This window comes from Haemorhous mexicanus, chromosome 32 (assembly GCF_027477595.1).
Source record: "Haemorhous mexicanus isolate bHaeMex1 chromosome 32, bHaeMex1.pri, whole genome shotgun sequence".
NCBI classification, from domain to species: domain Eukaryota; kingdom Metazoa; phylum Chordata; class Aves; order Passeriformes; family Fringillidae; genus Haemorhous; species Haemorhous mexicanus.
Window position 1 is genome coordinate 2,967,367 of NC_082372.1, and position 69,284 is coordinate 3,036,650.

Below are 69,284 nucleotides of genomic sequence, written 5' to 3' on the forward strand. Positions count from 1 at the left end.
ATTGTGCACGTGCACAACAACAGGTGCAGCAAGGAAGCAGATAAGTGAGAGTTAAGCCCCTGGGCCTCCACACCAGTGCATCTTCCTTTTCTTCACAGCCTCCTTATCTTCCACACAGACAAAGTTTAGGATTGACAAATCCTGGCTTGGGAGAACAACAAGGTGTGAGCAACTGGGGTTTTCTGAGAGAGGAGCCTCATTCTTTAGAATTTTTAAACGTTTAGTAAGGGATAATTAGAGACAAATCAGTAACAGCACTGGGTGCTTGGCATGGCCAGAGGCACAATGGTTAACCACAGCAACTCTTCTTGTCTAGTTTTTCCATTGTATTGTTCAAATTATACACATTCAAACATTTCTTTGAACTCATTTACATGTTCTAGGAATTCTTTAGGTTGGTTTGACCCCCAAATCACATTTTTAGAGTACATGCAGGAATCGTGGGTTGTTGTGTTGAGGGTTGTGTGTCACTCCCTCACAAGGGCCCCCTGTTCTGTGGTTGCAGCAGGTGACAGTTACTGACAGTGGAAGGGTCAGTGGCAGGGGCCCTCATCACATCCCTTCCTTAAATGTTATCCAACCATGCAGACGGTTTTAGCTATTTCCACAAGTCCTTTAAACCAACGTAAGCTATTTCACAAATACCTCTGAGTCATTCTCATTATTGTCAGTTAGATATAAAAATAAAAGCATTAGCTATTATTTCACAACTACAGCTACTTCTGCAAAAGTTAACATTACAATGCACAACACATGGCATCCACTTTAATATTTTGCAAAAGTCAAAACTATAATGTATGTTTTTCACACTGTCCATAAACTAAAATATCATCCATAAATGATGTTCTGAGGATACGAGCTGCACAGGAGCCAGGGCATTGGCCACAAGAACCTGACAAATTATACTATAGCAAAAGCAGTGAAAGGTGATTACAAACTGTACCATATCAAACTCGCTGTGATTAAGAATAATTTGCACAAGTCCATACATAATAGCAAAAGCCAACACTGCCTAGTTATTTACACCAAAGCCAGGGCAGGTTTTTCCCTTGCACGGAGCACTTGGGCCTTCCCCGGGCCCCTTCTGCCCTCCTGCAGAGCCGCTGGCATTTTCCAGCACACACAGTTTGTAACCCAGAGCCGGGTGCAGCCCCGAAGGCTCCAAGCGCCTCCTTCCAGGCTGACTCTGCAGGTGCCGAGGCTGCTCTGGGCTCTGCCAGGGCTCTGCTGGGGCTCAGCTCTGGGCCAGGCTGGGCCCGCTCTCCCCTCACATGGCTCCGGGCAGCTGAGGCACAGCGGGAGAAGGAAGGGACACGTCAAGGGAGTCGAGGTTTGAGAGAGTTTTTATTCCAAAAACTGCCATAACAAACAAGAACCATAACAAACAGACTATGCAAACTACCCTAACCAACTAGCAGTACTAACTACCATAACTAACTATCAGAGCTAACAACAATAACTAACTAATTGTCCTAACTACTGTAACAAGAAACTCTCTTCATGTGCTTCATCTCCTCCGCTGCTCCCTCAGTTGCTTCGCTGCAGTGATCAGAGGGGTCAGGCTGGAGAGAGGCTTGGCTGTTGACAAAAATGGGTGCTGCCCAAAGGATAAAAAAGAAAGAAATGAACTGTTACTTTCCAGAGTCAAGTTCCTCACAGGCTGTGTTGCAGCAGGACAAAGGGAAATGGTTTGAAACTCAAGAGAGGGAAGCAGGCTCAGATTAGATGTAAGGAAGAATTTTTTAACCAGGAGAGTGGGGGAACACTGACAGAAGGTGCCCAGAGGTGTGGGAGGTGCCTCCTCCCTGGAAACCTCCAAGCTCAGGTCGGGCAGGGCTCGGAGCCCCCTGACCTGTTGAAGATGTCCCTGCTCGCTGTGGGGCACCAGGCCCAGCTGGCCTCGAAAGGAGCCTGCCAAGCCAAAGCAGGCGAGGATTCTGCTCGCTCTGCGTGTGGAAAGCAGCGAGGCTGGAGACTGTCGGAGGGGGCCCCACAAGAAAACCCCTCCCTCGCGCTGCTGCTTGCCCTGCAGCCCTTGGCATTCACCTGCAGCAGCTCCTGGGCAGCCCAGCGCCGCTCCTCGTCCGGCTCCAGGCTGCACTCGAGGAAGTCCCGCAGCAGAGCCGACAGGCGCCGGGGCTCCTGCAGCTGCGGGGTCCCGTTCTGCCGGATCAGAGCGCGAGCCTGCAGGGAAAGCAAACTCAGCGCTCTGCCAGCTTCCTTCACACCACACGGGCTCACATCCACCCCGGGTCCTCAGCCCCAGCTCCAGGGGCACTTTCCTCCCTGCCAGAGATGCTGCTCACAGCTCATTTTTCTGTGCCAGCCAAAAAACCCAAACCCTGGGGCTGCCACAGCCACTGCAACATCCAAATGATCTCGCCTTAAAAGCCAGTTTCATTGGCTGACCCTGTTAGTAGGAACCTCCATCAGAAATAGAATATTTTGCTTCTCCAAATGTGGACACCAGCTGTACAGGCCATTTTCCAGAGTCAGTGTGGTCTGCCTGGGTTATTTCACAGGATTCTTACATCAAGTGCATCTCTGCAGTGCCACTGACACTCAAGTGAATGCATTCCTGATGCCCCATCCCAGAAACTGCCAGGCCAGAAACAGGAGGTTTGTGATGCTGAAAGCTCAGCTTTGGTGACACAGAGAAAGTAGCTTGGACTAGGAAAGAAATATGTTAGACTATGGAGATGTTAAACAATCATCCTCAGGTTTTCAACAAGTTTCACAGTGAGAAGAATCAGGGGGGAAATCATCTTGTAAAATGTCTTCTAGAAGCTCCTGCAGAAATCTTGTTCGGTTTGGGGATGGGATGTGGGGTTGGTTTGGGGTTTTCTTGCAGGGTAACATTAGAGCTGATGCACTTGCTTCACATTTCCATGTCATCCTCACAGCCAGAAGAGCTGCAACAACGTAAATCCCAAAGCAAATTGTTGCTGGAGACTGCAGAATATTCGTCTGTGTTGAGGCTGGAGTCCTCTGGGAATCCCCTGCCCATGTGCAGAAACCTCCAGCTGCTGCTCCCAGGGCAGGGTCCCCCTGTGCTCACAGGCCTCTGCAAGCACTGGAGAATTTGCCTCTTACCATGGCCCCCGTTTCCCTGAAGTAAGGAGGTTCTCCTTCCACCATCTCGATGGTCACAATGCCAAAGGCCCAGATGTCCACCTTGGGGCCATAAGGAGATCTGGTCACAACTTCTGGGGCCATCCAGTGAGCAGTGCCCACCATGGAGCTGCGCCGGTCCTGCTCAGGGCTGAGCTGAGCGCAGAGGCCAAAATCAGCTGAGGACAGAAACAAACCCTGTCAAAGGCAGCTGGAATGAGGAAACCAAGCACAAAGATTCCCCACTCTCCATCTGAGAATGCAGTAGTGAAGTCAGCTGGAAAAGTCCTCAGGGCTGTAGCCAAGGAAAGATGGAACTGGACCCTTACAGAAACCCTCAGCTTTCATGCAGTGGCTTTTACTGATTCTCTTGGAGCTTTAGATTCCCACTGCTGCCCCTCTGGAAGGGCCAGAGCCAGAGCAAAGGCACTGCTGGCACCCTGCTCCTCTCCTGAGCTCTCTGCAGGGGCAGCCACTCTCAGCTGGCAGCAGGGCCCGGGCAGTGCCCCCAGCAGCCCTTGTGGGGCTCTGGCCTCACTGGGAAGCAGCCCCACAGCCGCAGCCCGGGAGCGCCGTGCCTGGCCAGGAACACCCACCCAGCCTGACAGAGCCGTCCATTCCCAGGAGGATGTTGGAGCTCTTCAGATCCCTGTGCATCACCCGGTTGGCATGGAGGAAATCCAGGCCCTGCAGACACTGAGAGAGAACAAGAAACACCAGGGTAAAAACCAATGGCCAGAATATATCACACCAGAAAGGACAGTTCAGAATTCTGCCAGCAGCAGCTTTGCTGGGACAGGCCAGGAGTGCAGTGCACACAAGCTCCAGGCAAACGGTGCAAGGCAAAGCTGAGAACAGCAAATCAAATAAAAAAAGGACAGAGAGTACCACAACAGCAGGAGAGAGAGCAAGAACAGAGCAGAAATGCAGTGATGCTGGCAGGCCGTTCACTGCAGAGGCTCTTTCTTCTCCAGCTCATGAAAACAGCACAGAAACAAAGCCCTGAGCATGGAGCCACTCCTGTTCTCATGCCTGTTTGGAAGGACCATCGTGTCCCAGCCATGGGAGTGACAAGCAGGATCCCTCACCTCCCGACTGACAGCTGCCATCTCTCCTTCAGCCATGCGTGTCTGTCTGACAACGTCCTGCAAAGTTCCTCCATCCATGTATTCCATCACCAGCCAGAGATCTCCATCAACAAGGAAGCTGGAAGAGGAAAACAATGGCGTGGAGATGAATGGGCAGTGCTCAATTCCCCCATGGAAAAGCCTGGATGGAGTTTTGTTTCCAGGTCACTTGTCAGTGAGGACAGAATCAGATGGAGAGACATTCCTGCCAGGCTGCCCAGCCCTTGGAATCTGCACAGTCTAAAGGAGAAGGAGACACCTGTGAGAAAGGAGAGGCCTTAGATGGCAAGCAGGTGAAAAATGCAGGTTAGCAACAGCCCAGATCAATGTGGAACCACAACACTTGCCCCCAGCTGGTTCAGCTTCTGAACTCCTCAGTTCCACCATTCCCTCCAGAACAAGGCAACACAACTCCCAGGGTTAGCCAGGGGAGGAGGCCGTGCAACACTTGGGACAAAAGCAGTCAGAAAACCTTTCAGAAAGTCCCTTCAGAAACAGGCAAGGCCAGTGAAAAATTGGCAAATGAGGCATTGCTGGAAACAAGAACCTGGTCTGCCTGGCACCTGTAGCAATGGAAAAGGGCTGGGAAGAAGAAGTCAAGGGAAATATTTTCTGCTGTGGTTCATCAGCACTTGTTGGGAGACACAGCAAACGGGGTCAACTTGAAGGAAAAACCAAAGCAAAGCAACAAAAGCACACGCAGGGAGTGAACTGCCAGGCTGTTGTTTGGGGAAGATGTGGCTGGGTCAGGCATTTTCAAAACAGGCTACAGCCTAGGGATGCCAGGAAAGGTTAACGCAGGGCCCGGGCACAGGATAAGAGCTGAAACACTCACCTGTCCAAAGAGTTGACAATGTTGGGGTTCTTCTTGTCCTTCAGGAGCAGGATCTCATTCACAGCTCGTTCCCTGTTCTGCCCTCGGAGACTCATTTTCTTTATGGCCACCTGAAGGGACATGGCAGCCCTTGAACTGCAGGAGTCTGTGGCAGGAGGCCACAGCAAACACGGAGCGAGTCTGTTTGGAGCGACGGAGCCAGGCTGTGCCAAACTGCCTTGGGATGGGACACCAGAGCTCAGCAAGTGCCATTCCCACAGCCCATTGCTCTGCCAGCTGGGGGCTGCTCACAGGACACATGGCCAGAGACATTTGGCGTTGCCAGCTCTGCAGAAATGGTCCCTCAGCTGTCAGCCTCAAAGCTCTAACAACATCCTCTGCACCCAGAGTCTGCTCAAATGGCCTCAACGCTCTCATTATTATTCAAACCCATTTTGAAAACAGAGGTAATTCTGGGTCTGTGAAAACAGAGCAAAACAGCCAGGAACGCTTTAGCAGTTCTATGGGATTTGGTCATGATTTCAGATGCAACTGCTCTGTTTGGGATTGCACAACAAAGCAAACACGCACATCCATTGCTCAGGTGATCCCTGTCACAGGCTGTCACTGACACCAGACCCAAACACACCTGCAGGGTTTGGGAGAGAGCTTTGCTCTGGACATCCATCTTCTCATTTCTCTCCCTCGCCCTCTGTGAACAGCTGAAGTAGGACTAAAACCCCAAATTGAGCCCAAGTGGGATGCCTCCTGATAGTGCCTTGGGGTTCCCTTTGAAGATGAAAGGCAGGATGGAAAAACTGCTAAATAGTGTTCCTGTCAGAGGCTGGGGTGAAGATAAACTGGGCCTCAGTCTCCAGCAGCTGATGCATTCACACTTTTAGATATGCAGACCAAGCCAGCGTGTCCTGCTCTGACAGACACCGCTGCCCTCCTTGCATTCCTTTGGCACTTCAGAAGGACCAGGTCTGTCCCAGCTGTGCTCTGCAGGCTGACACTGCTCTGCCTTCAGAGGAGCAGGCTGGGCAGGAAAGCTCTGCTGGCCCCCAAATCTGCAGCCACAGCTCCCAGCAGAGGAGAAAGCCCTGGAGAGCTGCCAGGCATGCTGGGCGTGTTGACACTGACCTCTCCTCCAGTGGCCCTGTCCAGTCCTTTGTAAACGGTTCCGAAAGCCCTGGAGACAAAACAGCAGAGAAGAAAGAAGCAGCGCTTCAGGCCCTGGCAGTGAAGGCCAGCCCAGACAGGAGATCTCTGCTGCCTGCAGCCTTCACAAACACCTGGGTGCATCGACCCTTCCAACAACAGCACAGCAGCCACCAGCCCTCTGCCATGCAAGGTGGGCAAGAGAAAACTGAGACCCAGCACGAAGGAATTGGGCTGGAGCAAATCCCAAATGTCCACCCTGAACTGCTTTAGTTCAAAACCTAGGAGGGGAAACGGGTGTCTAAAGAACTGGAAAAGAATGCATTTCATCCTTTTCCATGTCCTGTCTAAGACCTGCAGGTTCCTCAGGTGCCCTGCCATCAGGCAGGTGGTGCATTTTCCCCCAGAGTGTATCAGCTCTGTGTCTCTTACTGAATGGATGGGGTCTGCTACCTGTGCTAGAATAGAGCCCTTATTAGTTTACTTCTAGTTTCTGTTTCTAAACCTTTAGGTTGATCATTCTGACCCTTGGATATTTTTCAAAGGAAAATATTTGAAAGAAATCTTCTTGAGAATTGCTTTCTGACAGTCACCAGATGGTGAGTTGCTCTTTTTGGCAATCCAGTTCCAGGGACAGAAGATCTTCCAGGTCCTGCTCCGTGCTGCAGGCAGGACACTGCCAGCCTCAGGGGGCTCTGACGATGCCTCCTGACCACAGTTATCAATTCTGATCAGGACTGAGAGACAGCAGGATGGTAGTCCAGTGTCTGAAGGTGTTTGTAGCGCTCCTGACTTCTCACTGGATCCTGCCCCAGCACAACACTTGGCCCTGCTTGTGCAGAAGTCGCTGCCGTGCCCTTACCCTTGGCCAATCTGCTCCAGCTCCAGGTATTTCTCGGCAGGCTCCGCCTCGCTCACGGTGTTCCCTGAAAGAAACCACGTGGAAGACGCTCCCTCCCAGAGTGAGAGCCCGCCCTGCAGCAGAGCCAGAACGCAGCCCCACTCCCTGGGGCCGTGAGCCCCTTGGTCTCAGCTGGGGAAGGACAAGAAATGGCTCGGTGACATTCAGTTGCAGAGCAACCCCGGGTGCAGCTGATGCCGAGACACACACACAGCGCCCTGCTCGGGCACCCAGGGACAGAGCAGACGTACTCAGCTGCATCAGGCACCACTCCCCTCTCCCCTCTGGCTGCAGGGCTGTGCTGCTGTCAGAATGCTCAGCCCAGGATCCCACAGCAGAGGGAGGTTCGTTGTCCTCTTCCCAAGCAGAGGGAGGTTCTCCATCCTCTTCCCAAAACGCTGCAGGTTCTCCATCATCTTTCCAAGCCAGGGGATGTTCGCTGTCCACTTCCCATGCTGGGAGATGTTCATCCTTCTCTTCCCAAGACACAGGATGTCCTCCATCCTCATCCCACACTGGCAGATGTCCATTGTCCTCATCCCATGCCTCGGGAGCTTGGCCATCCTCGTCCCACACCAGGGGACATCCACCATCCTCGTCCCACGCCGGGAGATGTCCACTGTCCTTGTCCCAATCCACAGGAGCCTCGCCGTTGCATTCCCGCACCGCAGGATGTTCGCCCTCATCTCCCAGAACAGCAGGAAGCTCACTGTCATCTCCTGGCTCTGAGGGAAGCTCACTGTCATCTCCTGGCTCTGAGGGAAGTTCACCATCGTCCCCCACAACAGCGGGAAGCTCACTGCTGTCTTCCTCCTCTTTGGCCTCCTCTTTGGAAGCAGAGGGAGCCACAGGAGGTGCTGGTGCTGCTTTTGTGCCCTGTGGACAGACGGCAGCGTGAGGGACGGGAAGTTCAATCTCAGTTCTCACCTTATTTATCCTCAGCTGCACATCCAGCTGCACTAAGCAGAAATTGGGTTTGGAGCTGTTCCAACTAACAATGGGCTAAAGTCGACATTGCCACTTATTGCTGGGAATTCAACATTCCACCGTGGCTAAAGCCAGCCAGCAATCCTCTGCCTGCAAAGCCAGACCTGCGGCTCTTCAAAAGCTCTTCAGCAGAAAAGGAGAAAACTGACGGGGATCCCTTTGCTGCTGCTGCTGCTGAGACACTGACAGGAACTTTCCTTCAGCCTCCCAGGCTGGCACTCAGCTGCCACATGCCAAGCTCACAACTTGCTGCACAATTCCAAACACCAAAGGTTCCTTTCCCACTCACCAAAGGAGGAGCTGCTCGGGATCCACAGAAGAAGTGCCCTGAAATGGGAGAGGGAACATGAACCAGATGCTGTTAGGATGAAAACTGCCTGTGGTGGAAAATGCCATGGAGCAAGGCAACCCCACGAGAGCATTTTGCTCTAACAGCATCCCTGCAGGAGCCACAGTCCCTTCCCACAGCAAGCAAGAGAACAGCACAAAATACTGGGCTGGGTCAGTTCTTGGCCGGAGCAGCAAACGGAGGGAGTTCCAGGCTCTGCTGGCACAGACTCCCTGCCTGAGGGAACAGAACCCCCAGGGGCTCATTGCAAAGGCTGTGCACGCCCCCCTGGCTGCAGACACCCCCTTTTTCAGCTGCAGCTGCTGGCAGCAGCTCTCCCAAAGCAATGGTGTCTTCATGGCAATTTGGTTCCAAAGTCAGCTCAGCTCCAGAGGAAGAACACAAAGCACACAGCAAGCCCAAAGCCACAGATGCTGCAGCGAGGGAAAGCCTCGACTTACGTGCCAAGTGGGTTAAAAAATACCCCGAATAAGCCACCGAGTACAGAGTGCAAACTGCAGCAGCCACGTGCTGGATCATTTTGGCTGCGCTGCACACGTCTGCAGCCTGTAGCCCTCCGAGCACAGAAGGACACCCGTCAGGGCTGGGCTGGCTGCTGAGAATGCCTCGGGCAGGAGGATCCTCTGGCAGCGAGCCCAGAGCCACTCTGGGCACTGAGGCCTCCGTGTCCCACAGCAACGGGAACACCACGGGGACGTGGCACTGCTCCTGTGACACCACAGCAGCAGCTCACACAGAAACCGCCTGGAAGGTTCTCCTGTGTCACAGAGGAGCACAAAGAACCCTCCCAGGGCACAGCCTATTGCCCGAAGGATGCCAGAGGAACTCGGAAAATGCAGCACACAAGGACACCCCATAGCCCAGCCTGAACACTGAGGAGGAACAAGGACGGCACCAAACCAAAGGAAACGTGACCTTTAGTCACTGATACTTCTGACTGAAAGCAGCAAGCCTTGTTCCATCAGAGATCTTTGTTCTAGTTCTAAAAACAAGCAAGGGTCTCCAACCCTAAATACACAGAAGGCAGGAGCTGGGGAGGAGGCGGGATTAGGAAGGAGGAGGAGGAGGGAGAGAGGAAAAGGAGGAGTAGGAAGAGGTGGAGCAGGAACAGGAGGTTCCAGTGTCCCCTGTGGCCGCAGGCACGGGACCATCGCCCCAACCTCGTCCTGCAGGTGAGCGGGGAGGGGGAGCTTGTCCCAAATCCATCACGGTGTCGCTGAGAGGGTTTTTTTTGGGGTGTATTTGGAGATTGCAGCTTGTGGATTTGAGCCCCAAATATCGTCTGGCGTCTCTGGGAGGTTTTTTTCTCTGTGTTTATAATTTTGGGTCATGCAGAACCCCAAGGCTGAGCCCCTTGGGGGGATCTTTGGGGGTCCACGTGGCCATTGCCCAGTATGGGCTGGGGAGGACATAGGTCCTGGGGACCACTGGGAGAGCAGAGGAGGGGAACCCCTGGGACCCCCAGAGTGGGGAGAGCAGAGAGGGGCGATCCCAGAGCTGGGGGACCCCGGCTGGCTGGAAAGTGGGGGAGCCTGGAGAAGAGGGACCTCTGGGATCCCTGCTATCTCAAAGTAGAGCATCAGGGGAGAAGGGACCCCGTGGACCCACAAAATCCCCTGGATCATCCCTAAGTAGGATGCTGGAGAAAGGGGAAGCCCTTGAGCCATTGGACCCCCATTATCCCAATGAAAGGAAAACACTGGAACCCCAAAAGTGGAGAGATCAGCGATAGGGAACTCCTGGGAGAGTTTTTTTGGGGCTGAATCTTGACATTGTGGAGATTTTCATGGACACAAGACCCCTGCTGAATTCTAGAGATGGAATTGGGCAGGAGGAGCCTCTACTCCAAGGCGCTCCCACCTTGGTTTCCCCCAAACCAGGATCTGTCATTGCCAAGCTGTGGCCTGATGGAGGAGGAGGAAAAGCCCCAGAGATCCCTCATGAGGAGTGGCTGCAAACCCAGCCCAGGGAGCTGCAGGGAGGAAAGAGCCCCCCTGAGCCAGGAAGGTGTCTGGAGATCCAGCCGGAGCTCAGAGCTGGTGGAGAACCCTCATGGCAGGGAGAAGCCACACAAGTGCTTGGAATGTGGGAAGGGTTTCAGCTACAGCTCTAGCCTGATGGAACACCAGAACATCCACACTGGGGAGAGGCCCTGTGAGTGTGAGGAATGTGGGAAGAGCTTCAGTGGGACCTCTGATCTCACCAAGGACCACAAGATCCACACTGGGGAACGGCTCCATGAGTGCTTGGAATGTCAGAAGAGCTTCAGGTGGAATTCAGGGATCGTCACTCACCAGCACTTCCACACCAGGGAGAGGCCCTGCGAGTGTCCCGAGTGTGGGAGGTGCTTCGTGCGCTGCTCCAGCTCCATCCCCCATGGGAGGATCCGCGCTGGATGATCCCCAGTGACCCCCGTTGGGCAGAGCCCTGGTGACCCCCGATCTGGGTGATCCCTGTTGGGTGGGGGAAGGTGTTGGAGAAATTTCTTTGCCCTGTCCTTGTGCTGCTGTGATTTGGTTGGTAATAAATTCCCTCCGTGTGCCCAGGCCGGGTCTGTCGTGCCCGTGCCGGATTTGCTGAGGGATCCCTCCCGGTTCTTGTCCCTACGGAGGAACCCTCGGTTCCATTTTCTGTCGCTGTGCGGCTGCGGGGGGCAGGGACAGAGCGGCTCTGCATCGGGCCAGCGTCACCACTTGCCACGGGCACTCTTGAGATCCCGCGAACCTGGGCAAACATTTCTGAGCATACCTGAGCTCCCACCTGCCCAGCGCCCCAAGGTTCCCCCTCCCCAAAAAATCCCCCAGCCCGGGGCTGCAGCCTCCCGGAAAGGCCTCAGCCAATCCCAGCGCAGGCAGAAGGCGGCGCAGCCAATGAAAGCGCGGGGCGTTGGATTGCCTCATCGGTTGCCGGGCAGAGCCCGTGGCCAATCGCTCCCCAGCAGTGGCGGGAGCCAATGAGAGCGCGCGGCGCTGCCGAGCCCGCCCCGCTCCGGACTGGTGCTCCCAGCGCAGCGCGGCTGCTTCGGGGCTGCGGCCCCTGCCCGGCGCTGGCCGTGGGGCGAGGGGCGGCAGCCGGGGCCGGACTGGTGGCACTGGTGGTGCTGGGAGCCCGCCCGGCTGCGGGCGCGGAGATCTCGGGTGAGCGGGGGGGCGGGAGGCGGTGGGACATGGGGGGAGAAGGGGGAAAAGGGGGCGAAGGGGGGGGCCCGGAATGGACAGGAGGAGGAGGGGACCCCCCAAACGGAGAACGGGAGGGGCTGAGGGGTGGGCGGAGGTGAAGGAGAGTTGGGAGAGGGTGGGGAAAAGGGGAGGGGGGACCCCGAAACTGAGCCCGAGAGTGGCTGGGGATTGGGGGATTTTTAGGAAAATGGGGAAACGGGACCCTTAAAGTGATTTTGGGAGCGGCCAGAAGTGGGAGGGGAAAAGATGTGGAAGGGGAAATGGGGGAAGGATGGCACAGAGGAAGCGGCAGCGCGGGCAGGAGGGTCCCATGGCGGCCGTGGGGCACAGGGAGTGCGCAGTGGGGATCCGGGTTGCCCCCCGGTGCTCTGGGGGTGCTGGGGGGGCACCCCAGAGCTGTGTCCTGCACTCACAAGGGTGTTCCAGGGGATGAGATTGAAGAGTGTCACTTGTTGAACGGCACGGAGAAGGTGAGGTTCGTGGAGAGGTTCATCTACAACCGGGAGCAGTTCCTGATATTGGACAGCGACGTCGGGGTGTACGTGGGGTTCATCGCCTATGGGGAGATGAATGCCAAGCGCTCTAACAGGCACCCGGTTCACATGGAGTACTACCGGGCTTTGGTGGACACGCAGTGCTGGCGAAACTACGAGCTTTATGCCCCGTTCACAACGGTGGAGCGCCGAGGGGAGCGCGGGGCAGAGCGCGTCCCCTCGGGCCCTGCCCTGCCAATGACCCTGGAGCTCCTGAAATTCCCAGTATCCCTCGAGTCTGGGAATCACCCCAGAGGCCGCAGCCCTCCTTGTGTCCATCACCGCGACATCCTCTCCCACCCAGTGACCCCCCCGTGGCTCCTCCAGCCCATCCCAGTCCATCCCGGTCACTCCCAGTGCTCCGCGGCGCGTGCATCTCGGTCGAGCGTGGAGATAACGCCTCTCAGCCAATCACAGCTCGTCCCTCCGATGACCCATCTGTTGCTAGGATGATCCGCAGATCCGAGTGCCCCGAGCTGGACTCGGCCTCGCAGCGCCGCGCACGTCATTGCCAGTTCCATCCCAGTCCATTCCCAGATCCCTCCCAGTGCCACCGCAGTCCCTCCAACTCCCTCCCAGTCTATTCGCAGTCTATTCCCAGTCCACTCTCCGACTTCCACGCTCTCTCCCAGTGCCGAGTGCCCCTCCCACCTTTCTCAGTGCCACTCCAGTCCCTCCCAGTTCATTCCCAGACCATCCCAGTCCTTCCCAGTTCCAACCAGCCCCTCCAAGTCAATTACCAGTCTATTACCAGTCTATTCCCAGTTAACGACAAGACTTCCACCGTCTCTCCCAGTACCCTCCATCCTCTCCCACCTCTCTCGGTGCCACTCAACTCCCTCCCAGTCCATTCCCTGTCCCTCTCCACCCCACTAAAGCCCTCCCCTCTCCCAGTGCTCCCCAGCTGATTCCAGTGTGTCCCCACTCTCTCCCTCTCACAGTGCCCCCAGTGTGTCCATCTTGCTGGTGCCCTCGAGTTCCCAGCCCGGCCCCGGCCGCCTGCTCCGCTTCGTCATGGATTTCTACCCTGCCCACATCCAGGCGAGGTGGTTCCAGGGCCAGCAGGAGCTCTCAGACCACATGGTGGCCACTGACATGGTCCCCAACAGGGACTGGACTACCAGCTCCTGGAGCTGCTGGAAACCCCCACCCCCAGGGCAGGCTCACCTACACCAGCCAGGTGGAGCACGTCAGCCTGGAGCACCCCTTGAGCTGCACTGGGATACGGGGGAGCCCACGGGGCCACTGGGAGAGCCACTGGGCTGTGCTGGGAGCCACTGGGAAGGAGCTGAAGGGAGCTGTCTTGGAACTGGAAGAGGGGCTGGGGGCTGGGCAATGGCTGGGAAGGGGTCTGGGGGATGCTGGGGAGGGTGGGATGGGGTTGGGGGGGTCCTGGTAGGCACTGGGAGGGAGTTTGGGGGTGCTGGGTGTGACTGGGAGGGAGTTTGGGAGCACTGCCATCCTCTCGCCACCCTGTGTCCTCCTTCACCCCCTGTCTTTCCACATCCCCCGTTCCCTACCCGGAATGGGGATTGCTGTGTAAGAGACGGTTGGAAGTTTCCCTCATTTGCCTCATGACCGTCGCCAGGACAGACCCTGAGGGCCCTGGCTGGAGTTCTGGCCTGGTTGAAGTGGATGCTCACCAAGTGATTGTGTGCAGGTGTGCTTGCTGTGCCTCCACGGTCTCACACCTGCTTCACCATCCCACAATGGCCCATGAATTTCCCCATCTCTTGGCCAAATGAACTTTCTGAGCTAACTCTGGTGATCCCCCCACGGAAGATCCCTCATCTGCCTCATGACCACCATCAAGGATGGAGACTGAAGCCCCCTCCCAAGGAATGAGACTGAGACCCTTATAATTCTAACACAGGATGCTGGCCTGATGGAAGTGGGATGTCTGCCAAGTGGTGCCTGCAGGTGTGTTCGCTGGACCAAGACTGGTTTCCCACAGAACCAATCCTGAAACAATGGGTCCTGCTCACTGCTGAGATTGCTTTGTCCTGTTTTGGAACATGGACTGTCCATATCTGTTTTCAATACACTTATTCTCTGTTGTCTTAACCCATTCTCCCCTCAGCAGAGGACTATAAGAGACCCCTGAGTTAACCCAAGAATTTGAGATTCTCCTCGATGTGACAAGACGGATCTACTGGCCGGACCACAGGGATTTCATCTCTCCATTGGCAGCTATTCCCCCCAGCCCTTCTTTTTTCCTCTCTCTCTCTCTATCCTTTATCTCCTTTCTAATCCTTCTATCGCATTTGCTGTGGGCACTCAGTAAAGGTGCATTTGTTTTGATGAATACTGAAATCCCCTCTGTGTTGTTTTGCACTCTGAGATCAGTTAATGAACCATCACAACCCCACTTGTACAAGTGGATCATGGCAGGCCGCGCCGTCCTGGGCCCTCTTTCTGAAAGCGGCACTGACCACGCTGTTTAAGATTCCCCTTTTTCCCACCAATTCCTTCTCCTCTGGTCCCAAACCTCCCCTTCCCCCCTACCTACCTACCTCTCCCCCTTCCTGCTGTGCCTCTGCAGCTGGCCCTGCCCCGGGCCCGCGTGGCGCGGCTGCGAGCCCCGTGCAGGAGTCAGCCGGCCTCACCACCACCCTGTGAAAAACCAATCACTCATTTTAAAAATTTAAATGTTTAATAGTAATAAAATAGTTACAAAAACAGGAATAAAAAAATAGGGCAGTAAGAACTTGGACAATCAGAGTTAGGACAATAAAGGACAATAAAAAAGCAAAGAATTATGAACATTTGGATGCTTTCCTCATAAAAGCATGTCAGCTAACAAAGGGTTAACCCTTAAAAGCAATAGCCTGCTGCATATTCATAAATCTCATACATGATGCAAACATTCCTTTCAAAGTAGAGATTTTTCTGGTTATTGTCACCTTACCCCCCTACATCTCATAAATCATGGTTTGGCTCCGTGGAGTCTGAAAGAAGGAGGTGAAAGGAGTCTGGTTCTTCATGATAAGGAGGCAATAATTCTTCTCTTTGGGATTTTAGTGTCTTGTTGCTGTTATCTCTGTGAAAAGAATTTCTTGAACATCTCATCCCTTTCTTGAGCTAGTTAGAAAAGTATCTTACATCACATAGTTTCTATTTTAATATTATGCTATAGCCTAAAACTCTATTTACCACACTACTTAAGAGGATTAACACAGCATTAATTAAGTAAAACAGATTAACTTTCTAACATAACACACATAATATTCCTTTTATTATTTGCAAAAAGCCAACCATATAATACTCATTTTTCACAATAACAACACCCACAATACCAGCGCCAACGCTGAGACCAAACACTAAAGTCTGTGCCCCTCATGAAGAGGGGATCAAAGAACTGCACCCCTCCTGGTGAGGAGATCAAAAGCCTGAGGAGATTGAGCTGTTAACTCATGAAGTAAAAATGTATTCATTTAATCAAGGATCATCATTTCTGTTACTTTATCCTTTGTGATTAAGACTCAAATGCTTTTCTATTCCTTGTTAATCATAATTAATAATTATTAATTATTAATATTCATTTGCAGAATAATATTCATTTTGGTTTTGTAAACTATTCAGTCATATTCCCGAGAATCCCCTTATTTTAAGTTATTCAGCATGCACTGATCAATTTAAAAACAGGGAGTTGTGGAGTGCCCCTGTTCCTAAGAGACAGGAATTTGATCTCACCCTCCTTGTGCTGCTAAGAACTCCTCTCTTGCCTCCAACGCCAACTCCCCCCTGGGATCCCCTGTAAAAACCCCCGGCCCTGCCTTTGCCTGGTCCTTCGTCCCCATCCTGCCCCTCCTGCCCGGGGGTAAGGAAGAGATTCTGGAGCTTTCTGGAACCAGGACCCATCTCGTTTGTTCCCCTGCCCAGCGCCGGCAGCTGCGCCCTCCGTGGGCACGATGAACCCAGCTGCAACACACAGCAACAGCAGGGAGCCCAGAATTACCCCAAATTCCCCAAAACTCCGGTCAGGGACCAGGAAATTACCCCAAAATTACCCCAAAACTCCGCTCAAGGATCACGAAATTACCCCAAACCCCCCAAAACTCTGCTCAGAGAACACAAAATTACCCCAAAATACCCCAAACTCCAGTCGGGGATCCCAAAATCCCTCTAAATCCAGTCAGGAAATCCAGTCATTAAATCCCTGCAGGACCCCCAAAAATCGCCCCAAATTCCCTCAGGATGCCCAAAACCCAGTCAGGACCCCCAAAAAATCCCTTCAGGATCCCTCAAAATCCCCCTCCAAATTCCTGCAGGACCCCCCAGACCCCCTCAAGACCCCGTAAAATCCCCCTCAAATCCACTCACAACCCCAGTTCTCCATAGAGACCCCACCAAAATCTCCCCAAAAACCTTCACGAGCCCCCAGTTCTCCCTCAGGACCCTCCAAAGCCCCTCACATCCCCTCAGCCCCGTCACAACCTCCCAAATCCCCTCAGGACCCTCAATTCTCCCTCAGAATCCCTCAAAATCACCCCTAAACCCCTTCACAACCACCCAGTTCTCCCTCAGGACTCCCATATTCCCTCAGGACCCCACAAACCCTCTCACATCCCCTCAGCCCCCCCCAATCTCCTCACAAACCCCCAAAATCTCCCCCTAACCCCTCAGGACCCCCCAGATCCCCCTCAGGACTCCCCAAAGCCCCTCAGAACCCTCCACATCCTCTCAGGACCCCCCAAAACCCCTCAGATCCCCCGTTAACCCTCTCAGGACCCTCCATATCCCCTCACGAACCCCAAACCCCCTCACGACCCCCCTGATTCCCTCAGAACCCCCAAGTCTCCCTCACGAACCCCCAAACCCCCTCAGCTCCCCCCAACTCCCTCCTCACCCGCCCCCTTCCCCTCGCTCCCGGTGCTGACTGCGGTCGCTGTCGCCCATCCCGTGCTGCCGGCAGGGGTCCCGGGGCTCCCTCGGCGCCCCCAAATTCCCGCCCCGCCCCGCCCCCCCCGCGGCCTCGGCCCCGGCCCCGCTCCGCCGCCGCTGGGCCCCACCGGGACCACAATGCCCACAATGCACCGAGTCTCAGCCGGAAGCAGCCGCCGACGCCGACGCGGGGGTAACTTCTGCCAGTACTTCTGCCATGCATTCTGATTGGTCCGCGCAGCATTTGGCGCTTCTCCCCAGAGGTCTCGCGAGAGAAGCAGCGCGGCCATGTTTGTTAAGGGCAATTTTGTGGGCTCCTCAGAGCGCTCCGCGTTCTCTCATAAATCCAGCTGGGAACGGCGGAATGAATCGGCCTGGAAATGGCGGGATGGAGCCTAAATCTCCTCGGGCTGAGCCTAAACCCCCTGGGATTGAGCCAAGGCGGCCAAATCCTGGAGCTTCCCATGGATTTTGGCGGTACCACTCGGGGGCTGGGGGCCACCACAAGTGCCATGAGGTCCCTGACACCTCCCCTGTCTCCCCACCAGCTGTCCCTGGCCCTGCTGCTGCCACAGGTCACCGTAGTGGCTATCCTGGGCGAACCTACTGGCCATCCTACCCAGTCTGAACGAGGAGATGAGGCCGTTCGTGTCCCCAAGGTGCCTGTACAGGGAGCTGGAGAAAGTCACCAGGGAGCTCCGGACCACCCTGCACCGCATGGATGACACCTGGAGGCACTGCAGTGTCACCTCCGATGATGGAAGACCCTGTCAACCCCCTGAGCCAGGCGCTGGCTGCCTGCAAGAGCACCCTATGGACCCCCCTGGAGCCATGTGACAATGGTGGCCCACAAGTGGCAGGGGTAGGTGAATGTGCTTGTGGATGGGTGGGCCCGGCTGTCAGGGAAAGCCACCAAGCTCCGCAACGCCTGGAGGGATGTGGCCACCAAGGCGGCCATCAAGGTGGCCACCGCCCGGGCCAGGGAGCTGCAGGACAAGGCTGCCCATTATTGGACAGCTCAGGAAGACATTCTAGAGTTGAGTCTTGCCCTGGGCAGGGAGAAGGGGGCCAAGGTGATGGCCGAATATGAAGCCTGGGTGAGGAGACAGGCCAGGGTGGCTGCCAGCAAGGGAATAAGGGCCACCATGGAGAGACAGGAGGTGGAGGTGGCCCTGGGGCTTCTGGAGCGCTTGGTGGCTGCGTGTGACAAAGCCACCACATTCCCCTGGGAGCTCCAGCGCCCGCTCAGGGACAATGAGGCCACCCTGAAGGGGACAAATGAGGCGTCACCCAATGTCCCCAAGGACTTGGTGGCCAAGGTGGCCGTGGCCAAGCAGCTGTGGGAGGCTAGCACCTGCCTATTCAATCATCACCTGCTGGGGACACTTGGGGACATCCACAACCTCTTCTTGAGTCCCTATGGTGGCTTGCGGGGCATGGCAGAGGGGACAGCAGAGGGGGCAGGGAGTGGCAGAGGGGCAGGCGTGGGAGGGGCTACGAGGGGAGGGGCAGGCGGTGGCAGAGGGAACAAGAGGCTGACAAAAGGGATGGAGGGGACAAAGGGGACTCCTCGAGGGCATGGGGGCCAGCCTAGGAGGCCGCAAGTGCCACCAGGTCCCTGACACCTCCCCTGTCCCCTCTCCAGCTGTCTCCAACCTGCTGCAGCCACAGGTCACTGTGGTGGCCAACCTGACAAGCTGCTGGCCACCCTGCCTATGCAGGAGGAGATGAGGCTGTTCATGTCCCCAGGTGCCTGCACAGGGACCTGGAGGATTTAACCAAGGAGCTCCATCAGCCTGTAAAGCATTGATGACACCTGGAGGCGCCGCAGTGTCACCTCCGATGATAATGACCCTGTCACCTCCCTGAGCCAGGTGCTGGCTGCCTACGAGAGCACCCCATGGACCACCAGGTTATTTGTGACAATGATGGCCAGCAAACGGCAGTGGTTGGTGGCTGTGCTTATGAACAGCTGGGCCCGGCTGGCCAGGAAAGCCACCAAGCTCCGCAACACCTGCAGGGTGATGGTCACTGAGGCGGCCACTGCCCGGGCCAGGGAGCTGCAGGACGAGGCTGCCCGTTATGGGACAGCTCAGGAAAACATGATGGAGCTGGGTCAGGCCCTGGGCGGGAAGGAGGGGGCTGAGGTGGTTGCCAGACCTGAATCGCAGGTGCGGGAAGAGGCCATGGAGGCCACCAGCGAGGGAACAACAGCCACCATAGAGAGACAGCAGGTGGAGGCGGCCCTGGGGCTGCTGGAGCGCTTGGTGGCCGTGTGTGACAAAGCCACTTTGTTCCTCTGGGAGCTGCAGCGCCTGCTCAGGGACATCGAGGCCGCCCTGGAGGGGACAAGTAAGGCATCCCCCAAAGTCCCCAAGGCCTTGGTGGCCAAGGTGGCCATGGCCTAGCGGCTGTGGGAGGCCAACGCCCGCCTGGTCAAGGATCACCTGCTGGGGCTAGTTGACTACATTGGTGGCCAAGCTTGTGGAGAGATGGGACTGGCTGGCCAGAGAGGCCGCCAAGCTCCATGACAACCACAGGAAGGTGGTCACGGACCATCAGCTGATGGTGGCCCTGGACAAGGAGGAGGTGGCCTGAGAAATAGCCACCATCAATGCCCAGGTGGCGGCAGCCACCAGTGAGGCCATGGGAGAGGCTATGGTGGCCACCAGGAGGGGACATTGGGCAGAGGTGGCCCTGGGGCTGCTGCAGCGCTTGGTGGCCACGTGTGACAGAGCCACCTTGTTCAACTGGAACATTGAGTGTCCCTTCAAGGACATTGAGGCCATCCTGAAAGGGATAAATGAGGTGTCCCCTGAAGTCCTGCAGGCCTTGATGGCCAAGGTGGCCAAGTTTGAGTGGCTGTGGGATGCCAGCACCCGCCTGGCCAAGGATCACCTGCCAGGGACACTTGGGGACATTGACAACCTCCTCTTGAGTCCCTGTGGTGACCATGGTGGCCCCAATGGCCCTGGCAGCTGTGTGGTGGCTGAGCGGTGTCAAAGAGCCATTGAGGACATCCCAAGGCTGCTGCTGGGACAGTGATGTCACCACTGTGATGTCATCAGGGCAGTGATGTCACTGGAGAGAGTTGTGGACACTTGAGTGCCACCAGCTCCTTGTGTCACCAAGAGCCCCTCAAGTACCACCAGCTCCTCGGGTGCCACCAGCTCTTTGTGTCACCAAGAGCCCCTCAAATGCTACCAGCTCCTCAAGTGCCAGCAGCTCCTCATGTCACCAAGAGTCCCTCACGTGCCACCTGCCTGGACAGAACTGGTGCCACTGGGCTGGTGGTAGTGCCATGTTCCTGGTGCCACCTTTGTGATGCCCCTGTGTCCCTGCAGAGGGGACATAGGGATGGCAGGAGCGGACTGGGGGTTGCAAAGGGACAGAGGGGACAGCAGAGCCCTCCAAGGCCAAGTGCCACCAGGTCCCTGACACCTCCACTGTCCCCTCCCCAGGTGTCCCCTCCACAGCTGCAGGCACTGGTGGCCATGGTGGCAACCCTGGGCAAGCTGGTGGCGACTGTGACCAAGCCACACCGGGCCAAGTGCCTGCATGAGTCCCCAAACTCCCTGCATGAGGACCTGGAGAACTTCACCCAGATCCTGTGTAGGACCCTGAACCACAGGAGTGTCACCTCCCTGGGCCACTCTGGTGTCCCCTCCCTGGGCCAGGCCCTGGCCACCCTCAGGGCCTCCCCTGAGACCACCTGGGCTGATGTGAGAGCTGTGACCAGGGCCTGGCAGGAGTCGGTGGCCAGGCTCGTGCACAGCTGGGACTGGCTGGCCAGAGAGGCCACCGAGCTCCGTGACACCTGCAGGGAGGTGGCCACTGCTGAGGCCGCCGTTGCAGCCACCACCAAGGCCAGGGACTGGCAGGACACGGCCGCCTGCTTGGGGACAGCTCAGGAAAACATGGTGGCCATGGAACAGGAGCTGCCACTGGCCCTTGACAGGGAGGAGGGGTGTTGGCAGTGGCTTCGTTTGAGGCCCAGGTGGTGGTGGCCACAACAAGGTGCTGGCGGCCACCATGGCCATGGGAGGGGCTGTGGTGACTCAGAGCCAGGCATTGATGGCCACCAGGAGGGGACAGGAGGTGGAGGCCGCCCTGGGGCTGCTGGAGCACTTGGTGGCCACGTGTGACAAAGCCACCGCCATCCCCCGGGAGCTGCAGCGCCTGCTCAGGGACATCGTAGACACCATGGAGGGGACAGAGGAGGAGTACCCCGATGTCCCCGAGGCCTTGCCAGCCAAGGTGGCCGTGGCTGAGCGGCTGTGGGTGGCCAACACCTGCCTGGCCAAGGATCACCTGCTAGGGGCACTTGATGACATCAACAACATCTTCAGTTGTGATTCCAACAGCTCCAGTGCCCCTGTGGTGACTGAGAAGTGCCAAAAAGCCATCAAGGGCATCCCGAAGCTGCTGCAGGGATGGTGATGTCACTGCCATGACATCATCACAGTAGTGACATCCTCAGGGGTATTGCTGCTGTCACCTGTGCCCTCCCCGTGCAGTATTTGAGAGAAATTTGGCGAAATTTCTGGTAATTTTCCTTGATGATGTCCCAAATCCTGATGGGAATTCCAGGGGTGATATCACTGGGGACACTCAGGGACACTCAGGGACAGGGGACAGGGGTGAATGAGTCCCCTCAGCAGCTTCCAGCTTTCCACTGTGCCTGCAGCAGAGCCGAGTCATAAACTGCAATTTTATAATTGGCTTCTGCAATTCTGCATTGCCTTTTGCACTTTTGTATTGCCTTTTACACATTGCTATTGATCACCAGAAATTTGATATGGTATTTGATACTGCTATTATCAGTGATTCCTTGTAGCTGCTGGTTGGTGCAATATAATCTATCAGTTCATGTGTGCACCATACAGCCTATAAATAAATATTTAAATAAATAAATAAATAAATGATTATTCTCTATATACATCAGACTGGTCTGTTCTGAACTCTGTGTCAGACACATTCCTTGACCCCATTGAAAGACAAGTGGTCAATAAAGCCATCCCAACATTCCTTGAGGCGAGCACAGCCAGGGAGCTGCTTCAAGGCGCTGTCACTGAGAGATTTCCCCTTGGAAACCCTGGGTGGGATGGAAATACACCCGAGCAGATGGCAAAATTAAACTGATATCAAAGCCTCGTGGAATGGGGGTTAAAACATGGGGTCTCTAAAGCTGTAAATTGGTCAGAGCTTCACCAAGTGAGGCAAAATGATGATGAATCAGCCACTGATTTTTTAAACAGGTGAAGAGAAACTGCCATCAAATATACTGATGTAGATCCTGAATCAGCTGAGGGTGAAGCTCATCTGGTTTTGTTTTGTGTGGGTCAGGCTTCAAATGATAAAAGAAGAACAGATAAAGGGAGTTGAAGACATAGATAAACTGCTGGAGGGTGCCTGGAAGGTGTTTTGAGACAGGGGCCCAACTGAAAGAGTTCATCCCAACCCAGCAAGAAGGCAGCTCAGGAAAAGTCACCCAAGAAAGCTTCCCCTGCGGAGAAGGAGCAGAGGGCATCCTGTAAGAAATGGGGGCACTGGAACAAGGACTGTCCAGTGCTGAAAGAAAAACCATCAGTCCCCAGCTGCCAGCAGAACAAACCTCAAGCAGCTCAGGCTCTGAGTGATGGGGGCCGAGGGCTGTCGTGGCATTAATTAGCATTGACTCCATGATTGCAGGAGGCTGATCAATCACCTTATCCTACCATACTGTATTGTTCTGTACTAATTAATAAACTCACGCCCTCACAGACAGTCCAATACAGACAGATCCAATTGGTCAACCAATCCAAACTCCATCACCAATTAAGATAATGGCCAGTTAAGAAAACACCCTATGGTAAACCAATCTGCATAACACATTGCGCATGTGCACAACAACAGGTGCAGCAAGGAAGCAGATAAGTGAGAGTTAAGGCCCTGGGCCTCCACACCAGTGCATCTTCCTTCTCTTCACAGCCTCCTTCTCTTCCACACAGACAAAGTTTAGGATTGATAAATCCTGGCTTGGGAGAACAACAAGGGGTGAGCAACTGGGGTTTTCTGAGAGAGGAGCCTCACTCTTTAGAATTTTTAAAAGTTTAATAAGGGATAATTAGAGACAAATCAGTAACAGCACTGGGTGCTTGGCAATGGCCAGAGGCACAATGGTTAACCACAGCAACCCTTCTTGTCTAATTTTACCATTGTATTGTTCAAATTATACACATTCAAACACTTCTTTGAACTCCTTTACATGTTCCAGGAATTCTTTAGGTTGGTCTGACCCCCAACCTGCCTTTTTAGAGTATGTGCAGGAATCGTGGGTTGTTGTTTTGAGGGTTGTGTGTCACTCCCTCACAAGGGCCCCCTGTTCTGTGGTTGCAGCAGGTGACAGTTACTGACAGTGGAAGGGTCAGTGGCAGGGGTCCTCATCACATCCCTTCCTCAAGTGTTATCTGACCAGGCAGACAGTTTTAGCTATTTCCACAAGTCCTTTAAACCAGCATTAACTATTTCACAAATATCTCTGAGTCATTCTCATTATTGTCAGTTAGTTACAAAAATAAAAGCATTAGTTATTATTTCACAACTACAGCTACTTCTGCAAAAGTTAACATTACAATGCACAACACATGGCATCCACTTTAATATTTTGGGAAAGCCAAAACTATAATGTATGTTTTTCACACTCTCCACAAACTAAAATATCATCCATAAATGATGTTCTGAGGATACGAGCTGCACAGGGGCCAGGGCATTGGCCACAAGAAGCTGACAAATCACACTATAGCAAAAGCAGTGAAAGGTGATTACAAACTGTACCATATCGAACTCTTTGTGATAAAAATAATTTTAAAACTCAATACATGAAGCAAAAGCCAACACTGCCTAGTTATTTATACCAAAGCCTGGGCAGGTTTTTCCCTTGCACGGAGCACTTGGGCCTTCCCCGGGCCCCTTCTGCCCTCCTGCAGAGCCGCTGGCATTTTCCAGCACACACAGTTTGTAACCCAGAGCCGGGTGCAGCCCCGAAGGCTCCAAGCGCCTCCTTCCAGGCTGACTCTGCAGGTGCCGAGGCTGCTCTGGGCTCTGCCAGGGCTCTGCTGGGGCTCAGCTCTGGGCCGGGCTGGGCCCGCTCTCCCCTCACATGGCTCCGGGCAGCTGAGGCACAGCGGGAGAAGGAAAGGACACGTCAAGGGAGTCGAGGTTTGAGAGAATTTTTATTCCAAAAATTGTCATAACAAACAGGCTGTCCTAACTACCATAACTAAATATCAGTGCTAACTACCATAACCAACTATCAGTGCTAACTGTCATAACTAACTACCACAGCTAACTACCATAACGAACTAGCAGTGCTAACTACAATAACTAATTGTCCTAACTACTGTAACAAGGAGCTCCCTCAAGTGCTTCATCTCCTCCGCTGCTCCCTCAGTTGCTTCGCTGCAGTGATCACAGGGGTCAGGCTGGAGAGAGGCTTGGCTGATGACAAAAATGGGTGCTGTCCAAAGGATAAAAAAGAAAGAAATGGACTGTTACTTCCCAGAGTCAAGTTCCTCACAGGCTCTGTTGCAGCAGGACAAAGGGAAATGCTTTGAAACTCAAGAGAGGGAAGCAGGCTCAGATTAGATGTAAGGGAGAATTTTTTAACCAGGAGAGTGGGGGAACACTGACAGAAGGTGCCCAGAGGTGTGGGAGGTGCCTCCTCCCTGGAAACCTCCAAGCTCAGGTCGGGCAGGGCTCGGAGCCCCCTGACCTGTTGAAGATGTCCCTGCTCGCTGTGGGGCACCAGGCCCAGCTGGCCTCGAAAGGAGCCTGCCAGGCCAAAGCAGGCGAGGATTCTGCTCGCTCTGCGTGTGGAAAGCAGCGAGGCTGGAGACTGTCGGAGGGGGCCCCACAAGAAAACCCCTCCCTCGCGCTGCTGCTTGCCCTGCAGCCCTTGGCATTCACCTGCAGCAGCTCCTGGGCAGCCCAGCGCCGCTCCTCGTCCGGCTCCAGGCTGCACTCGAGGAAGTCCCGCAGCAGAGCCGACAGGCGCCGGGGCTCCTGCAGCTGCGGGGTCCCGTTCTGCCGGATCAGAGCGCGAGCCTGCAGGGAAAGCAAACTCAGCGCTCTGCCAGCTTCCTTCACACCCACACGGGCTCACATCCACCCCGGGTCCTCAGCCCCAGCTCCAGGGGCACTTTCCTCCCTGACAGAGATGCTGCTCACAGCTCATTTTTCTGTGCCAGCCAAAAAACCCAAACCCTGGGGCTGCCACAGCCACTGCAACATCCAAATGATCTCTCCCTGAGAGCCAGTTTCATTGGCTGACTCTGTCAGTAGGAACCCCCATCAGAAATAGCACATTTTGCTTCTCCAAATGTGGACACCAGCTGTACAGGCCATTTTCCAGAGTCAGTGTGGTCTGCCTGGGTTATTTCAAAGGATTCTTACATCAAGTGCATCTGCAGTGCCACTGACACTCAAGTGAATGCATTCCTGATGCCCCATCCCAGAAACTGCCAGGCCAGAAACAGGAGGTTTGTGATGCTGAAAGCTCAGCTTTGGTGACACAGAGAAAGTAGCTTGGACTAGGAAAGAAATATGTTAGACTATGGGGATGTTAAACAATCATCCTCAGGTTTTCAACAAGTTTCACAGTGAGAAGAATCAGGGGGGAGATCATCTTGTAAAATGTCTTCTAGAAGCTCCTGCAGAAATCTTGTTGGGTTTGGGGATGGGATGTGGGGTTGGGTTGGGCTTTTCTTGCAAGATAACATTAGAGCTGATGCACTTGCTTCACATTTCCATGTCATCCTCAGAGCCAGAAGAGCTGCAACAACGTAAATCCCAAAGCAAATTGTTGCTGGAGACTGCAGAATATTCGTCTGTGTTGAGGCTGGAGTCCTCTGGGAATTCCCTTCCCATGTGCAGAAACCTCCAGCTGCTGCTCCCAGGGCAGGGTCCCCCTGTGCTCACAGGCCTCTGCAACCACTGGAGAATTTGCCTCTTACCATGGCCCCCGTTTCCCTGAAGTAAGGAGGTTCTCCTTCCACCATCTCGATGGTCACAATGCCAAAGGCCCAGATGTCCACCTTGGGGCCATAAGGAGATCTGGTCACAACTTCTGGGGCCATCCAGTGAGCAGTGCCCACCATGGAGCTGCGCCGGTCCTGCTCAGGGCTGAGCTGAGCGCAGAGGCCAAAATCAGCTGAGGACAGAAACAAACCCTGTCAAAGGCAGCTGGAATGAGGAAACCAAGCACAAAGATTCCCCACTCTCCATCTGAGAATGCAGTAGTGAAGTCAGCTGGGAAAGTCCTCAGGGCTGTAGCCAAGGAAAGATGGAACTGGACCCTTAGAGAAACCCTCAGCTTTCATGCAGTGGCTTTTACTGATTCCCTTGGAGCTTTAGATTCCCACTGCTGCCCCTCTGGAAGGGCCATAGCCAGAGCAAAGGCACTGCTGGCACCCTGCTCCTCTCCTGAGCTCTCTGCAGGGGCAGCCGCTCTCAGCTGGCAGCAGGGCCCGGGCAGTGCCCCCAGCAGCCCTTGTGGGGCTCTGGCCTCACTGGGAAGCAGCCCCACAGCCGCAGCCCGGGAGCGCCGTGCCTGGCCAGGAACACCCACCCAGCCTGACAGAGCCGTCCATTCCCAGGAGGATGTTGGAGCTCTTCAGATCCCTGTGAATCACCCGGTTGGAATGGAGGAAATCCAGGCCCTGCAGACACTGAGAGAGAACAAGAAACACCAGGGTAAAAAACAATGGCCGGAATATATCACACCAGAAAGGACAGTTCAGAATTCTGCCAGCAGCAGCTTTGCTGGGAGAGGCCAGGAGTGCAGTGCACACAAGCTCCAGGCAAACGGTGCAAGGCAAATCTGAGAAGAGCAAATCAAATCAAAAAAGGACAGAGAGTACCACAACAGCAGGAGAGAGAGCAAGAACAGAGTAGAAGTGCAGTGATGCTTGCAGGCCATTCACTGCAGAGACTCTTTCTTCTCCAGCTCATGAAAAAAGCACAGAAACAAAGCCCTGAGCACGGAGCCACTCCTGTTCTCATGCCTGTTTGGAAGGACCATCGTGTCCCAGGCATGGGAGGGACAAGCAGGATCCCTCACCTCCCGACTGACAGCTGCCATCTCTCCTTCAGCCATGCGTGTCTGTCTGACAACGTCCTGCAAAGTTCCTCCATCCATGTATTCCATCACCAGCCACAGCTCTCCATCAACAAGGAAGCTGGAAGAGGAAAACAATGGCGTGGAGATGAATGGGCAGTGCTCAATTCCCCCATGGAAAAGCCTGGATGGAGTTTTGTTTCCAGGTCACTTGTCAGTGAGGACAGAATCAGATGGAGAGACATTCCTGCCAGGCTGCCCAGCCCTTGGAATCTGCACAGTCTAAAGGAGAAGGAGACACCTGTGATAAAGGACAGGCCTTAGATGGCAAGCAGGTGAAAAATGCAGGTTAGCAACAGCCCAGATCAATGTGGAACCAGAACACTTGCCCCCAGCTGGTTCAGCTTCTGAACTCCTCAGTTCCACCATTCCCTCCAGAACAAGGCAACACAACTCCCAGGGTTAGCCAGGGGAGGAGGCCGTGCAACACTTGGGACAAAAGCAGTCAGAAAACCTTTCAGAAAGTCCCTTCAGAAACAGGCAAGGCCAGTGAAAAATGGGCAAATGAGGCATTGCTGGAAACAAGAACCTGGTCTGCCTGCCATCTGTAGCAATGGAAAAGGGCTGGGAAGAAGAAGCCAAGGGAAATAATTTCTGCTGTGGTTCATCAGCACTTGTTGGGAGACACAGCAAACGGGGTCAACTTGAAGGAAAAACCAAAGCAAAGCAACAAAAGCACACACAGGGAGTGAACTGCCAGGCTGTTGTTTGGGGAAGATGTGGCTGGGTCAGGCATTTTCAAAACAGGCTACAGACTCGGGATGCCAGGAAAGGTTAACGCAGGGCCCGGGCACGGGATAAGAGCTGAAGCACTCACCTGTCCAAAGAGTTGACAATGTTGGGGTTCTTCTTGTCCTTCAGGAGCAGGATCTCATTCACAGCTCGTTCCCTGTTCTGCCCTCGGAGACTCATTTTCTTTATGGCCACCTGAAGGGACATGGCAGCCCTTGAACTGCAGGAGTCTGTGGCAGGAGGCCACAGCAAACACAGAGCGAGTCTGTTTGGAGTGACGGAGCCGGGCTGTGCCAAACTGCCTTGGGATGGGACACCAGAGCTCAGCAAGTGCCATTCCCACAGCCCATTGCTCTGCCAGCTGGGGGCTGCTCACAGGACACATGGCCAGAGACATTTGGCCTTGCAAGCCCTGCAGAAATGGTCCCTCAGCTGTCAGCCTCAAAGCTCTAACAACATCCTCTGCACCTACAGTCTGCTCAAATGGCCTCAACACTCTCATTATTATTATTCAAACCCATTTGGAAAGCAGGAGGTAATTCTGGTTCTGTGAAAACAGAGCAAAACAGCCAGGAACCCTTTAGCAGTTCTATGGGATTTGGTCATGATTTCAGATGCAACTGCTCTGTTTGGGATTGCACAACAAAGCAAATACGCATAACCATTGCTCAGGTGATTCCTGTCACAGGCTGTCACTGACACCAGACCCAAACACCACTGCAGGGTTTGAGAGAGAGCTTTGCTCTGGACATCCATCTTTTCATTTCTCTCCCTCTCTCTGTGAACTGCTGAAGTAGGACTAAAACCCCAAATTGAGCCCAAGCAGGATCTCTCCCTAATGAGGCCTTGAGGCTCTCTTTGAAGATGAAAGACAGGATGGAAATACTGCTAAATAGTGTTCCTGTCTGAGGCTGGGGTGAAGATAAATTGGGCCTCAGTCTCCAGCAGCTGATGCATTCACACTTTTAGATATGCAGACCAAGCCAGTGCGTCCTGCTCTGACAGACACCGCTGCCCTCCTTGCATTCCTTTGGCACTTCAGAAGGACCAAGTCTGTCCCAGCTGTGCTCTGCAGGCTGACACTGCTCTGCCTTCAGAGGAGCAGCCTGGGCACGAAAGCTATGCTGGCCCCCAAAGCTGCAGCCACAGCTCCCAGCAGAGGGGAAAGCCCTGGAGAGCTGCCAGGCGTGCTGGGCGTGTTGACACTGACCTCTCCTCCAGTGGCCCTGTCCAGTCCTTTGTAAACGGTTCCGAAAGCCCTGGAGACAAAACAGCAGAGAAGAAAGAAGCAGCGCTTTAGGCCCTGGCAGTGAAAGCCAGCCCAGACAGGAGATCTCTGCTGCCTGCAGCCTTCACAAACACCTGGGTGCATCGACCCTTCCAACAACAGCACAGCAGCCACCAGCCCTCTGCCATGCAAGGTGTGCAAGAGAAAACTGAGACCCAGCACGAAGGAATTGGGCTGGAGCAAATCCCAAATGTCCACCCTGAACTGCTTTAGTTCAAAACCTAGGAGGGGAAATGGGGGTCTAAAGAACTGGAAAAGAATGCATTTCATCCTTTTCCATGTCCGTCCTAAGACCTGCTGGTTCCACAAGGGCTCTGCCATCAGGCAGGTGATGCAGTTTCCCCCAGAGTGCATCAGCTCTGTGTCTGTTACTGAATGGATGGGGTCTGTTACCTGTGCTAGAATAGAGCCCTTATTAGTTCACCTCTGGTTTCTGTTTCTAAACCTTTAGGTTGATCATTCTGACCCGTGGATATTTTTCAAAGGAAAATATTTGAAAGAAATCTTCTTGAGAATTGCTTTCTGACAGTCATCAGATGGTGAGTTGCTCTTTTAGGCAATCCAGTTCCAGGGACAGAAGATCTTCCAGGTCCTGCTCCGTGCTGCAGGCAGGACACTGCCAGCCTCAGGGGGCTCTGACGATGCCTCCTGACCACAGTTATCAATTCTGATCAGGACTGCGAGACAGCAGGATGGTAGCCCAGTGTCTGAAGGTGTTTGGAGCTCTCCTGACTTCTCACTGGATCCTGCACCAGCACAACCCCTGGCCCTGCTTGTGCAGAAGTCGCTGCCGTGCCCTTACCCTTGGCCAATCTGCTCCAGCTCCAGGTATTTCTCGGCAGGCTCCGCCTCGCTCACGGTGTTCCCTGAAAGAAACCACGTGGAAGACGCTCCCTCCCAGAGTGAGACCCCGCCCTGCAGCAGAGCCAGAACGCAGCCCCACTCCCTGGGGCCGTGAGCCCCTTGGTCTCAGCTGGGGAAGGACAAGAAATGGCTCGGTGACATTCAGCTGCAGAGCAACCCTGGGTGCAGCTGATGCCGAGACACACACACAGCGCCCTGCTCGGGCACCCAGGGACAGAGCAGACGTACTCAGCTGCATCAGGCACCACTCCCCTCTCCCCTCTGGCTGCAGGGCTGTGCTGCTGTCAGAATGCTCAGCCCAGGATCCCACAGAGGAGGGAGGTTCTTCATCCTCTTCCCAAAATTCTTCAGCTTCTCCATCCTCTTCCCAAAACACTGCCGGTTCGCCATCATCTTTCCAAGCCAGGGGATGTTTGCTGTCCACTTCCCATGCTGGGAGATGTTCACTCTCCTCTTCCCAAGACACAGGATGTCCTCCATCCTCATCCCACACCGGGAGATGTCTGCTGTCCTCATCCCATGCCATGGGAGCTTGGCCATTCTCGTCCCACTCCGGGAGATGTCCACTGTCCTTGTCCCAATCCGCAGGAGCCTCGCTGTTGCATTCCCACACCACGGGATGTTTGACCTCGTCTCCCAGAACAGTGGGAAGCTCACTGCTGTCTTCCTCCTCTTTGGCCTCCTCTTTGGAAGCAGAGGGAGCCACAGGAGGTGCTGGTGCTGCTTTTGTGCCCTGTGGACAGACAGCAGCGTGAGGGACGGGAAGTTCTACCTCAGTTCTCACCTTATTTATCCTCAGCTGCACATCCAGCTGCACTAAGCAGAAATTGGGTTTGGAGCTGTTCCAACTAACAATGGGCTAAAGTTGACATTGCCACTTATTGCTGGGAATTCAACATTCCACCATGGCTAAAGCCAGCCAGCAATCCTCTGCCTGCAAAGCCAGACCTGCAGCTCTTCAAAAGCTCTTCAGCAGAAAAGGAGAAAACTGACTGGGATCCCATTGATGCTGCTGCTGCTGAGACACTGACAGGAACTTTCCTTCAGCCTCCCAGGCTGGCACTCAGCTGCCACATGCCAAGCTCACCACTTGCTGCACAATTCCAAACACCAAAGGTTCCTTTCCCACTCACCGAAGGAGGAGCTGCTCGGGATCCACAGAAGAAGTGCCCTGAAATGGGAGAGGGAACATGAACCAGATGCTGTTAGGAGAAAAAATGCCTGTGGTGGGAAATGCCACGGAGCAAGGCAACCCCAAGAGAGCATTTTGCTTTCACAGCATCCCTGCAGGAGCCACAGTCCCTTCCCACAGCAAGCAAGAGAACAGCACAAAATACTGGGCTGGGTCAGTTCTTGGCCGGAGCAGCAAACGGAGGGAGTTCCAGGCTCTGCTGGCACAGACTCCCTGCCTGAGGGAACAGAACCCCCCAGGGCCCATTACAAATGCCGTGCACGCCCCCCTGGCTGCAGACACCCCCTTTTTCAGCTGCAGCTGCTGGCAGGAACTCTCCCAAAGAAATGGTGTCTTCATGGAAGTTTGGTTCCAAAGTCAGCTCAGCTCCAGAGGAAGAACCCAAAGGACACAGCAAGCCCAAAGCCACAGATGCTGCAGCGAGGGAAAGCCTCGACTTACGTGCCAAGTGGGTTAAAAAATACCCCGAATAAGCCACCGAGTACAGAGTGCAAACTGCAGCAGCCACGTGCTGGATCATTTTGGCTGCGCTGCACACGTCTGCTGCCTGTAGCCCTGTGAGCACTGAAGGACACCCGTCAGGGCTGGGCTGGCTGCTGAGAATGCCTCAGGCAGGAGGATCCTCTGGCAGCGAGCCCAGAGCCACTCAGGGCACTGAGGCCTCCGTGTCCCACAGCAACGGGAACACCACGGGGACATGGCACTGCTCCTGTGACACCACAGCAGCAGCTCACACAGAAACCGCCTGGAAGGTTCTCCTGTGTCACAGAGGAGCACAAAGATCCCTCCCAGGGCACAGCCTATTGCCCAAAGGATGCCAGAGGAACTCGGAAAATGCAGCACACAAGGACACCCCATAGCCCAGCCTGAACACTGAGGAGGAACAAGGACTGCACCAAACCAAAGGAAACGTGACCTTTAGTCACTGATACTTCTGACTAAAAGCAGCAAGCCTTGTTCCATCGGGGATCTTTGTTCTAGTTCTAAAAACAAGTAAGGGTCTCCACTCTAAATACACAGATGGCAGGAACTGGGGAGGAGGTGGGATTAGGAAGGAGGAGGAGGGAGAGAGGAAAAGGAGGAGTAGGAAGAGGAGGAGCAGGAGCAGGAACAGGAGGTTCCAGTGTCTCCTGTGGCCACAGGCACAGGACCATCGCCCCCACCTCGTCCTGCAGGTGAAAGGGGAGGGGGAGCTTGTCCCAAATCTATCAGGGGGGCCCTGAGAGGGTTTTTTATTGGGGTGTGTTTGGAGCTTGCAGATTGTGGATTTGAGCCCCAAATATCATCTCCCATCCCTGGGAGGTTTTTTTCTCTGTTTGTGTAGGTTTGGATCTTGCAGGACCCGATGGCTGAGCCCCTTGGGGGGATCTTTGGGGGTCCACGTAGCCATTGCCCAGTATGGGCAGGGGAGGACATTGGTGCTGGGGATCCCTGGGAGAGCAGAGGAGGGGAACCCCTGGGACTCCCAGAGTGGGGAGAGCAGAGAGGGGTGATCCCAGAGCTGGGGAACCGTGGCTGGCTGGAAAGTGGGAGAACCTGGAGAGGAGGGACCCCTGGGACTCCTGGGATCTCAAAGCAGAGCATCAGGGGAGAAGGGACCCCATGGACCCACAAAAGCCCCTGGATCATCCCTAAGAAGGATGCTGGAGAAAGGGGAAGCCCTGGAGCCATTGGACCCCCATCATCCCAAGGAAAGGAAAACTCTGGAACCCCAAAAGTGGAGAGATCAGTGATAGGGAACTCCTGGGAGAGATTTTTGGGCTGAATCTTGACATTGTGGAGATTTTCATGGACACAAGACCCCTGCTGACTTCCAGAGATGGACTTGGCCACGGGGATCCTCTACTCCAAGGCGCTCCCACCTTGGTTTCCCCCAAACCAGGATCTGTCATTGCCAAGCTGTGGCCGGATGGAGGAGGAGGAAAAACCTCAGAGATCCCTCATGTGGAGGGGCTGCAAACCCAGCCCAGGGAGCTGCAGGGAGGAAAGAGCCCCCCTGTTGGGGAAGATGCAACAGGAAAGCCTTACAAATATGATTGCCTGGCAAAAGATTTTGAGAATATAGAAACTATAAGCGAGATTGAAATGAAAGCAGACTTTGAGATCCCTTAGTTAATGAACAACAGGAAAACAATGTTGTGGCCAGCTGAAGGTAATCTCCTTTGGATGATACAGGACCCTCTGCAAGTAGGCAGGTCCAAGGGTCTGAGCAGACCCTGCCAGCTTGGCAGAAGGGGTCCAAAGAGTAGTTTTTAGGGTTTAAAATGTAGCATAGTATGGTAATGTAGTGATTCTTATAGGCTGTATGTAAATGCTATAGGATTTGTATGCTGTACTAGATTGGTTAGTGAGAATCAGAATATCCAACACAGAAGATGATTTATTGTATTGTAACGGGAACTTCGCGCTCTTGCTTTTACTCTTGCGCTCTTACTCTTACTCTTGCTCTCTTGCTCTTACTTACTTTTCTATGCTCTTAGCTCTTGCCTTTTACGTTATTACCCTCTCATCCTCTCTCTTCTCTCGGGCCTGCTCCGAGCTGCAGCTGGCAGCTCCCAGCAGGGCCCTGCACCCACGCCCTTTGCAATAAACCGCAAGTTCCACGATCTGGCTTCAGAGATCTCTCGTCTCCGTCCGTCCCGACCGTGCTACCTCCGTCTCGCCTACACCCCCCTGAGGCAGGAAGGTGTCCGGAGATCCAGCCGGAGCTCAGAGCTGGTGGAGAACCCTCATGACAGGGAGAAGCCACACAAGTGCTTGGAGTGTGGGAAGGGTTTCAGCCACAGCTCTAGCCTGATGGAACACCAGAACATCCACGCTGGGGAGAGGCCCTGTGAGTGTGGGGAATGTGGGAAGAGATTCAGTGGGACCTCTGACCTCAGCAAGCACCACAAGATCCACACTGGGGAACGGCTCCATGAGTGCTTGGAATGTCAGAAGAGCTTCAGGTGGAATTCAGAGATCGTCACTCACACTCACCAGCACTTCCACATCAGGGAGAGGCCCTGCAAGTGTCCCGAGTGTGGGAGGAGCTTTGTGCGCTGCTCCAGCTCCATCCCCCATGGGAGGATCCGCGCTGGATGATCCCCAGTGTCCCCCGTTGGGCAGAGCCCCGGTGACCCCCGATCCGGGTGATCCCTGTTGGGTGGGGGAAGGTGTTGGAGAGATTTCTTTGCCCTCTCCTTGTGCTGCTGTGATTTGGTTGGTAATAAATTCCCTCCGTGTGCCCAGGCCGGGTCTGTTGTGCCCGTGTCGGATTTGCTGAGGGATCTCTCCCGGTCCTTGTCCCCACGGAGGAACCCTCGGTTCCATTTTCTGTCCCTGTGCGGCTGCGGGGGGCAGGGACAGAGCGGCTCTGGGGGTCCCTGGCATCGGGCCAGCGTCACCGCTCGCCACGGGCACCCCGGAGATCCCGCGAACCTGGGCACACATTTCTGGGCTCACCTGAGCTCCCACCTGCCCAGCGCCCCAAGGTTCCCCCTCCCCCAAAAATCCCCCAGCCCGGGGCTGCAGCCTCCCGGAAAGGCCTCAGCCAATCCCAGCGCAGGCAGAAGGCGGCGCAGCCAATGAAAGCGCGGGGCGTTGGATTGCCTCATCGGTTGCCGGGCAGAGCCCGTGGCCAATCGCTCCCCAGCAGTGGCGGGAGCCAATGAGAGCGCGCGGCGCTGCCGAGCCCGCCCCGCTCCGGACTGGTGCTCCCAGCGCAGCGCGGCTGCTTCGGGGCTGCGGCCCCTGCCCGGCGCTGGCCGTGGGGCGAGGGGCGGCAGCCGGGGCCGGACTGGTGGCACTGGTGGTGCTGGGAGCCCCCCCGGCTGCGGGCGCGGAGCTCTCGGGTGAGCGGGGGGGACGGGAGGCGGTGGGACGGTGGGGGGGAGAAGGGGGAAAAGGGGAGGGGAGTCCCGAAAACTTAGACCGAGGGGCCTGGGGATTCACGGATTTGTGGGAAAATGGGGAAATGGGACCCCAGAAGTGATTTGGAGAGCGGCCGGAGGTGGTAGGGGAGAGGATGGGAAAGGGGAAATGGGGGAAGGGTGGCAAAGAGGAAGCGGCAGTGCGGGCAGGAGGGTCCTGTGGCGGCCGTGGGGCACAGGGGATGCAGAGTGGGGATCTGAGGTGGCCCCCAGAGCTCTGGTGCTGCTGGGTGCGCATCCCCTGACCTGGGTCCTGCACTCACAGGGGTGTTCCAGTTCATGGGAAAGTCCGAGTGTCATTTCATTAACAGTACGGAGAAGATGAGGTTCGTGGCGAGGTACATCTACAACCGGGAGCAGTTCCTGATATTGGACAGCGACGTCGGGGTGTACGTGGGGTTCACCCCTATGGGGAGATGAATGCCAAGCGCTTGTACAGCCACCCGGTTCAGATGGTGGACACGCTCTGCCGGCGAAACTACGAGCTTTATGCCCCGTTCACAACGGTGGAGCGCCGAGGTGAGCGCGGGGCAGAGCGCGTCCCCTCGGGCCCTGCCCTGCCAATGACCCTGGAGCTCCTGAAATTCCCAGAATCCCTCGAATTTGGGAATCACCCCAGAGGCCGCAGCCCTCCTTGTGCCCATCACCGGGACATCCTCTCCCTCCCAGTGACCTCCCCCGCCGTGGCTCCTCCAGCCCATCTCAGCCCATCCCAGTCCATCCGAGTCCATCCCGGTCACTCCCAGCGCTCCACGGCGCGTCCATCTCGGTTGAGCGTGGAGATAACGCCTCTCAGCCAATCAGAGCGCGTCGCTCCGATGACCCATCTGTTGCTAGGAAGATTAGATTAGAGGGCCCTGCGCTGGACTGGGCCTCGCAGCGCCGCGCACGTCATTCCCAGTTCCATCCCAGTTCCTCCCAGTCCATTCCCAGATCCCTCCCAGTGCCTCCTCAGTCCCTCCCACTTCATTCCCACTTCATTCCCAGAGCACCATCCTCAATCCGAGGGACGCTCACCCCCTCCCATTTCTCTCAGTGCCATCCCAGTCCCTCCCAGTCCATTCTCAGTCGCTCCCAGTCCCTCCCCAGTCCGCCTCCAGTCCCAGAGCACCATCCTCAATCCGAGGGACACTCACCCCCTCCCATTTCTCTCAGTGCCATCCCAGTCCCTCCCCAGTCCCCCTCCAGTCCATTCCCGTACATTACCATTGAATTCCCACTCCATTCCCAGTCCATCCCCAGTCCCTCCCAGTCCATTCCCAGTCCCTCTCCTGCCCACCCCAGCCCTCCCCTCTCCCAGTGCCCCCCAGCTGATCCCAGTATGTCCCTGCTCTCTCTCTCTCTCCCCCAGTGCCCCCCAGTGTTTCCATCTCGCTGGCACCCCCCTCGAGCTCCCAGCCCAGCCCCAGCCGCCTGCTCTGCTCCGTCATGGATTTCTACCCTGCCCGCATCCAGGTGAGGTGGTTCCAGGGCCAGCAGGAGCTCTCGGAGCACGTGGTGGCCACCGACGTGGTCCCCAACGGGGACTGGACCTACCAGCTCCTGGAGCTGCTGGAAACTCTCCCCCCCCGGCGCGGGCTCACCTACACCAGCCAGGTGGAGCACGTCAGCCTGGAGCAGCCCCTGAGCTGCACTGGGATACGGGGGAGCCCCCGGGGGCACTGGGAGAGCCACTGGGCTGAGCTGGGAGCCACTGGGAGGGAGCTGGGCTGGAACTGGGAGAGGGGCTGGGGGCTGGGCAAGGGCTGGGAAGGGGTTTAGGCGATGCTGGGGAGGGTGGGGTGGGGTTGGGGGGGTCCTGGTGGGCACTGGGAGGGAGTTTGGGGATTTAGGCGATGCTGGGTAGGACTGGGAGGGGGTTTCGGGTGCTGGGTGTGACTGGGAGGGAGTTTGGGGGTCCTGGGTGTGACTGCGAGAGGCTTTGGGGGTCCTGCAGCCCTGGGGGGACACTGGGAGGGGGCTGTGGGATCCTGGGAGGGACGGGAGGGGCTTTGGTGACTCCCGGGGAGCCCAACAAGGGATCGGGGGGAGGTTTCAGGGGGTCCTGGCCGGGCCGGGGGCCACAGGGAGGGCGCTGCGAGGGGCTGGGGGTGTCGGTGAGAGGTTTTGGGGGTGCTGAGCCCTGCCGACCCCCCAGAGATGCCACCGGACGCCGCCCGCAGCAAGATGCTGACGGGCATCAGGGGCTTTGTCTTGGGCTTCGTCTTCCTGGCGCTGGGGCTCGGCTTCTACCTGCGCAAGAAGGTGAGGGAGGGTCCCGGGGCTCATGTCCCCCCCGGCCCGGAGCGTGTGCGCTCCCCTTGGGGCCCCCCAGCCCGGTGTCACCCCCTTTTCTCTGCCCGCAGAGCTCCTGAGCCGCCGGCGGCCGCAGCCCCTCCCCGTGGGCTCGGGCCCCGCCGGGACCCCCCGCTCCGTCCCCGCTCAGCTGATTTTGGGGGGGTCCCTTGTGTCCCCCCAGCCCCGCCGGCGCTCTGCCCCCACCCAGTGCCCGCTCCCAGTGCTCCCAATAAAGCTTCCCAGTTGGCCCAGGTGTCGTCTGTTGGGGGGCGATGGGGAAGGGTTGGGGGGTGGGGGGGGCGAAGGGACGGATTTGGGAAAAGGGAGGGGGACAAAGGGTGGGGGCTGGGCCCGGGGGGAGCGGGAGGACGGATGGAGGAGGAGGAGGAAGGAGCGGTTGAAGGGCCTGAGAGAGAAGGGGAAGAAGGCGGGATGAGGAAGGGGGAGAAGCGGGAGGAGCGATGGAACCGAGGGAGGAGGGGCGGGAGGAAGAGGAGGGGGAGATGAGGAAGAGGAGCGGAAACAAGAGAATCAGCGGCGATCCTCCGGCCTTCCTCCAGGTGTCCACGGGGGGAGCCAGGAAGATGTGAAGCCCCCAGCCAGGTGTGTTCCCAACACGGGTGATCCGCCCACCGGGGATCACCCAGCGCGGATCTGCGGGCAGCGATCCCTCCTTCCTCCTCCTCCTCCTCCATCTCTCCTCCCGCTCCCCCTGGGCCCAGCCCCTGCCGGACCTGAGCTTGGAGGTTTCCAGGGAGGAGACACCTCCCTCATCTCTGGCCACTCTCCTGGTTAAAAAATTCTCCCTTACATCTAATCTGAGGCTGCTCCCCTCTCTTGAGTTTCAAAGCATTTCCCTTTGTCCTGCTGCAACAGAGCCTGTGAGGAACTTGACTCTGGAAAGTAACAGTTCATTTCTTTCTTTTTTATCCTTTGGGCAGCACCCATTTTAGTCATCAGCCAAGCCTCTCTCCAGCCTGACCCCTCTGATCACTGCAGCGAAGCAACTGAGGGAGCAGCAGAGGAGATGAAGCACTTGAGGACAGCCTTTAGTTACAATAGTTAGGACAACTAGTTAGTTATGGTAGTTAGCACTGGTAGTTATTTATGGTAGTTAGCATTGCTAGTTGGTTATGGTAGTTAGGACAGCCTGTTTGTTACGGCAGTTTTTGGAATAAAAACTCTCTCAAACCTCGACTCCCTTGACGTGTCCCTTCCTTCTCCCGCTGTGCCTCAGCTGCCCGGAGCCATGTGAGGGGAGAGCGGGCCCAGCCCGGCCCAGAGCTGAGCCCCAGCAGAGCCCTGGCAGAGCCCAGAGCAGCCTCGGCACCTGCAGAGTCAGCCTGGAAGGAGGCGCTTGGAGCCTTCGGGGCTGCACCCGGCTCTGGGTTACAAACTGTGTGTGCTGGAAAATGCCAGCGGCTCTGCAGGAGGGCAGAGGGGGCCCGGGGAAGGCCCAAGTGCTCCGTGCAAGGGAAAAACCTGCCCAGGCTTTGGTATAAATAACTAGGCAGTGTTAGCTTTTGCTATTATGTATGGACTTGTGCAAATTATTCTTAATCACAGCGAGTTTGATATGGTACAGTTTGTAATCCCTTTTCACTGCTTTTGAGATAGTATAATTTGTTCAGCTTTTTGTTGCCAATGCCCTGGCCCCTGTGTAGCTCCTATCCTCAGAACATGGATGATATTTTAGTTTATGGACAGTGTGAAAAACACACATTATAGTTTTGGCTTTCCCAAACTATTAAAGTGGATGCCATGTGTTGTGCATTGTAATGTTAACTTTTGCAGAAGTAGCTGTAGTTGTGAAATAATAGCTAATGCTTTTATTTTTGCATCTAACTTACAATAATGAGAATGACTCAGAGATATTTGTGAAATAACTAATTTGAAGTACTTGTGGAAATAGCTAAAACCATCTGCCTGGTCAGATAACACTTGAGGAAGGGGTGTGATGAGGGCCCCTGCCACTGACCCTTCCACTGTCAGTAACTGTCACCTGCTGCAACCACAGAACAGGGGGCCCTTGTGAGGGGGTGACACACAACCCTCAAAACAACAACCCACGATTCCTGCACGTACTCTAAAAAGGCAGGTTGGGGGTCAGACCAACCTAAAGAATTCCTGGAACATGTAAAGGAGTTCAAAGAAATGCTTGAATTTGTATAATCATTATGAATACGTATTTGATTAATACAATGGAAAAAGTTGCTAAGAAGAGTTGCTGTGGTTAACCATTGTGCCTCTGGCCATCGCCAAGCACCCAGCACTGTTATTGTATTTGTTCCTTATTTTTCCTTATTAAACTTTGAAAAATTCTAAAGAATGAGGCTCCTTTCTCACTTTGTCCCCAAGGTGCTCACCCCTTGTTCTTCCCCCAAGCCAAGATTTGTCAATCCTACACTTTGTCTAGATAGAGCTGGAGAAGGCTGTGAGGAAAAGGAAAATGCACTGATGGGGAGGCCCATGGGAGTCTCAATCTCCCAGCTGTGGAGGACTGGTCCCAAATAAGAGGAATAGATTTCAAGGTTATGGTCATAAGCTTGCTTCTCCCATAGATCTTTGCAGGCACATGCTAATTTATGTAAAGTTATGTTACCCCATTGGCCTGTTGGCCTAGTTACCCAAGTACAACCCCTGTTACCCATCTCTGGTTAGTCCCTAGAATGTTCTCCTCTCTGTCCCTCCATTTGCCCTGGTTTACTGCATTCCTCTGCCCCTGTTTCCCTGTTAGCTGACCCGACCCTTAACCCCTCCTTTGCCCCATTTTCCCCATATCCATTGGACCCTGACCCTCAGCTCCACCCTCACTACCTCATATAAAAACCCCCTGTGCCCTCAGCTTGCACCCTGTCTTTGTCCCTGGACCCTGTTCAGCTGTGGACCCTGTTCCTGTACCAATAAACCCAGTTTGCAGGAGATCACACACAGACCCACCCTGCCTGCTGTGTCAGCTTTATAAAGCAGCCGTGAGCTTCGGGCTCCTGAGTGCCGGACGCTCCAAGGGCCTCGGCAGCGCCAGGACGCTCCAGACTGGGACAGCCAGGCAGGTGAGGAGGAAGTCACTGCCCCTATCCCCTCTCTCCTGCTTCATCTCCCAGCCAAGCATTGCTGCAGGACAGCCTCACTACCAATGCCATCCTGCCAGGGAAGGACTGGGGGGATCTCCTTCCCCTTCCCTCTGGCATGGCGGCAAATCCCATCTTCTCCTTCTCTGCCCTCCTTCCTCTCCTCATTCTGTCCTTCAACCATCCACATTCCTTTCCCATCTCCTTCCTCCCTTGTTCCTTCTTCTTCCTTCCTCTCCTTCTGCCTTTTCCTTTTCCCTTCTCCCTGTCTCTTCCTCTCCTTGTCCTTCCTCCCCCAGGCACTGAGCTCCTGATGGAGACTAGGGAGAAAAAATCCCTGCCACAGAACCTCGTGGAAGAGGCCATTTGGAACGGCTCCACGGTGCAGGAATCCAACGGGGATGAAAAGCTCCAGAGATCCCACACAAGGAGGGGCTGCAAACCCAGCCCGGGGAGCTGTGAGGATGTAAAACCCTCCCAGTGCTGGGGAATGTGAGAAGAGCTTCAGACAGAGCTCAGCCTATTCCTGGCACCTCCAAAGACAGCGGTGCAGGATGCAGAGATCCCCCTGCAGGTCCATGGGGATGCAGAGATCCCCCTGCAGGTCCACGGGGATGCAGAGATCTCCCTGCAGGTCCATGGGGATGCAGAGATCTCCCTGCAGATCCATGGGGCTGCAGAGATCTCCCTGCAGGTCCATGGGGATGCAGAGATCTCCCTGTAGGTCCATGGGCATGCAGAGATCCCCCTGCAGATCCATGGGGCTGCAGAGATCTCCCTGCAGGTCCATGGGGATGCAGAGATCCCCCTGCAGGTCCATGGGGATGCAGAGATCCCCGTGCAGGTCCATGGGGCTGCAGAGATCCCCGTGCAGGTCCATGGGGATGCAGAGATCCCCCTGCAGGTCCATGGGGATGCAGAGATCCCCCTGCAGCCCCTGGAGGAGCCGCGCTGGAGCACGGGGATGCCTGAGAGGAGGCTGTGACCCCGTGGCCAGAGGGGCCCCGCTGGAGCAGCCTGTCCTGGCAGGACTGACCCCGGGGCACAGTGACCCACGCTGCAGCAGCTGGAGGGGGGCTGTGCCCCATGGGATGGACTCAGGCTGGAGAAGTTCCTGGAAAAGTCTCCGGTGGGAGAGAGCTCAGGGTGCAGCAGGGGAACGACTCCTGTCCCCGAGCAGAGGGAGAAGCCCCGGGGGATGAACTGAGCATGGCCCCATTCCCTGTCTCCTGCACTGCCGGGGTAGGAGGTGCAGCTGGAAGGAGCAAGGCGGGGGAAAAGCTGGATTTAAGGGTCTTCACTGAATTCTCATTATCCTGCTCTGAGCTTTTGGAGTTTTCTGCCAGAAATCTCTCCCCTCCCCCACTTACCCACAGGGGTTTCGGGCAGCTTTCCCTTCTTGGGGGAAATCAAAGCGATGCACTGATGCTCCTAATTAGGGGTAGGAAAAGTGAGGCTCCAGGGCTCCCGCTGAGCCGGAGCCACCGAAGCGGCAGTGCCGTGGGAAAGCCGGGTCGGGAGCTGCGGAGAAGTTTGTTTGTGTTTTCAGCTCCATCCCCCTCGGGCCCGGGCCCGTTCCAGGGCAGTTCCTCAGCTCCGGCTTTGCCCTCACGCAGCCCGGGGGGCCCCGAGAGCGCGGGGCGGGGCTGTGCCGTGTGCAGAGCCCGCCCCTGGCTGCGATTGGCCGGTTGTGCCGTCAGTCGCGGTTCTGGCGCGCTGATTGGTGGGAGAGGGGCGGAGCAGGGCCCCGGTGCCGGCCTGAGGGCGGCCGTGGCTGCTCAGCGCCGCCATTGGCGGAGCGGGCCCGGGAGCGGCGGCGGAGCTCGGAGGCGGCCGGAGCGCAGGTGGGAGCCGCGCTGGGTTGTGCGGGGGCTCGGGGCTCGCTGCGGGTCTCGGGGGCGGCAGGGGGCTCAGGCGGGTTGGTTGTGCCGTGTCCGGCCCGTGTTGCCCCTGGGCTGAGGGCGCTGCGGGAGCGGCTGCCCGCGGTCTCCTTCCCGCCGCTGCCTCGGCAGGAGCCGCTGCCGGAGCGGCGCTGGCTCGGCCGGTTCCTGTGGCTGGGACAGAGGGGGCTGCCCCGCCGCCGGGGCTGTGCGGGGAAATTCAGGTCGGCGGAGGTTTCTGTGCCCGGAGGAGGCAGAGGAGTCCTGTAAAAGTGACTTTATTGCTGAGCAGAGGGAGAGGCCGTGGGGCATTTGCCGTGCGGTCTCTGCCATTGTTGGAGTTCGCAGCCTACTTTTTATTCTCATTTTCCCGGCCTTATTTCCCTCTCCCTGTGCCCACTGGCTGAGGTGCTTGGAAGGTTCAGACTTCCCGATCCGCCTGCTGTATGTCCTCGTTAATGTGCACCCCCACTTTTGTTTAACATCCGATATTCATGGGCTCTGTTAAGTCCTTGTTCTTCTCGAAGTTCAGGAATCTAGCGGGACTTTGAGCGGGTGTCCGTGTAAATTTGTAACATTTTCTGGAACTGGTGGTTTCTCCCGTTACTTCCTTATCTACAAGTCCCTGGCCCTATCTCCAAACAGATTCACTAATTGACTCTGTTTTTTCTTCCTGGGTCCTCTTTGATTTTGGGGTTATTCTCAGTGCCCTCCTTCCCTGTCCTTCTGTAGCTGTTTCTGGATCAGGAGGCCTGGCTGCCACCTGCATCCCCTGGCTCACCTGCTGAATGAGCTGCACTCTCAAGGTGTGGAGCATGGTAAAAAGATGAGAGTTACTGTAGCACATGAGAGGAGAAACTGCATTCGTTTAACCCATGGTCTGCCAGGGAGCCACAAAACTGTGTTCCATTCCCATCCTTTCCATGTTTGGACTGGTACATGAGCTACTTTCTTGTTTCTTTTGTTATCTGTTTCCCCACTTTTCCTTTGTCATCTATTTGCCAACAGCAGTTTGAGTCATTTAATTTTCCAGAAACTCCACCTTTTTCTGCTAACAGATGATCTGATCCCATCCCCTGGTGAAATGTTGTGTTCCTCATTTCAGTGGATTGGTCAGCAGGAAGGTCAGGAGCTGGAGCTGTCTGGTTGGTTATTATTTTGAGGACAGCTTGTAACCTAATGATGCCATTGAAATGAGAAATGGGTTCTGTGGCTCCTGATTTGAATTGGTTCAGGTTCCCAGGGGCTGGTCCATGTTGTTGTAGGATTTGTTCTGGTGGCTGTTGCTGTTTTCCCCATTTTTGGGCACTCCCTCAGGAGCCAGGACTGCATCAATTGACTGCTTTTCTGTAATTCAAACATCACATTCTTGGATTCCTAACTGATCTTCCTAAATAACCGAAAAACACAAAAGACCCCCACCAAATCCAAAAATAAACTGATCTAATACACCCTATATAACACAGAAAATGACAGTAGGTGTTGCAGTGGGCAGAGGGATGATTCACCCCCAGCTTTTTTAAGTGTAGTTTTCAGAACTGTCCTGGGGTGACTGTTATCCCCATTCGTGTGTGTGTAATTTACGCTGGATATTATGTTCTGTGCCTGTAAGACTGGTGGAGTGAAGGTTTTGTTTTGGCCTCTTATCAGCCACTCGGCGGGACATCCAGATTGCACCAGTGCATGTTGCTGCTTTTTGCTTCTTGCCCCTGCTTTTTTGCTTCTGCTCTTGCTTCTGCTTCGCTTCTGCTTTGCTTGCTCTTGCTTCCCCCCCCCCCCCCCTTCATTAGTTAATTTAGCTAAACAGTCCAAACTCCTTTCTGGACTGTTCCCCCCACCCCGTTGGACCTGCTGACTGCTCCGGACTGGGATTTGGAACACGGAGAGAGAGTTTGCACCCTGTGACTGCAGCAGCTGCCTCAGCGCCGGAGGGACTGATAACAGAGCAAACCCCCAGGGGAGACTTTCTGAATTTGTCATCTTTTTCAGAGCAGTGGAAGAGTGGTGTCACCCGGTTTTGTTCATTGTGTGTGCTGGGGGGTGCTGTGCCTGTTAAATAAACAGGTTCTTTCCACCTCTCTCCGAGGAATTCTTCCCGAACCGGTTGGGGGGAGGGGCCGTGTGGGTTTGTTTTATGGAGAAGCCCTTTTTGGGGATTCTCTCCCAAATGTGCCCTAAACCAGGACACCTTTCCCTATTATTGTTGATTTTAGCTTCCACTCTCATGCCCTGCTTTTGGGTACTACCATACATTTTCTTGATGTAATCCATTTTAAAATGTCTAGGGGACCTAAACTGATACCATCCCATGGCCAAATTTCACTTAAGTGTGTCCCCCCACACACCCAACAATCAGTCAGATTAAATTCTTTCATAATCTTTTCCACCATATTGATAAAAAGATTCTTTCCATATATTTGTCCCTCTCTATCCGTTTGCCTTTTCACTGGCAAGGAGAAAGAAGTTGCACTTCTTTCTCTTTGAATGTATCCTCTAAGTTGGTTTCACTTTCTTGTTCAAAACTTACCCATCTTTCTTTCACAGGGCACTCTCATGACATCTCCTAGCTGGGGTTTGCAATAGTTTTAGCCAGCTGTGAAAAATGCATATTTTATGATTGGCTTTTTGCAAATATTAAAATGAATATTATGTGTTATGTTAGGAAGTTATGCAGTATTAATTTTCTTCAGTAGTGTGTTAAATATAGTTCTAGGTTAAAACATAATGTTAAAATAGAAACGATGTGTGTGGGCTATTTTTTTAAAGAAAGGAACGAGGTATTTCCACCGAGATAGCAGCCACAGGACACCTAAATCTTTCAGAGACAGAGAATTTATTGCTCCATTATCACAAGAAACAATCTTCTTCCTGTCTTGCTCCACTCTGAAGATGCCATCAGGATTCAGAGGAAGCAGCTGACACTGACCAGACAGAATCCTGTGTTTGAATGGAATTTATGCATCATGTATGAAATCTATGAATATGCAACAGGCTTTTGTTTTTTGCAAGTAATCCTCTGTTAACGTGTGTCCTTTTTTTGGCTTATTTTGCCCAGAAAGAGGTCCCTGGACCTTACATGACTCTTTGTTCTTATTGTCTTGTATTGTCCTAAAACCTAATTGTCAAAGTATTTATTGCTCTAAATATATTACTATTTTTATAACCATTTTATGATTATTAAACTTTTAAATTTTTAAAAACAAGTGATTGGCATTCTTTACACCACCCAATATATTTTATTATCCTCTTTACAGGCTGTTAGCTGGGAGTGATGGATACATTTGGGATTCATGTTTGTGTATACTCTGATTAATGCACTTACTGTATCTCCTCTATCCAAGGGACAGTAACACTTCTCACAAGCGTTTCCTCCACTTCCTTTGCAGTCAGTGAGTAGCAGCACTGCTACCAGTGGCAGTCTGGTACGGGCTGGCCTCCTCACCTCTGATCCACAGGGGTTTTCTTGGTGCCCTGAGAGTTTTTCCCAGATGGAGTTCCCGATCCAGTCTTGCCTCCCACCTCTGGTTTTCCCTTCTTCTGGAGCCATTCTGCCATGACCCTCATGGTACCGACTGCCTTCCCTCAATTTGGTCCCAGTTCGGGTTGCAAGGAGAGCGCTCTATGGAACAGTACTGGAAACTGAGATGTTATTTTGACTGTCAACTCTGAGCTGAACAAAACTTGAACTTTATAACTATAACTGATAAAAACGCGAGCAGGCTCCCAGTACCAAAGTGATTTCAGCATTTATTACAAGAAAAAGAAAGGCCCAAAGCAAGGGGGCCCGCGGGCCGAGCAGGAGCGTTCCCGTCGAGGATGCTGCAGCGCCGGCGCTGGGACTGCTTCAGCAGCGATGGCCCCGATGTCCCAGGTGGAGCGGCACAGATTCAGTGGGTCAGAAGCCCCTTTCTATCCTGTTTTTGTCCCTTTGGATTGGTTTCTTATTGGATCCTTCATTTGCATGAAGGTTTAAGGTGCTTGATTGGCCCATGGCAGTTCTGTCCAGGCTGGCTGGTTTCCCTTGGGGGTGGTGCCCTTTACTGAGGTGTGTTGTGGTACGTTGGGTACCGTATTTCTTATAACTACCCTTTTAACCCCTTTTACAATATAATAACCAAATGAACAGTACATGCTTAATGGTCTATCAACTATTTACAACAATTTCCAACCTTTGTTTAACAGTGTGCTCTGGGAATCCTGAACTTCATATGCCAGAGGAATCTTTAACTTTGTGTGCCCCGGGACTCCTGAATTTCGTGTCTCCCGAGAATCCTGACTTTCGTGTGCCCACAGAATCCTGAATTTCATGTGCTCTGAGATTCTTGAATTCCGTGTGCCCTAGTATCCTGAACCTCGTGTGCCCCAGGAATCCTGAACTTCATGTTCCCTGGGAATCCTGAACTTCACCTGTCCCTGCCTTTCTCAGACACCGGCTGCCACTGTCCTGTCCTCACTGTTTTCTTCATTACTGCTCTGCATTTTCTCCACACCATAGCCACCCCCTACTGCCTTGCCTGCACGTCCCCACAGTTCCACCTCCCTCAAAACTCCTGATACATCTCAAACTTCTGATACATCTCAGTGTCCTGGGTTGCCAAGCACATTGTGTTCTATTTGCCATCTGCATGGCAGTTGTCTTCTGATAATTGGGCAGTTTTCCTTATCTCTTCCACCACCACTCCTCCCTCCAGAGACATCTGCTGATAACAGGCCATTGAATGTCACTGCATGGCTGATAACAACTATGGCATCCCATTGGGAGATGCTCTTCCCAGAGGGAGGAGCCAAGCATTCCTACCCGGATATAATCTGGAGATTCTGGAACAGCAGCACGGCTTCTCCACTGGATTCCCAGAGGAACAGCAGCTGCCTCTTCCCCTGGATCTTCAGAGGAAGAACACACCCTTTTACAGGATCCCTGCTCCAGCAGAACCACCCCTGACACTCCAGGAGGGCTACAGCCACAATTCCAACTGGACTGCTGCCAACACCCTGACCCACAGGGTGTCACGTTGTGTTCTGACTCTGGCAGTGTGGGGTTAGTTTACGGCATTGTTTATTTTATTTTCTTCCCTAATAAAGATCTGTATCCCTGCTCCCATATTTTTGCCTGAGAGCCCCACATTCCAAAATCATAGTACAGGGAGGGGATTTACATTTTCCATTTCAGGGGAGGCTCCTGCCTTCCTTAGCAGACTCCTGTCTGTTCAAACCAAGACAGATTTTGGCGCCTATATGCAGCTTGAGAGCATTGAGAGAAAAAGGAATAACAGTTCTTGAGTAATCTAATTTTTGTGTGCTGCTATTGAAACCTCGTTAGGTGTCACCATGTGGTCCAGCTTACCCTGGTTTGGGTGGCACATGGCCCTGGCTACACTTCTCCCATTTGCAGGCCCTTATCTCAACATGGGTCCTGTAACCAAGGCTACTGTGGCTGTTATCCAGTTTGCTTTACAGGTTAATAAGGTGAGCAATTAACGGATTTTTAACTTCCTCTGGAAAGCAGGCACATGGATTCAGAGCTACCACACCATAACTGTACGGTTTTGGGGTCACTTTAATAATGGCACCCACTGTGAGGAAATGACACCGGGAGAAATTTTCTCTCAACCCTTCACCCAGCTCTTTGGGTCTGCCCCACCAGTTTTCGAAGGGTTCAGATCCACTCTAAATGCTAATGATATCAGACAGTGGCTGGTGTTGCTGATAGGCCTGTTAACCCTTTTTATTTAGCATTCAGTGATAAGGGAAGGCTGACTTGGATAACCACCCTGACACCTGTGGTAATCACATATCCTCTGAACAGAGAGAGACACAGCTCTGCCAGGATTTTCCTGGGAAGCTGTGAGGAGCTGTGGCAAACTTAGAGAAAAGAATTCAAACAATTATTCTCTCTCTTTCTGCAACCATTGTTTATAGATAGGGTTCTCCAGAGTGTGCTATTCATAGTTCACCAAGAGTGTGAGAGGTTTTCACTTTGAGACCAATCAGATCTCACCTTAGCGAGTCACACTATACAAGACCCGCTGCTTTCATTAAATGCTTTTTGCCTCCTGATCCACCTGAGGACTGGAGTCTTTCATTCCATCCCTGACTCAACAGCGTCATCCGGTGACCGCCGACGTGTGCTGCAGCCTAGGCTGGAGGCACAGGGTCTGCTGGACCCCGACCTTTGGTGCAGCCGAGGCTGAAGAAACAGGACCTTAAGGGATCAGGCCGAGTTCACAGCTGAGACTGAACATGGGCGGGGTCTGGTGACCCCTCATGGAATCGCAGGACAGCCGGGACACGTCCTGAGATGAGCGACCCAGCGACCCTCTGCGATCGGACACCGTTTGCCCTCTTGAGTGAGGTAACTCTGCCTTTGCCCCGTGTCTTCCTGAGGAGACTGGTCCTGTTCAGACCACAGGGTTGGGGGCAAACGACAGACCAAACAAACCTCCCCCGGGAGGCTGAGAACTGAGCAGGGGATGGCTTTTCCCGACACAGCAGACTGTCTCTTGAAGTGGACACTTGCTGAGGGATGGGTTTTCCTTAAAAATGGGGAACCAACCTTCCAGAGATGAACAACTTGTTCTGTCCATGCGGAGGAATGTCATACCTCCCATGGGAATTGCAGTCTCAGATGAAGTGCTCTGTGATCTGCTGGGCTGGGCCAGAGATCACGGGTTCCTGGTGGAGCTGGGCTCTGCACTGAGTCTGAGAACTTGGGAGGAATTGGGGGATTGCCTCTGGGATGAGGTTTGCAGAGGGGACGCAGTCGTGTCCGCACCGATCGTCACCTGGAGATGCATTTCTAAATTCCTTCGGTGCAAGGTCCTGGGGAGCAGAGCACTGACAAAGCCAACTTGTTTTTCACCTCTTGTCAAAAGTACATATTATATGGCTCTATGCAGATATTTACTATGTGTATTATGTATGATTAGTAGTGCTGTATTAACATTTTAATAGTATTGTAATTGTAGTTTTGCAGTTAAAATGTAACTTTTGTAGTTAAAATAGAAACTATGTGTGCGGGATATTTTTTAAAGAAAGGAATAAGGTACTCACACCAGATAGCAGCCACAGGACACCTACATCTTTCAGAGAAAAAGAATTTATTGCTCCATCATCAGAAGAAACCAACTTCTTCCTGCCTTGCTCAGCCATGAAGACGCCGTCAGGATTCAGAGGACGAAGTTGACACTGACCAGGCAGAATCCTTTGTTTGAATGGAATTCATGCATCATGTATGATGTGTATGAATATGCCTATTGCTTTTAAGGATTAATCCTCTGTTAAGGTGTGTCCTTTTTTGGGCTTATTTTGCCCAGAGAGAGGTACCTGGACTTTTCATAACTCTTTGTTTTTATTGTCTCGTATTGTCCTAATCCAAATTGTTCAAATGTTTATTACTTTAATTATATTACTATTTTTATAACCATTTTATTACTATTAAACTTTTAAAATTCTGAAAATAAGTGATTGTGGTTTTTCACAGAAATTATGAGAGTATGATCAACGGCCCCATGCAGGCTCGTGTCTCTGCCATGGTCAAGGAACTCAAAGAGGAGATGGGGAGAAGAGGGAGGAGGTGAGGAGGAACAGTTGCCATATCACTCGTGCGAGTCACAGGCCCCAAAGTCAGAGCCAAATGTCCCCCAGCTGGACAGAGAGGGTGCACCCCACGGGCTGACCTGTGTTTCTGTCTGTGTGACCATGGGGCAGACATGGGAAGGTGGGATGGGAAACCCACTTCTCTTGGGAGGGATGAAAGTTTGACAAGAAAGTCTCACAGGTGTGTGTGCTTGGCAGAGATATTTTTGGATGCAGAATCTGAAGAAGGAATAGAGATGGAAGCAAGTTTTGATGTAGAAGAAAAGAATTGCTGAGCCAGTCATACTGGATAACCAAGGAGGCAAAGGGTGTGCTAGTTAGAAGGGGTTTTATGGCTTAGAGCAAAGGATAAACCCACCCCAAACAAAAAGATGTTTTTACCAAGCAGAAAGAGAGCACAGGAAAACAAGTCAGCAAATGTGGCAAGTAGAAAAAAGGTCTCAGAATTTTCCACTGCAAGAAAACTGAAAAACACTTTCTAGCTTAAACTGTAATGTACTGACTTTTAGTGATTGGAGAACAGCAACATGAATATGGTAATTACAGTAGTTATGATAGGCTGTGGTATCCCGTGTTTTTCCTGGGCCTCTTACGAGTCCAATCCGGCTAGCTTAAGACTCTAGCCCACACGGACCCGCACAGACGAAGGTAAAAGACGAGAGGCGCTCTTCTCCACGTGGGTGCAAGTATCTTGTTTATTGGCTTGGTGCAAGACACAGGTGATGGGGTCACCCAGGTAGAAAAGAGGGCGTGGAACTCTCACACAGGAGGTTTTATACCCTAGGGGATGGGGGCGGGGGAGAGAGGACCGGAGCCAACGGGATGCCATTGGGGAGGGGCGAATTACCTATGGGACAGGCCAGGTGTATAACGGGGGGGGTGTGAGGGGGAGACCATGTAATGAGGGAGGGGGAAAACCCATCTACTTGACCCAACATGCTCAGTAGAAATTGCCCATCACCAGTGCAACAACAACAACTAAATAAACTACTCAGTGAAATACAACAATAGGCTATAGGTAAAAGTTAAGGTATAGATTGGTTCTGCTGTATTAAGATGGTGAGCAAAGAAAAGTATAAAATGCATTGTACCCAAAATTAAAGGCTCTCCAGGCCTGCCTGCAGCTGGAGCTGACAGCTGTAGGCACAGGCTCTGTTGCCCACGACCCTGGCCTGCTGTAACCAAATGGATATAATAAATTGCAATCTAAAGAGCCACCTGGACTCCCACATCCCTCATTCAGGCTCTAACTCTCACCCAAGTGACAAATTACACTGTTCTCTATTATCCATCTCACACTCTTGTAGGCTCCACTCTATCTTGAAGTCATTCTTGGAGCTTTCTCCATGGGTGAGGGTCAAAGGCAGGGCTCCTCTGGGGGTCAGGACCCCTCAGAGCAGGCTGAGAAATATTCCCTGTGCCCTGGGTTCCCACAGAGTTTCTGATAGACACTGGAGCAGCACGTTTGGGGTTAAACACTGCAGAAGGGAAACTGAGTCACGATACTCTACATGTTGTTGGGGTGACCGAGGTGAGCGAAACACGGCCTTTCTTTACACCTTTAAAGTTTAAAATTTTTAAAATTTATTTTATGTATTAAATTTGATTATTATTTATTTTATTTATTTTACTTTTACTTTATTTATTTTATTTATTAAAATTTAAATTAAATTTTTCTTTCAACCTTTAAAATTTAAACTGGGGAAGCTCTGGGGAACTCATCAATTCCTCCATATGCCTGACTCCCCTAAACCATTGCTGGGGAGGGATTTGATAGAAAAATTGGAAGCAGAAATTACATTCAAAAAAGAGAAGGGTGTACGAGTTGTAATTCCTGAATCCAAATTTGTCCAAGTTGCTGCACTTTTTATACAGGAAAAATGTGGTGAAATCCCTGCTGAGGCTGAAAATGCAGTCAATCAAATAGTGGGGGCCAGTGATATCCCCAGGGACTGAGCCTAAATCCCTTGGGATGGAGCCTAAATGCCCTGGAATGGAGCCTAAATCCCGTGGGATGGAGCCTAAACACCCTGGGACTGAGCCTAAATCCCCTGTGATGGAGCCTAAACCCCCTGGGATGGAGCCTAAATCCCGTGGGATGGAGCCTAAACCCCCTGGGATGGAGCCTAAATCCCCTGGTATGGAGCCTAAATCCCGTGGGATGGAGCCTAAACCCCCTGGGTTGGAGCCTAAATCCCCTGTGATGGAGCCTAAATCCCCTGGGACTGAGCCTAAACCCCCTGGAATGGAACCTAAATCCCCTGTGATGGAGCCTAAATCCCCTGGGACTGAGCGTAAATTCCCTGGGACGGAGCCTAAACCCCCTGGGATGAATCCTAAACCCCCTGGGACGGAGCCTAAATCCGCTGGGATAGAGTTTACACCCCTGGGACGGAGCCGAGCCCCCCGGGACGGAGCCTAAATCTGCTGGGATAGAGTTTACACCCCTGGGACGGAGCCGAGCCCCCCGGGACGGAGCCTAAATCTGCTGGGATAGAGTTTAAACCCCTGGGACGGAGCCGAGCCCCCCGGGACGGAGCCTAGATCCGCTGGGATAGAGTTTACACCCCTGGGACGGAGCCGAGCCCCCCGGGACGGAGCCTAAATCCGCTGGGATAGAGTTTACACCCCTGGGACGGAGCCGAGCCCCCCGGGACGGAGCCTAAATCCGCTGGGATAGAGTTTAAACCTCTGGGACGGAGCCGAGCCCCCCGGGACGGAGCCTAAATCCGCTGAGATAGAGTTTAAACCTCTGGGACGGAGCCCCCCGGGACGGAGCCTAAATCCGCTGGGATAGAGTTTAAACCCCTGGGACGGAGCCGAGCCCCCCGGGACGGAGCCTAGATCCGCTGGGATAGAGTTTAAACCCCTGGGACGGAGCCGAGCCCCCCGGCACGGAGCCTAGATCCGCTGGGATAGAGTTTACACCCCTGGGACGGAGCCGAGCCCCCCGGGACGGAGCCTAAATCCGCTGGGATAGAGTTTACACCCCTGGGACGGAGCCGAGCCCCCCGGCACGGAGCCTAAATCCGCTGGGATAGAGTTTAAACCCCTGGGACGGAGCCGAGCCCCCCGGGACGGAGCCTAAATCCGCTGAGATAGAGTTTAAACCTCTGGGACGGAGCCGAGCCCCCCGGGACGGAGCCTAAATCCGCTGGGATAGAGTTTAAACCCCTGGGACGGAGCCGAGCCCCCCGGGACGGAGCCTAGATCCGCTGGGATAGAGTTTAAACCTCTGGGACGGAGCCGAGCCCCCCGGGACGGAGCCTAGATCCGCTGGGATAGAGTTTACACCCCTGGGACGGAGCCGAGCCCCCCGGGACGGAGCCTAGATCCGCTGGGATAGAGTTTACAACCCTGGGACGGAGCCGAGCCCCCCGGGACGGAGCCTAAATCCGCTGGGATAGAGTTTAAACCCCTGGGACGGAGCCTAAATCCGCTGGGATAGAGTTTACACCCCCGGGACGGAGCCGAGCCCCCCGGGACGGAGCCTAAATCCGCTGGGATAGAGTTTAAACCCCTGGGACGGAGCCGAGCCCCCCGGGACGGAGCCTACAAAGCGCCCAAATCCCGGGGCTTCCCCTGGGCTGGGGCGGTCCAGGTGCGGGGAGGGGCGGTGACGTCACCTCGGCGGGCCACGCCCCTTTCCGGCCCTCGTCCCTCAGCGGCTCCGCCATTGCCGCGCGCGCCGCTACCGGGGCCGGTTCTGGGCCGGGACCGGCGCCTGTCCTGGGGCTCGTTCACTGCCGGAGCGTCCCCAAGGTGTCCCCAAGGTGTCCCCAGTGAGCATGGAGCCCCAAGAGGTGCGACGGGAGGGGAGGGGGCACGGGGAGGGACAGAGGGGACACGGCGGGGGGGGGAGGGGATACGGGGGGGAGGGGGCGGTGAGGGATGGAGGGGACAGGGGGTGGCGGGAGGGGACACGGGGGTGGCGGGAGGGGACAGGGGGTCGCAAAAGGGACAGGAGAGAGTGGAAGGAAGGGGGGCGGTGACAGAGGGGGTGGAAGGCGGAGTGGGGGATGGGGGGACACGGAGGGTGGCAGGGGCTACGAGTGTGGTGGCAGGGGGTGGCAAAAGAGACAACAGAGAGGGCGGGGGTGGCAGAGGGGACAGCAGAGGGGGCAGGGGGCGGGAGGGGCAACGAGGGGAGGGGCAGGGGGTGGCGGAGGGAACAAGGGAGGGACAGACGGACAGCAGAGCCCTCCAGGGAGGGGCACAGAGGGGACCCCGGGAGGGCACAGAGGCCACCGCAGGAGGCCACAAATGCCACCAGGTCCCTGACACCTCCCCTGTCCCCTTTCCAGGTGTCCCCTGCCCAGCTGCTGGAGGCTCTGGTGTCCGTGGTGGCCACCCTGGGTGAAGTGGCGGCCACCGTGACCGGGTCACACCAGGGCGTGCAGCAGTGCTTGTCTCCAGACTCCCTGCGCGCTGCCCTGAGGAGATTCACCCAGAGCCTCCGTGAGACCCTGGACCACAGCAGTGTCCCCTCCCTGGGCCAGGCCCTGGCCACCCTCAGGGCCACCTCTTGGATCAGCTGGGCCGATGTGAGAGCTGTGGCCAAGGCCTGGCAGAGGTTGGTGGCCGCGCTCAGGGACAGATGGGACCAGCTGGCCTTGGAGGCCGCCGAGCTCTGTGTTGCCTGCGCGGACGCGGCCCCTGCCCGGGCCAGGGACCTGTGGTACAAGACTGCCCGCCGGGGGACAGCTTGGCACAGACTGGCGGCCACCGCCCAGCGGCCAACGGTGGCCCTGGACTGGGAGGAGGTGGCCTGGGTGGGGGCCACACGCAATGTCCTGGAGGCAGCGGCCACCAGTGAGGAGGAGGTGGCCACCAGTGAGGAGGAGGTGGCCACGAGCATGCAGGAACTGGCCCCCAGTGAGGAGGAGGCAGCCATCAGTGAGGAGGAGCTGGCCCCCAGTGAGGAGGAGGCAGCCATCAGTGAGGAGGAGCTGGCCCCCAGTGAGGAGGAGCTGGCCCCCAGTGAGGAGGAGGCAGCCACCAACAAGGCCATGGGAGAGGCCGTGGTGGCTGCCAGCCAGGCAAGGGCGGCCACCAGGAGGGGACATTGGGCAGAGGTGGCCCTGAGGCCACTAGAGCGCTTGGTGGACGTGTGTGACAGGAACATGGATTACTGCCTCTGGGAGATCAGGATCATCCTGAACAGGACAAAGAAGGCATCCCCCAATGTCCCTGTGGCCTTGGTGGCCAAGGTGGCCGAGGCCGAGCAGCTGTGGGAGGCCGGCTCCCGCCTGGCCAAGGAGCGCCTGCTGGGGATATTTGAGCTCATTGACAACCTCCTCTTGAGTCCCTCTGGTGGCCCTGGTGGCCCAGGTGGCCCCTGTAGCCGCACAGTGGATGAGTGGTGCCAAGAAGCCATCAAGGACATCCCAAGGCTGCTGCAGGGACAGTGATGTCACCACTATGATGTCATTGGGGCAGTGATGTCACTGGAGAGACTTGTGGATACTCAGCTGCCACCAGCTCCTCGTGTCACCAAGAGCCCCTCAAGTGTCACCAGCGCGAGTGCCACGAGCTCCTCATGTCACCAAGAACCCCTCAAGTACCACCAGTTCCCCAAGTGCCACCAGCTCCTTGTGTCATCAAGAGCCCCTCGGGTGCCACCAGCTCCCCAAGTGCCACCAGCTCCTCGTGTCACCAAGAGCCCCTCGGGTGCCACCAGCTCCTGGTGTCACCAAGAGCCCCTCGGATGCCACCAGCTCCTGCTGTCACTGGGATCTTGTGCAGGAGAATCTGGGGGGGGTCCCTTGGGGCTCGGTCCTGTCCTCCTTCCCCATTATCAGCCAAGACCCCCCTGGGAGACAGTGGTCAGAATTGAGATTTTTATAAAAGTTTGTTAAGGGATAAAATCCTGGTGCTAATTGCCAAAAGCTCCCCATTAATTAAACCACGTTCTTTATATTCTGTTACATCACAGAGGTTCATGCATATTCACGGAGGTTGATGCATATTCATAATATATTATTGATCTAAAAATATATATATATGAGTAATAAAATAGAAATATAGATTTTATAAAAATACTTTACATTAATATATTTTATACCAACAGAATTTATATTATATTCATATATATAATTATGTTGATTTACTATATTATTTTAAAATAATATTTTATATTAACATTTTATATATACATAAATATACATATATTTTTCTATATTCTATATAAATTATATTCAAACATTCCTGGAAGTTCAGATGTTCTTTTGTTTGGTTTTAACCCTTGACTTGCCTCCACGCCATCTTGTGCATTAAACCAATTTATTTTATTTCTCCTTGCGGTTCCATCGTGTCGTGTTTTCACTCTCTGGTGATGGGAAAAGAATTCATAAATTCTTCTTTTTTTCACTTTTTTGGCACTGAGATGGAACTGGTGGCACTGGGACACAACTGGAACACTGGGAGAGGATGGGGAACACTGGGATGGGACTGGGTTGGTGAGATTGGGCTGGAGGCACTGGGACAGGGATACTGGGACAGAACTGGAGACACTGGGACACAAATGGGAGCACTGGGATGGGATTGGGAACACTGAGATAGTGACAGTGGGATAGAACTGGGGACACTGGGACACAAATGGGAATACTGGGATGGGGACACTGGGGCAGGATGGGGAACACTGGGATGGGACTGGTGACACTGGAGCAGTGACACCAGGGCAACCCAGGTGACACTGGGGTGGTAACACTGGGCTGGAAGTGGTGGCACTGGAACAGGGACACTGGATGGGAACTGGTGGCAGTGGGAGGGGACTGGTGACAGTGGGATGGGGATACTGGGACTGGACTGGGGACACTGGGAGGGGACACTGGGATGGGGACGTCAGAAAGGGGCTGGGGACTGATGGCACTGGGGTGGAACTGGTGACACTGGGAACAGTGGGATGGGGGCACTGGAACAGGATAGGGGACACTGAGATGCTGGCATTGGGCTGAAGTGGGGACACTGGGATGCTGGCATTGGGCTGAAGTGAGGACACTGGGACAGAAATGGGAATACTGGGACAGGGACACTGGGATAGGATGGGGGACACTGGGACAGGATGGGGACACTAGGATGGTGACATTGGTATGGGGACAATGGGCTAGTGGCACTGGGCTGGCACTGGGACAGGACTGGGGACACTGGGCTGGCACTGGGTTGCTGATGTCATCATTAATTAATTAACCAGAACACTACTTGAACATTACCAGAGCTAATGGCCAAGTCATGGCACCTGCTGGAAAGGGGCAGGATGAGGTGATGTCACTGCCCAGGCCCCGCCCCCACAGAGCCATGGCCTGCTGGTGGCCAGGTGACACCACGATGTCCCCTCCTCTGTAGGGCCAGCTGGCAGGACACTGCCACTGCAGGCAGGGCCAGCAGCAGGTGAGTGTCCTCGGCCACTGCGGGGACACGGGGACACCACACGGTGGCACCAGGGACATTGCAGTGCCACCCATCCAGTGCCACCAGTTCAATCCCAGTAGCACCAGTTCAATGCCAATGTCCCTGTGCCACTGCCACCGGCCCTGTCCTGGTATCCCCAGTTCCATCCCAGTGCCACCAGCCCAGTGTCCCCAGGGCTGTCCCACTGTCACCACCCCAGTGTCCCCAGCTCAATCCCAGTGCCACCAACCCTGTGTCATAATTCCAGTGCCACCAACCTGGTGTCCTCAGCTCTGGTCCAGTGTCCCCAGTTCCACCTCAGTGTCCCCAGCCTCTCCTCCCAGTTTCCCCACTCCTGTCCCAGTTTGCCTGCCCCATGTTCCCAGTTGTGTCCCACTGTCCCCAGTTCCATTCCAGTGTCACCAACCCAGTGCCACCAGTTCTATCCCAGCGGCACGATTTCAATCCCAGGGCCACCAGCCCAGTGTCCCCAGTTTTCCACTCCACCCAGGGTTTTCAAGGGAAATCTCTCAGTGACAGCGCCTTGAAGCAGCTCCCTGGCTGTGCTCCCCTCAAGGAACTTTGGGATGGCTTTAGTGACCACTCATCCCTCAGTGGGGTCAAGGGATGTGTCTGACACAGAGCTCAGATCAGCCTGGTTTGATTTATATAGAGGACATTTATTTATTTATTTGTTTATTTATTTATTTATTTATTTATTTATTGGCTGTATGGTGTACACACAAACTGACAGATTATATTGCACCAACCAGCAGCTACAAGGAATCACCAATAATCAATATCAGTATCAAATACCATATCAAATCAAATTGCTGGTGATCAATAACAATGTGCAAAAGGCAATAGAAAAGTGAAAAGGCAATTATTAAATTGTCATTTAGCCCCTCACTCTGCTGCAGGCACAGTGGAAAGCTGGAAGCTCTGGAGGGGACTCATTCACCCCTGTCCCCTGTCCCTGAGTGTCTCCAGAGTGTCCCTGAGTGTCTCCAGTGATGTCACACTAGGATTTGGGAGAATTTCAATGAAAATTCCCAGAAAATTTCCCAAATTTGTCTCAAATCCTGTGAGGGGAGTTGGGAGTGAAGAAGTGACAGCAGTGATGTCCCTGATGATGTCACTGCCCCCATGTGACACTTTCCTGCAGCAGCCTCGGGATGTCCTCGATGGCTCTTTGGCACCTCTCAGCCACTGCTCGGCCACTGGGGCCATCCGGGCCACTGGGGCCACCTGGGCCACCATAGGTGTTAGCGTTCAGGAACACATAATCACGAGAAATGATTATATGCAGGTGCTTTTATTGAAGAGCTCTGGGTGTCAGGGGTAAAGACCCAAATCTGACTCCGACATAGGTTCGGGATGGATATGCTTTTATATTCTATCGTTATATACCTTTCATGTTAATTATTAAACTTACATTGTTCTATAGTATACATAGATTTCAGCCAAGCATGGCCACCTTAGACTAGGAACATACAGTTTCTCATTGTTCTTCTTATGATTATACAATAATTATTTTAATCACTAAACAATCATTTCAGCTAGCAATTATACTACTTACGCAGGTAAAACACAAGGCTTAACATTTCAGAGTTTATCTTAGCATTTTCTAGGGCGCCACTATCATTATCTCCTTTTTGAAAGCATTTTCACTTCACTATAGGTGTAAATGTTTTCACTTGATACAGTCTTTTACTTCTCAATTTATGTTTGATGTTCTTCAAATCCAGGGTTGATGTAAAAGTTGTCATGGATGCTATCACGTGCTGGAGAACTAGAAGATAGTGGGTGTGGATCTTGTGTCAGTGCCTTTATTATTTTCTGGTTCTAGGACGTTTTCTTCTGTATTTCTCTCTTTAAAATGCTGTAAACTAACCAAATTGCTAAGAATACAATTAGTAAGATTATCACACTCTCAATGATAGATTTAATCCATGAACTCACATTCCACCTTAACTTTTTAAAGATTTTTCTTAACTAGCTTGTAGTCAAATCTTTTTGCTCTTTTTGTGCCTCATGCTCTATTTGTTTCAACTGATTGATGTCATATTCTACATCTGCAGTTACATTTGGGATGTGAATGCAGCAATGATCAACTCGTCCCTTTAAAAATCCACATACTCCATGCTCCTTCAGGAGTAACAAATCTAAGGCTAATCGATTTTGCAAAGTCATTTTTGTGGTGGCTTGTAATTGTACGTTTAATTCTTTAAATCTTTCTCTGGTGATTTTTGCTAGTCTATCTACTTGGCCTGTAAGTTTGTACAGCATCTCTCTATTCTGATAGTTTGCTATAGGACCGAGTAAAGACTCTAGGGCCCACACAAGTTTCACTCCACTAGAGGGTTCTTGCCAAGTGTCATCTGGATTTTTGTTGTCTAGAACTTCTCGTCTTGCTCTTATTTGCAGAAGTTCATGTTTTCTATTAAATGGGGACTTTTTCCAAATTGGACATAAGGTTGGGAGGCCCAAAGTAATTTCTTTTACTTTCTCATCTACAGGCAGATGTGTTGTCCAGGTACCATCGCTTGTTGCCCATACAAATTGTCTTGGACTTTTAATTGTACTCTTGGTACATCTTATAATCACTTTATAATTCATTTTGCCTTGTTTATGTTTGATCTCTCTGCAAGCACAACCAATCTGTAGGGCTATTGCCAGGGGTGGTATCTGTTTTATCTCTGCATCATCAGAAGTACAGTCATAAGTTTTACTGCATGCCCATGTTCTGCTACTCATGGCAGTGTATGTTACTCTTGGATCTGTTTCACTCTCAGAACTTTCTCACTTAATACACCAAGGGGTGTTTGCCATATATTGGAATTTTTGAAGTATACTCACAGACCACGCACTATCCCAAGGCTCTATCTGATCTTTCTGATCCTCGGTCTCACACTGCCATACCAGACTAGTTTCTGTAACATTTTCTATGATCTTTTTATAGTGTGGCAAATAGCATTGCCATTGTGTGATGCCTCTTGACTGTCCCAAAGGGGTTCTTAGTATGCCATGACTTAGAATACAGTCTTTCTGGCTCATAGGTCTCATCCATGTTCCTACTTTCTCCCAAGTTTCTTTGACTACCTGTCTCGGTTCGAGTACTTGTTTGCATGCAATTGTTTTGTTCTTTTGTATTTCAGGTAGTTTTGATGTTATGATTCTCCAATTTACTGGATCTCTTGCTGCCTTAGGTATTGGCAGACAGGCAGTTATTCTACTGGTGTTTTGTATTTTGGCAAAATCTTTAACTAATCCAATCATTACATTCTCAGCTCGAACTGCATTAGAAATTTTATCACTTGTGTTTCTGCCTCTCTCTTCATTCTAGAATGAAGAGTGGTTAGTTGATCTTTTTGCACCCTACATCCCAAAGATGTTAATGACCATAACATTAGCACAATTACTAATAACATTCTCAAAGTAATTAAACATATCTTATCTGCAGTCTTGGTTCTACAGTTTACACAGTCTGTGATCCAGGATGGACTTTCTTCACTCGGGTATAGTGAATCCAGGGGTCTACACCGGCTACTTTCACTGCTGTAAAGGTGGTGTCTAGGTTTGGATAAGACAGGTGCCTGCTAAAGAAGGCAGGAGCTTCCCCTGAAATGGAGAATGCAAACCCTCCCCACCCCTCCAAATTGCTATGAATTTTAAATTAAGGGGCTCTCAGGCAACAAAAAAATACGGGAGCAGGAAATAACAGTTCTTTAATAGGGAAGGGGGGAAAAAACATAAAATGATAAAATAAAAACAATGCAGTACACTAAAATGACAGAGTCAGAACTCAACCTGACACCCTGTTGGTCAGGGTGCTGGCAGCAGTCCAGTTGGAAAAGTGGCTGCAGTCCTCCTGAGGTGTCAGGTGTGGTTCTGTTGGAGCAGGGGGTCCTGTAGAAAAAGGGTGATTCTTCCTCCGCAGATCCGTGGAAGTAGAAGCAGCTGCTGTTCCTCTGGTGAATCCAGTGGAGAAGCTGTGCTGGTGTGTCAGAATCTCCTGATTATATCTGGATAGCAATGCTCGGCTCCTCCCTCTGGGCGGAGCATCTCACAATGGGATGTTACAGTTCTTATCAGCCATGCAGTGACATTCAATAGCCTCTTATCAGGGATGCCCCCTGCTGAGGGAGGAGTGATTGTGATCTCTCAGGGAGAGAGATAAGGGGAAATTGCCCACTTAACACCTAGACAACTGCCATACAGATGGTAATAGAATACATCCTGCCTTGCAATCCAGAACACCATGACACCACCAAGCTCCACGGGGAGGACGCGGCCACCACGATGGGCCTGCCAGTGGAGGAGGCCCTGTGGCTGCTGGGGGACTTGGTGGCTGCATGGGACAGAGCCACCGTGTTTCCCCTGGAGCTGCAGCGCTGGCTCTAGGACATCGAGGCTGCCCTGGAGGGGACAAAGGAGGTGCCCCCTTATGTCCCCGAGGCCTTGGTGGCCATGGTGGCTGAGGCTGAGCAGCTGTGGGAGGCCAGCGCCCGTCTGGCCATGCATCACCTTCTGGGGACACTTTGGGACATCCACGCCCTCCTCTCGAGCCCCTGTGGTTGCCACAGTGGCCCCAGTGGCCATGTAGTGGCTGAGCATTGTCAAAGAGCCATTGAGGACATCCCGAGGCTGCTGCGGGCACAGCGACATCACATCAGCGGGGCAGTGACACCATCGGGGACATCGCTCATGTCACTTGTCCTCTCCCCCCTCCCCACAATATTTGAGACAAATCTGGGAATTTTCTGGGAATTGTCATTGAAATTGTCCCAAATCCTGATGGGAATTCCTGGGGTGACGTCACTAGGGACATTTGGGGACATTCTGAGGACACTCTGGGGACACTCATGGAGGCAGGGATGGGTCGGGGGTGAATGAGCCCCTCGGTGCCTTGCAGCAGAGGCAGCTTTCTGCTGTGGCTGCAACAGAGCTGGGTCATAAGTGACAATACAATAATTGGGGTTTGCATTTCTGTACTGGATTTTGCACATTGTTATTGATCACAAGTATTTTGATATGGTCAGTTTATAATTCCTTGTAGCTGCTTTTTGTACAATATAATCTATCAGTTTATCTGTGCACCGTGTAGCTGATTTAATGCTAGAGTAAGAAAGAGATATCATAGGCCTTAAAATATTAAAAATAGACAAATAGTAAATAGATAAATAATAAATATTAAAATAGAGACTATGCAAAGTTGAAATGCTTTTCTCTAACTAACTCAGGTGTAAAATAATTCCATTGCTTCTCACACCTGCAGACCTCTCCTGATGATAACAGTGACACAAACCTGAGAAGAATTTATTAATTGATCAGGGGGTGTGAAACAATAGGATGGAACCAGGAGAAGAAATCAAATCTATTGACCCAATCTACAGAATGTCCTGCAGACAAGTCAGAGGTTAAAACCAAAAAAGAGTTCAAAACCTCCCAGGAATGTTTGAATAATATCTAAACTCAGGAATGTGTTTGTAGCCCTGCAGAGGAACTGGATCTGGAGAACAATGGATTAAGTTAAGGGCGAGTTCTTTGGCTGAGTGCCAAAACCCTTTTATATCCCTTATTAAACTTTTACAAATTTCCAAGAGTGAACTTTGTTTTTCACACACAGCTGTGATTTGGGGTGCTGGGGGGAGGTCCCTGGGCAGCCCCCGCCTCTGCCCCCACCACTCCCAACCATGGCCAATGGCTGCCAGCAACGCGGCCCTGCTGCTGAGCACTGACCCTGGCCCCAGGGGGCACCGGGATCCCCCCAAAAACTGCACCCACCCCCTCTTCAGACCCCCTGACCCCCCCTCCAGCACTGACTCCCCCGAATCACCTGGCACCGGGATCCCCCCTCAGGCACCAGCACCAGGACTGGACCCTCCTCATGCACCAGGATCCCTCCGTGGAGATTTGCCTATCATTATGAGAAAAACTGTAATAAAAATTTCAAAACCTGGGGCCCTGTAAAACGAGTTACATCAGCTGTATTTCTGCCTCAGCTTGCCTCGGGTGAGGCACTGAAACAATTATATCAATTGGGGTGTTGGCTGAGTAAAGAAGTCAATGCTACTGCCATTGCAGTCAGTGACATGATGACAGATGTTAGGACTGTGCTGTCAGACATGCAACCTGACAGAACAGAGCAGCAATCGATTTTCTTTTACTGGCACATGGGCATGGTTGTGAGGATTTTGAAGGACTGTGTTGTATGAATTTGTCTGACCCTTCAGTGTCCATCCACAAACAACTTAAAAAATGGAGAGGTTTAACAATTCAAATTAAAACAAACGATGGATTGAGGTTAGATGACTTGTTTGAAGGATGGAGTTTTGCATCTTGGTGAAAGAGCTTTGCACAATGGGTTTATATGCATTGATAGTTATTGTGGCATTGTTAGTGATAGTGCCTTGTGAACTTCACTGTGCATGGCAAATGAACCAGGCCATCCAAGAAGTTGTTTCTGTTCAAGAGAGAGGGGTAATGTGGGAAATGGATTTGTAGAGAGTTCTCAGGCCCTGACAGAAGGCCCACACAGTGTGCATATGTATACAAACCTTGAGACAAGAAATGCTGATTTAGAAATGCCATGGAATAGGACAGATATTGTTGAGAGAGAAATGGAGCTAGAAAAAAGTTTCAAAAGATGGCCTTGCAAAAATCCCTAGATACTTTGAAGAAAGAGAACTGTGAAAGATGCATTGTAGTAGGATCCATGAGGGGTAGTTTGAGATGATTTGCTTTAAGGCATCTCCAGCATGCTGTGGCAAAAAGCAAGTGGCAGGGGGTTATTACAGAAGCGATTATAAAAGGGACTTTTGTCACAAATGATTTACAGGCTTTTCCTGTAGTAACTAATGGTGGAGGTAGAATTTGGGAACCTTTTGATTGGAAGATTTTAGAGAGGGTAAGAAATGCAATCTCACAATTTGGCTTAAAATCCCAGCTTGCACAGTCACTGCTGCAGTATATTTTTACCTCTAGCACATTTATTCCAGCTGATGTGTATACCCTAATCAGGCTTGTAATGCCACCCCACCAGCAGGTGATGTTTCATAAAAGCTGTGAGGAAAAGTGTGCCCAGGAAGCAGCAACCCTTTTCTTTTGTTTTCTCATTTTAAATCTTGTGGATGGGAAGACTGTAGAATGGGCACAAAACTCACCATTCTGCAGCGGGAGATTTATACCCAAGTTAAAATAACCCTTGTTGCTCAGGGAATTCCTTTTTCAAAGGGGAATTTTAAAGCTTTTGTTCATTTTCTTTCAAAATATTTTGCAAATGTTATAAAGGAATCAGTTTTATCACTTGGATTTTGGGATAATGTTGGGGTAAAGTTATTTGTTTTACAAATGGAGGGAATTTTTAAGGTTGGGAAGTTTTATCCTTGTTTTTGTTCCATTGAAAAAAGTCTGTTTTATCATCTTTTTTGTTCTATTTATGATTCAATCAAAAAATCAGGGGAGAGTTCAGGAGAGGTTACACGTTTAGATCCCCAGTTGTCTCCCCAGTTGCTGTGTTCCTCCCCTCATGTCCCTAGTCCCTCGTCCCCTAAGGGGAGGTCGAGTGACAGAACCCACCAAGAGGAGCAGGAATGCCACCAGCTTTCTGCTGTGCCTCGACCTCTCCTGTCCTTCTCTCAGGATGGTGCTGGCCATGCCATCCTGAGCCCGAACCTAACCCTCCTTCCTATGCCCTCTTACCACTTCCCCTGTCCAGTTTTATTAGCCAAGATGGCACTGGCCTGTGAGGGGACCTGGCATCTTAGCCCAAGTGGTGCCAATTTCATCTTACCATTACAAAACGGCCCCCAGGACCTCCCTCCTCCTCCTCTCTCCATTCCAGGAGTTCCTCTGTCATTGAATTCCTCCCCTGCGACATGTTCCTCTCCACCCACCCTGTCGATGGTCACCCCTGCGTTGGGACTGCCCCTTGCCATCAGCACCACCCTTCCCAAGGTGGGCCCTGGCTCTCCCCTCGTGGTCTCCACCTTCCCTGCTTCAGTCTCCAGCCCTGGTGGCCGTGACACTTCGAGTTCCCACATCAATGGAACTGGAAGTGGGCATGATAGTGGCCAGAAGGCAGCCGTCTTAGCTACCAACAGCTCCCAACACCGGCTCACACCGGTTATCCAGGAGCACCATTCCTCTACCAAAAGACCTCCCTCTTCCTCCTCGGAGGACAGTGATTCCTCAGACTCCAGTGCTGAGCCTGAGGCTCACTGGGCAGAGGTGCGGCAGCCGGCGGCCGGAGAAGGGGCCTGGGAGACTGCAGGGAGGCTGGCAGATCCTGGCAGCCCCTGTCCACTACAAAAGGAGGAGGAACCCAAAGTGGGAATCCATGATTGATAGAAGATTGAAAGAGCTTTGTAAGGCGTGCAGAGACTATGAAGAGGGGTTCCCACACGTTAAGCACTTAATCATGATCTACAAAAATATTAATCTCCAGGAAGATCCCCTGCCTTTGTTATTCCTAACACAACTCTTTTCCTCATGTAGGGTTGTTTTTACAGCAGATCTCACATTTGATCACTACTGATTGTAGAATATCAGTCATTCCCTTTCCTATTACTACCTTTTTTAGATGTTTCAGAAGATTTTCAACCCCAAAATGGATGTTTTCATGTTCTCTCTGAGCTAGCTCCCAAAGGATCAGGGTGGGACTACAACCTGGTTCACTGGTGTAACAGCCCTTCCACTTTCTGCGACCTCAGTGTGAAAAATGCGTATTTTACGATTGGCTTTTTGCAAATATTAAAATGAATATTATATGTGTTGTGTTAGAAAGTGATGCTGTATTAATTCTCTTCAGTAGTGTGTTAAATATAGTTTTAGGTTATAAAAATTGTTAAAATAGAAACTATGCTATGTAGGATACTTTTTTTAAAGAAAGGACTTGCAGCGAGATAGCAGCCACAGGACACCTAAATCTTTCGGAGAAAAAGAATTTATTGCTCCCTTATCAGAAGGAACTAACTTCTTCCCACCTCGAAGGGGCTGTTAGGATTAGGAGGAAGAAGTTGAGGATGACCAGGCCGAATCTTGTGTTTGAATGGAATTTATACATCATGCATGAAGTGTACGAATATGCAGCTGGCTGTTGTTTTTAAGGGTTAATCCTTTGTTAACGAGTGTCCATTTTGGGGCTTTTCCTGCCCAGAAAAAGGTACCTGGACGTCCGTAACTCTTTGTTTTTATTGTCTCATATTGTCTTAATTCAAATTGTCTAAATTATTATTACTCTAATTGTATTACTATTTTTATAACTATTTTATTACTATTAAATCTTTAAAATTTTAAAAAACAAGTGATTGGTGTTTTTCACATCAGCTTTAAGGAACTTAATTAGTTTGTGGTCTGCTTGGTCATATTTTGGGGTGAACCCCGAGAAATTAATCTCTCTTTGTGGAATTACTGCAAGAATACCTTTTTCTGCAATTCCTCTTGCTGCTTTATCAGCAAAGTGATTTCCCAGTTTCAGAGTGGTTTTCCTTTTTTGGTGACTTCTACAATGCATGACAGCTACTTCTGCGGCCTTCTTAATGCTCTCTGAGAGGGCGAATATTTGTTCAGCGTGTTTGATTTGATTCCCTTCAGCGCCCAGAACTCCCCTCTCCTTCCAGATGGCTCCATGGGCGTGGCCAACACTAAATGCACATTTAGATCAGTCCATATATTTCCCTTCTTTCCTTGGCTTGCTCAGAGCAGCAATGATCTCCTCGGTCTCATCCTCCTCCTCCTCGAGGCCGCTCGAGCAAGAGCGGTCCGGCTCTGCTGACTGTGCTGGAATATCAGATCTGCTCCCACCGATGCCAGGTCTGAAATCGCTGAGCGCGACTCCCAGCGCCGTGGCAGCCGGGCTGTGTCCCTGCACGATCGGTGACGTCATGTCGTGAGTCAGCTCCCGGGAGTTCCCGGTTGCCATGGAAACCCGCGGGCTGAGAGCGGAGCGATCCCCGCTCCCTGCGGAGGTTCCGTCGCCGCCCGCTCGGCAGAAGGCTCTGCCCGCCGCCTCCTGCTCCGGCCGGGGCCGGGGGCTGCTCACGCCGCTGTCCCCTTGCCCCGGCCCGGCCCTCGCTGTGACCGCGGCGGTGACGGTGACAGCGGCGGGGGCCCGACCGGCGGGGCTTGAGGGGTCGCAGCGGGAGCCGGACCCGCCGCGTCTCCGCCTGTTCCTCGAGTGTCCCCCGGGCGCGTCCCCGCCCCGGAGTGTCCCCAGCGGCCATGGAGCCCCGCGAGGTGCGCTGGGGACGGTGGTGGCCGCAGTCACCCGGGACAGGGAGGTGACGCCTTGGCGGACACGGGGACAGGGCTCACCCAGCGCTGCCCGGGCGCTCGGGAACATCGTGGTGGCCTTGGGGACACCAGGGGAGGGACACAAAGACGTGACCAGAGGCTGGAGGTGGCCCAGGGGGCGCTGGCGGAGCAGGGGTAGGGACAGAGTTAGGGTTAGGACAACCAGTAAATCTGAGCCTAATAGACTTCATTGAAACATAGACTTGTCCATTCGCTTCTGGAACTCATATGAGGTTTGGCCCTTATAATATTTGGTGGCAATTGTTTCTATAGCTTAACTAAATTATTCCTTTTCCTCATTTTCAAATCTCCCGCCTTTTATTTGAATTGGTGATGGTCACATTACAAGAGCCCCTCAATGGCCATTGCATCTTCATTATCTTCACATGCCTGAGGCTTTACAGATAAACTGAGGTACAGGGAGGCAATTTGCCCAAAGTCACTGCGAAAGTCTTGAGCAAAGTGAGGGACAGGACACAGATATGTTGGGACAGGGACAGGGTGGGGACACGCGGGTGGCAGTGTCACTGCTGGGGCACGGGGACATCCCAAGGGACATTGGGGACTTTGGGGACACCCCTGTGTCCTTCCCTTGGGGAGACCGGGGCCACCCTGATGTCCCCTGTCTAGTTTTGGGTCACCACAATGTCCCCAATGTTTCCACAGTGTCCCCAACAGGACATCAGGGGACACTTGGGCGTTGTTCGGGATCCTGAGGAGACACCGGGGCCATGTAGGGACACTCAGGGGACATCGGGGTCCCATTGGGGAAATCAGGGGGACATTGGTGACCCCTCCCTGGCCCTACCAGAAAGGGGCTGTGCCGGGGGGTCACCTCACCTTTCCCTCACCTCTCCCCACCCCCCCAGCCACGCCCCATTCGGGCGAGTCCCTGACTGTCACTCGGGTGTGTTCGCTCCCGAGAGTGTCACCAGAGTGTCTCCAAGGTGTCCCCGCCATGTCCCCCAGCAGCCATGGAGCCCCACGAGGTGCGACAATCCTGGTGCGGGGGGCGGGAGGGGACAGAGGGGACACGGGGGGGTGGCAGGAGGGGCCAGGAGGGACAGAGGGGACCGGGGTGGTGGGGGGGGGGGGGCAGGAGGGGATGAGGGGGTGACAGAGGAACAGAGGGGACAGCAGAGGCCTCCAAGGAGGGGACAAAGGGAACCCCAGGAGGGCAAAAAGGGACCACCACAGGAGGCCACAAGTGCCACCAGGTCCTTGACACCTCCCCTGTCCCCTCCTCAGCTGTTCCCATCCCTGCTGGAGTCGCTGGTCACCGTGGTGGCCGCCCTGAGCAAGGTGGCAGCCACCACGGCGATGCTGGAAAGCGATATGCTGCGGCTGTGGCCGTGTCCTGAGAGGTGTCCTGGCGGGGCCCTGGGCTCCCTGCACACGAACCTGGCGGCCTTCTCCATTCACCTCCGTCACACCCTGGACCACGTTGGTGTCACCCGGTGGCACCGCGATGTCACCTTCCGGCGCGACAAAACTCTCACCTCCCTGGGCCAGGCCCTGGCCGCCTATGAGAGCACCCCATGGACCACCTGGGCCCAGGTGACAAAGGTGGCCAGGACCTGGCAGAA

The 69,284-nt window shown here is 53.4% G+C and overlaps 3 protein-coding genes, 1 long non-coding RNA gene and 1 pseudogene across 4 annotated transcripts; 3 read left to right on the top strand and 2 right to left on the bottom strand.

The window, feature by feature from the left end:
• Nucleotides 1–1,507: 1,507 nt before the first annotated feature.
• On the bottom strand, nucleotides 1,508–10,821 carry LOC132340489 (serine/threonine-protein kinase PAK 3-like). The gene is made up of 12 exons (XM_059871511.1): nucleotides 10,745–10,821; nucleotides 10,317–10,486; nucleotides 7,327–7,995; nucleotides 7,076–7,139; nucleotides 6,196–6,244; nucleotides 5,074–5,183; nucleotides 4,200–4,317; nucleotides 3,708–3,807; nucleotides 3,094–3,290; nucleotides 2,051–2,184; nucleotides 1,771–1,946; nucleotides 1,508–1,578 (listed from the first exon to the last, which is right to left on the bottom strand). Exons 1-12 carry the CDS (start codon nucleotides 10,819–10,821, stop codon nucleotides 1,508–1,510), a joined length of 1,935 nt encoding a protein of 644 aa, XP_059727494.1.
• Nucleotides 10,822–24,449: 13,628 nt separating this feature from the next.
• Nucleotides 24,450–31,798, bottom strand: LOC132340490 (serine/threonine-protein kinase PAK 3-like). Its single transcript, XM_059871512.1, has 10 exons — nucleotides 31,743–31,798; nucleotides 31,220–31,257; nucleotides 30,025–30,088; nucleotides 29,145–29,193; nucleotides 28,020–28,129; nucleotides 27,146–27,263; nucleotides 26,654–26,753; nucleotides 26,040–26,236; nucleotides 24,994–25,131; nucleotides 24,450–24,544 (listed from the first exon to the last, which is right to left on the bottom strand). The coding sequence occupies exons 1-10, from the start codon at nucleotides 31,796–31,798 to the stop codon at nucleotides 24,455–24,457; spliced, it is 960 nt and encodes a 319-aa protein (XP_059727495.1). The 3' UTR covers nucleotides 24,450–24,454.
• Nucleotides 31,799–34,927: 3,129 nt separating this feature from the next.
• LOC132340491 (class II histocompatibility antigen, B-L beta chain-like) lies at nucleotides 34,928–37,714 on the top strand (annotated as a pseudogene).
• Nucleotides 37,715–42,285: 4,571 nt separating this feature from the next.
• Nucleotides 42,286–47,520, top strand: LOC132340632 (uncharacterized). Its single transcript, XR_009489949.1, has 3 exons — nucleotides 42,286–42,381; nucleotides 45,804–46,311; nucleotides 46,600–47,520. It is a non-coding gene; the product is annotated as an uncharacterized LOC132340632 (long non-coding RNA).
• Nucleotides 47,521–53,656: 6,136 nt separating this feature from the next.
• LOC132340548 (uncharacterized) lies at nucleotides 53,657–56,309 on the top strand. Its single transcript, XM_059871611.1, has 2 exons — nucleotides 53,657–53,816; nucleotides 54,318–56,309. Exons 1-2 carry the CDS (start codon nucleotides 53,802–53,804, stop codon nucleotides 55,422–55,424), a joined length of 1,122 nt encoding a protein of 373 aa, XP_059727594.1. The 5' UTR covers nucleotides 53,657–53,801; the 3' UTR covers nucleotides 55,425–56,309.
• The last annotated feature ends 12,975 nt before the right edge of the window (nucleotides 56,310–69,284 follow it).

Excerpts from the sequence above, each read along its gene's own strand:
- LOC132340489 (XM_059871511.1), bottom strand. The coding sequence starts at position 10,821 with ATGGAGCTGGAGCAGCGCACGAAGCACCTCCCACACTCGGGACACTCG. Across the intron at positions 6,245-7,075 it reads CTGGAGCAGATTGGCCAAGG|GGCTTTCGGAACCGTTTACA; the intron begins GTAAGGGCACGG and ends TTTTGTCTCCAG. Across the intron at positions 3,291-3,707 it reads GGACGGCTCTGTCAGGCTGG|CTGATTTTGGCCTCTGCGCT; the intron begins GTGGGTGTTCCT and ends TTCTGTCCTCAG.
- LOC132340490 (XM_059871512.1), bottom strand. The coding sequence starts at position 31,798 with ATGATCCAGCACGTGGCTGCTGCAGTTTGCACTCTGTACTCGGTGGCT. Across the intron at positions 30,089-31,219 it reads CCCGAGCAGCTCCTCCTTCG|GGAACACCGTGAGCGAGGCG; the intron begins GTGAGTGGGAAA and ends GGTTTCTTTCAG. Across the intron at positions 24,545-24,993 it reads CTGCCCAGGAGCTGCTGCAG|CACCCATTTTTGTCATCAGC; the intron begins GTGAATGCCAAG and ends TCCTTTGGACAG.